The sequence below is a fragment of the Papaver somniferum genome, chromosome 6 (genome assembly GCF_003573695.1).
Source record: "Papaver somniferum cultivar HN1 chromosome 6, ASM357369v1, whole genome shotgun sequence".
Lineage (NCBI taxonomy): Eukaryota > Viridiplantae > Streptophyta > Magnoliopsida > Ranunculales > Papaveraceae > Papaver > Papaver somniferum.
Window position 1 is genome coordinate 129,639,592 of NC_039363.1, and position 72,089 is coordinate 129,711,680.

The 72,089-nt window shown below is 39.2% G+C and overlaps 3 protein-coding genes across 7 annotated transcripts; 2 read left to right on the forward strand and 1 right to left on the reverse strand.

Annotated features, from left to right (window-relative positions):
- The first annotated feature begins 21,268 nt into the window (after nucleotides 1–21,268).
- LOC113289284 (BTB/POZ domain-containing protein At3g50780-like) lies at nucleotides 21,269–24,606 on the forward strand. Its single transcript, XM_026538502.1, has 2 exons — nucleotides 21,269–22,631; nucleotides 23,387–24,606. Exons 1-2 carry the CDS (start codon nucleotides 21,993–21,995, stop codon nucleotides 24,362–24,364), a joined length of 1,617 nt encoding a protein of 538 aa, XP_026394287.1. The 5' UTR covers nucleotides 21,269–21,992; the 3' UTR covers nucleotides 24,365–24,606.
- A 6,793-nt stretch (nucleotides 24,607–31,399) lies between these two features.
- On the forward strand, nucleotides 31,400–35,813 carry LOC113286175 (type IV inositol polyphosphate 5-phosphatase 11-like). Of its 2 annotated transcripts, none has more exons than XM_026534865.1 (7): nucleotides 31,400–31,592; nucleotides 31,676–31,892; nucleotides 32,005–32,224; nucleotides 32,473–32,601; nucleotides 34,311–34,498; nucleotides 34,619–34,756; nucleotides 35,194–35,813. In XM_026534865.1, the coding sequence occupies exons 1-7, from the start codon at nucleotides 31,543–31,545 to the stop codon at nucleotides 35,281–35,283; spliced, it is 1,032 nt and encodes a 343-aa protein (XP_026390650.1). In that variant the 5' UTR covers nucleotides 31,400–31,542; the 3' UTR covers nucleotides 35,284–35,813. The 2 variants fall into 2 exon arrangements, with proteins under 2 accessions (XP_026390650.1, XP_026390651.1); XM_026534866.1 differs by having other exon boundaries at nucleotides 31,679–31,892.
- A 354-nt stretch (nucleotides 35,814–36,167) lies between these two features.
- On the reverse strand, nucleotides 36,168–45,793 carry LOC113289285 (BEL1-like homeodomain protein 2). Of its 4 annotated transcripts, none has more exons than XM_026538506.1 (5): nucleotides 45,396–45,793; nucleotides 43,585–45,210; nucleotides 42,748–43,151; nucleotides 42,120–42,180; nucleotides 36,168–36,967 (listed from the first exon to the last, which is right to left on the reverse strand). In XM_026538506.1, the coding sequence occupies exons 2-5, from the start codon at nucleotides 45,052–45,054 to the stop codon at nucleotides 36,323–36,325; spliced, it is 2,580 nt and encodes an 859-aa protein (XP_026394291.1). In that variant the 5' UTR covers nucleotides 45,055–45,210; nucleotides 45,396–45,793; the 3' UTR covers nucleotides 36,168–36,322. The 4 variants fall into 4 exon arrangements, with proteins under 4 accessions (XP_026394291.1, XP_026394290.1, XP_026394288.1 ...); XM_026538505.1 differs by having other exon boundaries at nucleotides 43,585–45,215; XM_026538503.1 differs by having other exon boundaries at nucleotides 43,585–45,174; nucleotides 45,396–45,792.
- Nucleotides 45,794–72,089: the final 26,296 nt, after the last annotated feature.

The window sequence follows — 72,089 nt, forward strand, 5'->3', positions numbered from 1 at the left end:
TTTCATCATAGACTACACGATTTTGTAGGCGAGGTCCACAGAAATCATGCATCTCCTGACGGGAAGAGGGTATCTGTGAATTCAGGAGGGGTGCTGATTTCCTTTGCCTCGATTTTGGAGAAGTCGTTCCTGATCTTTACGTGTGATGAAATTGGATTGCTGATTCCCTTCTACTGGGCGTTCAAGAGAAACGCGAGCCCCTTCATATATAAACGCACGTCCTGCTGAAGTGCCTACGCCGGATGTTAAAAGTATTCCTTGTCAGCTCCCTCTTGGGTCAACGTGACTCTTATGGTGGCCGCTCCGTCAGTGTCTTGAGAAAATAGGTATCTCTTTCAGAGTTATAAACACGTTTGTCTGAGCCTTACGAGAACCTTTTGTCTTTCCATCAAATCAACAGTGGTAAAAGGAGGTCGGCTTCTTCCGGCTCTTACAGTATCTTTCCCTGATGGTGGAGTAGCAGCGTCTCTGGTGACGGTTGGAGCTGTCATACTTGAAGAAACATTAGGGTGGCGGAAGAGGCTCTGGTTCTGGTGATCGTAGGTGTATCGTTCAGAGATGGCGCGGTTTTGATCACGGACTGTTGGAGCCATGGCGCTGTTTCGAAGGGTGAGGATGGCGCTGCTTTGGCTGGTTGTAGAGCGGAGAAGATGGCACTGGAAGGGTGCAAGTTGTTAGCGCTGGAAATGATGCAAGCTGTTAGCGTTGGAATGATGCAAGTTGCTGGCGCTGGAAAGATACAAGCTGTTGGCGCTGGAAAGATGCAAGCTGCTGGCGTTGAAAAGATGCAAGCTGCTAGTGCTAGAAGGATGCAAGCTACTGGCGCTGGAAGGATGCAAGTTTTTAGCACTGGATCGGCTTGGAATGGGCGCTGGCTTGGATTTGGTATGGCGTGGACTGTTGGCTGGGCATGGTGCAGACTGTTGGCTTGGCACGGCACTCGCTTGGCACGGCACTCGCTTGGCACGGCTCTGGATTGGCGTGGCGCGGACTGTTGGGCACCATAAGGCTTGTTCTTGCGGGCCCAGTTGTCTCTTTCCATACGTAGCTCAAATAGGAAATCCTTTCCTTATTCAAATTCCAAAAGTTCTATGCCTATAAAAGGGGTTGGCTCTCCTTTTTTTTTGAAAGGCAAACAAAGCGCCTGGTTTATGGTTTTATTTGAATTGATAGATAATTGTTATCTACGAGGGTTTTGGATTATTCTTTTGGAATGAATTTTTTAGAATAATGTTGTCTTGGTTACGATTGCAAGTGGCGCAAACATCCCAGGAAAACCACGGAACCGTGAGCATTGCATGTCGGTAGAGAGCATGGGATGAAACATAACATGGCTATCGGTTTTATCATTCTCGTGAAAACTTGAAGTAGTAAACCAAGAATTTTGTCTAGGCAAGACTTACTCGGTTTTTTCGGATCTCTTGACGAAAAATGAGTCTTCCGGGTGTAAGTCCGAGTTTTTATGATAAGCGCCGCCGTGATCATGGAAAGTCCCCAGTCGTCCCTGAGTCATCTGATAATCGAGTCGTGGATCCCTGGGAGGATCATTTGCTTCTATCATCTTGGAAGTCCCCCAGTCACCCCTTTTCGTGTTATGACTGGTAACTGGGCCGTCTGGTAACTGAGTTGCTTGGTGACTGAGCCATTGATCCCCGAGCGGATCGTTTGCTTTCACCATCTTAGAATCTGGGTTGAAGAATGAAATCGGGAATTGGAAATTGATATTGTAACCGAGAGATTAATCTCCCACTGTGGTCGCCAATTGTTTGAGGGTGAAACAATTTCTGATGGTTTCGGTAATTTCGTGTGTTGTGGGTGAGAAACGAGTCTAAACCCTAAAAAATGTACTGCAAGGGAGTACTTTAGATTCGAGAGACCAATCTGTACAAATTCATCCTAAACCAAGAAATGGCCGTTCCAGACTTGATTGGGTCACAAAGTGAATGAAAAGGGTTGGTTTTGGGGAGGGAAAAGAACAGAATATTGAGACCAGAATAGTTGATTCTGGAAGAGTAGTTGTTTTGACTTGTGTCAGAACGCGTAAGCTAACAGATGGGAAAGATAACAGGTGATTTCTGAGTGTTGTATGCTTCTGACCAAAACTTTTTGTTCGGTGGTAATAGGTAAGACCTATTTATACAAGTCGAAGTGAAACATACTCTAATCTCGTAAGAATTGGAAACAAATGAGTAAATGGGAGGATGTGGTAACCAGTAACGCCTGGAATTGATATTCCATAATGAAGGAAAGTGTTTCACCATTACTCCCGGTATTTACTAACCGCCTCATTCTTATGAAACTGTCTTGTAACGGGCGTAGTGAACGCCACACGCTGTAAACCTCCAAACCAATACCCTAATGAGCATCCCCCAGTTTGTGACATGTGTTGATGTCTCGAGTGTTTTCCTGGAAAACATGTAGCAGGTTGCTGCTGTTTTTCAAGTTGATCTTGGGAGACTTGCCGGCTCGGTGGTGACTCTCGATGGTCGAGATTTGCATCTTGAGAGGAAGGGTAGCCGTTGATTATTGCGAACCTTCGTTTGGTAGCCAGCGGCATGAAAGCATGGCCGTCATGGCTTTGACATGGTTAGGCGTGGCCAAGCTTGTATTTTGGCATAGTTTAGGCGCGGCCAAAAACTAGGGTTTTGGCATAGGTTGGGCGGGGCCAAAATTAGGGCTTGGCGTTGGGCCAAAGGTTGCCACGCGTTAGCTGGTCACCTTGGACGGCTAAGATATGCATCTTAAATGGAAGGATGGTCGTTAATTTTCGCAACCCTTCGTTTTGGCAGCCAATGGCGTGGAGGAAAGGCTTGCATGGTTTTGGCAGACCGGTGCGGCTAGCATGGTTGGCATGCCCTGGCGGGAGATGTGGCTGGCACGACATGCCATTGGCACATGTGGAGCGCTGACATGGTTGGTATGTTTTGGGCGCGGAGATGTGGCGCGGCATGCCATTGACACATGCGGCATGGTTTGCATGCCTTGGCGCGGAAAGGTTGCACGACATGCCATTGGCACATGTGGCACGGTTGGCGTGTCATGGAGCGGAAAGGTTGCATGGCATGCCATTGGCACATGTGGTGCAACTGGCATGGTTTAGGCGTGGCCAAGTTAGGATTTTGGCATAGTTTAGGCGCGGCCAAAACTAGGGTTTTGGCATAGTTTGGGCGCGTCCAAAATTTGGGCCAAAGGCTACCACGTGTTAGCTGGCGACCTTGGACAGCTAAGATTTGTATCTCAAATGGAAGGGTGGCCGTTGATTGTTGCAACCCTTCGTTTTGGAAGCCGTGAAGGAAAGGCCGGTATGGCATGGTTTAGGCGTGGCCAAGCTAGGATTTTGACATAGTTTATGCGCGGCCAAAAACTAGGGTTTTGGCATAGTTTGGGCGCGGCCAAAATTTGGGCCAAAGGCTACCACGCGTTACCTGGCGACCTTGGACGGCTAAGATTTGCATCTCAGATGGAAGGGTGACCGTTGATTGTTGCAACCCTTTGTTTTGGAAGCCTGAAGGAAATGCCGGCATGGTTTAGGCACGCCTTGGCGTGGAGACGTGGCTGGCATGGTGGCGCGGCTGGCATGGTTTTCCATTGGCACGGTGGCGCGGCTGGCATGTTTGTCATGCCTTGGCGCGGAGACGTGGCTGGCATGGTTTGCCATTGGCACGGTGGCGAGGCTGGCATGACTTGGCGCGGAGACGTTTCTGTCATGGTTTTCCATTGGCACGGTGGTGCGGCTGGCATGGTTGGCATGCCTTGGTGCGCAGACGTGGCTGGCATGGTTTTCAATTGGCACGGCGGTGCGGTTGGCATGGTTGGCATTCCTTGGGGAGGAGACGTGGCTGGCATGGTTTGCCATTGGAACGGTGGTGCGGCTGGCATGGTTGGCATGCCTTAGCCCGGAGAGGTGGCTGACCTGGTTTGCCATTGGCACTGTGGTGCGGCTGGCATGGTTGGCATGCCTTGGTGCGGAGACGTGGCTGGCATGGTTCTCCATTGGCACGGTGGTGCGGCTGGCATGCCTTGGCGCGGAGACGTGGCTGGCATGGTTTTCCATTGGAACGGTGGTGCGGCTGGCATGGTTGGCATGCCTTGGCGCGAAGACGTGGCTTGCATGGTTTGTCATTGGCACGGTGGTGCAGATCGCATGGTTGGCATGCCTTGGCGCGGAGATGTGGTCGGCATCGTTTGCCATTGGCGCGGAGACGTGGCTGGCATGGTCGGCATGCCTTGGCGCGGAGACGTGGCTGGCATGGTTTTTCATTGGCACGGTGGTGTGGCTGGCATGGTCGGCATGCCTTGGGGCGGAGACGTGGCTGGCATGGTTTTCCATTGGCACGGTGGTGCGCCTGGCATGGTCGGAATGCCTTGGCGCGGAGACGTGGCTGGCATGGTTTGCCATTGGCACAGTGGCGTGAGAATTAGGGCTTGGTATGTACGAAGATGATGTCGGTCAATACTAAGGGTTCTGCCGTGGAACATGACACGTGTATATTTTTACCTTGGTAATTCTTACGTAGGCATGTTGATTGATTCAATAAATGCTCTAGTGGTCGTAGTGACGTCATGTCAGATGTAAGGTTTTACGATTTTAACTCTAAGCTAAAAACCACCATCAACAACTGGATAATACACTTTTAACGAAGAAAATGTCTGGTTGTTTTGTTAGTTATATAGCTGGACATAAACATGTTTTTTTATGTTATTTGCGTAATTATCCAGTTATTTTTTATATAATTTAGCTAGGTATTCTTCTTTGATAACACAATCGGCATATGTGAGCACCCATATCCACCGATTCTTTGTGTTTCTGGTGAATGAAGAACACCAATCCAGAATTGATATATGTGTCTGTTTGTATCTATCGATTCTTTTTTGATGTTCTTACATTATTCCACCGAAATTCAAATTTTCAAAAAAAAATCAATTTTTTTCAAATACATATACAACCGTCAGTTCTCCCAAACGATCTATTTAGTAAGTAATAATATCCACCAATTTCTATGTCCTTCGTGAATAGAGAGTATCATCGCATAATTGGTCTACGAGCGCATTAACATTCTACGATTCTTGGTTAGTATTCTTAAAAAAAAATCAAATTTTTTTCTTCATGTTTTTGTGATCAATTGACATTAGTCGATTTCTGGGTTAACAAGATTAAATATCAATTTTTCTTTTTTTGATAACAAGAATAAGATAAAAAAACAGCTTAACAATCTGCTTTAATCCAGAAAGAAGCAATATTGGTGGGTATTTGTTGGTTTGTCCACTTAGTTTGGACTTTGTGAGAAAGAGCATAATGCGCTAGAGAGTGAGCCGCAATATTGGCCATTTCTGGGACAAACCTAAATTCACCATCGGTAAAGTTGGTCATGAGCTCTTTAATATCATCTCTTATCTTCTTATCCTCCAAGGTGGTTTTGTCAATGCTCTTGCTAGACATTTTACAACCACTTGAAAATCTCTTTCAATGTTTATCTCCTTAAGGTCTATCCAGACTAGTAGTTCAGCTGCCAAAATGCATAAGAACCATTCTTTCAAGCCACGTCCATATTGATTTTTATGAAAGGCACAACAGGTGCTTTCCGGCTTTAATTATCTTCATTTGCAACAGGAATAATGTTGTCAGCAACCTCAGTTTCACAAGTGACAGATGGGTTGTAATAAAGATTGAACCAGAATAGTGCAATTTGTTGAGCTCTCTGAACAATAATGTTCTTGTTTTCAAAGAACACAAATTTTGGGCATGCCTAAAACTTCCAAGGCATACAAAGGACTAGTCCTAACTTGGGTGACCTTATAAGGGGTACCCTATGGGGTGGTTCAATTACCTATATGCCCTTAAATTCTCTAAATTACTACTAATCTATCCCTATCCCTAATACAAAAACCTATAATCAATAAACCAAAATCAGTTTCATATCCCTAACCCCTTCTTCTTCCTCCTCCACAACATCTGAACCCTTCTTCTTCCTTTTTTTTTCATCGTATCATCGCGGAAATTTAATCGTCGATTCGTGAAAATTTAGTCGACGATTAAACTCATCTATATAATGGTTCGGCGTAAGCCAGTATCTCGTTCTAATCGAGCGACTGAACAACCCATTGAAGAAGAAGAAGATTTAGAGAGTGAAGAAGAAACTCAAAATCAACCACAAAATCAACCGGAAGAAGAGATTGAAGAAGAACCAACTCCACAAATGAGAATAAGAAGGTTTGTTTTACAAACCCATCTCGTATTTGATGTTTTTGATTGGTTTGATTGATTTAATTCGTCAAAATCATGTTTCTGCGGCGGTTACAGGGTATGGTTCGGCGCAAAACAAATCTTAGATGTGCGCCGAGCTGTTCTTGAAACTGAACCCTGAAAGTGCATTTGAACGGCTCGGCGTATATCTGAAATCCGTTTTGATCCGAACTTGGTGACACAGAGACTTATACTTAGGATCGGCATATTCGATGGTGTTAGTTTTGTGCCAAATATGTTTTGTGAATTTCAGAAATTTTGCATGTGCGTAGGATCGGCTTGTATGGTAGTATTAGTTTTGTGCCGAATAATTGTTGTTTGAATTTTCTGAATTTTTGCATGTGTATAGGATCGGCTCATATGGTAGTACTAGTTTTGTGCCGAATAAATGTTTGAATTCATAAGTCTAGATTCGGCTTATTCGATAGTATTAGGGTTGCGCCGAATATCATTGTTAAAATTTCATAAATTTTACTAGTGTGTAGGATCGGCTTATTTATATGATATCATGTTGCGCCGAATACATGTTTGAGTTCATAATCATAGATTCGGCTTATTGGACGGTATCGGTTGTGAGCCGAATATATAGGATCGGCTAATAATTTTGCATGTGCGTATGATCGGCTTGTATGGTAGTATTAGTTTTGTGCCGAATAATTTTTGTTTGAATTTTCTGAATTTTTGCATGTGTATAGGATCGGCTCATATGGTAGTACTAGTTTTGTGCCGAATAAATGTTTGAATTCATAAGTCTAGATTCGGCTTATTCGATAGTATTAGGGTTGCGCCGAATATCATTGTTAAAATTTTATAAATTTTACTAGTGTGTAGGATCGGCTTATTTATATGATATCATGTTGCGCCGAATACATGTTTGAGTTCATAATCATAGATTCGTCTTATTCGACGGTATCGGTTGTGAGCCGAATATATAGGATCGGCTAATAATTTTGCATGTGCGTAGGATCGGCTTGTATGGTAGTATTAGTTTTGTGCCGAATAATTGTTGTTTGAATTTCAGAATTTTTGCATGTGTATAAGATCGGGTCATATGGTAGTACTAGTTTTGTGCCGAATAAATGTTTGAATTCATAAGTCTAGATTCGGCTTATTCGATAGTATTAGGGTTGCGCCGAATATCATTGTTAAAATTTCATAAATTTTACTAGTGTGTAGGATCGGCTTATTTATATGATATCATGTTGCGCCGAATACATGTTTGAGTTCATAATCATAGATTCGGCTTATTCGACGGTATCGGTTGTGAGCCGAATATATAGGATCGGCTAATAATTTTGCATGTGCGTAGGATCGGCTTGTATGGTAGTATTAATTTTGTGCCGAATAATTGTCGTTTGAATTTCAGAATTTTTGCATGTGCTTAGGATCGGCTTGTATGGTTGTATTAGTTTTGCGCCGAATAAAGGTTTCGATTCATAAGTCTAGATTCGGCTTATTCGATAGTATTAGTGTTGCGCCGAATATTATTGTTAAAATTTCATAAATTTTACAAGTGTGTAGGATCGACTTATTTATATTATATCATGTTGCGCCGAATACATGTTTGAGTTCATAATCATAGATTCGGCTTATTCGACGGTATCGGTTGTGAGCCGAATATATGGGATCGGCTTATAATTGTTTTGTGGTATGAGCCGATCCACTCTCTGTGTAAGTTAATAAAAATTTCAATACATGATTCGGCTCATATGTGTTATTTCGGGTAAGCCGAGCCTTCTTATTTTCTTACAAGTTTTTGGCTTTCCAAATCTCTTTGTTGTTCGAATTAGTCTTATAACTTTCATATTTGTGTCAGGACCAATGCAGCTACAAAGAGGAAGAAGATGGAGATAACACCTTTCTTCTAAAACTCCCGATCCTAGAGGAGGAGGTAAGAAAAAATTGGGAGCGGGAGGTAGAGGAGGAACTTTAGAAGAAGTAAGAATTGAAAGACAAGAAGAAGGAATAGCTGAAGATGAAGAAGTTTATGATAATCAAGAAGTTCATCAAGAAACACAACCCCAAGGAAAACCCAAGAAAGACAAGAAAGGTAAGAAGGTGGCAGAACCCGAGAAAGAGAAGAACGATGATGATCGACGGATCACTGGTTTACACATTCCTGATGAAGATGACGTAATTACACCTCGATCAGATGGTTTGCCTCATGGTCTTCCGGAAGATGAAGGAAATGTGTTGATTGGCTATGCCGATTCTTGGGCGAAGAGAATTTATGAGACTCCTGATCACAACCGTGCAGTCCGAGTATTGAGACACCAGAGGGCAGCGGAATGGAGTCTTGATGAAGAGGTTCCTGAGGTGATTGCTTACGTACAAGCCAGTGCTTTATGGCCTGCTATCAATTATGGAATAAGGAATATGATAGTGTGTCGGCCTCTGCATTTACCGAGCGCTTTTGTCCAGAAACTTACACATTTCAATTACCTTTTGGAGAGATGTCAATCACTCCTGATGAGGCTAGTAAGATTACATGTCTTAAAGCAAGGGGTGTAAGTGTGGATGCTGGTTTTTATGACATGAGTTGGGATGAGCTATACAATTTGTACCTGGAATGCCTTGGTTGGGGTTCAATGAAAACTGAGTTGGAGTTTTGTCGATCAGTTAAAGATGTCGATACCGTTTTCATACCAGGTGGCAGAAATAAGAAGAATAAGAAGATCAAGTTGACTAACTTGAAAATGGAGTTTGAGAACACAAAGGAAAGAGTCACACAAGGTTTGTTGATAATGGATCCCGTCAAAGTGAAGCAAACCGGAACTGCCTACTTGCTTTATACTCTTGGTAGAGACATCTTTCCCGACACTACCGGAAACAAGGTAAATGCTAATTATCTCCAATTGGTAAAGAATCTTGAAACTTGTAACAAGTTTGCTTGGGGAACGGCTACGCTCGCTTACCTGCTGGACCAACTTGCCACCGCGTCTAGGTTGACAAGTACAAACATCGGAGGGAACTTCACTTTGCTCCAGGTAACTTTTGGGAGTTCAGAGTATGGTTCGGCTTATAACCATAAAACCTTTAAGCCAAAGTTTTTCTTACTTGGTTCGGCTTATAATACTTGATCCATATAAGCCGAACAGTTCTCTGAGTTTGCAAACTTTAGTCTTACTTTGATGTTTCCAAGTAAAACTTGTTTCTATCAATTCAATTCCTTTGATTTTTTAATGTGGTTCTTTGGATGCAGGTGTGGATATATGACCATTTCCAAATTTTGAACTTGGCCAAAGTATTTGAGAAAGATGTCGATTATGTTGATACTGAGCCAACTGCAGCACGGTACGCGTACGAGGACTCCAAGAAAAGGAACAAAAAGAAGTTGGTGGCAAGTTTGAGAGAGACGTTAGACTGTCTTGGTGTTGATGATGTCGCTTTTCAACCATATGAGAATAAAGATGAAGAAGATGAAGTTGTTGAAGATGAGGATATGCCGGTAGGTATGTATCATGGGCCATTGTGGTATCCTGGTGGTTATGTTATATACGATCCTAGGCGAGTACTCCGTCAATTAGGATGTGTCCAAAAGGTTCCTTTGTTTGACGAGAAATTCAGGTTGTTACCAAAGAGTGGTAAGGGAACTAAAAGCACCACTTCATCTTGGGAACCAAAGTATGATCCTGATCCCACCGTTGAGTTTTGGAATAATTTAGACAATCACATATTAGATGCGTCCAAGTTAACACCTTTACTTGATGATCCATGTGAAGAGGATCCGGGATATATGGATTGGTATAACCAAATTTCTCATTCCTTCATTATCAATAAGAAAAGGCAAAAGATATCTGATAAGGGGAAGGCGAGGCCAATCAAGATCACCAACAAGTCTACTTCCGAAGATGTAGTCAAGGCTTTCAAGGTTATGGTAAGAATGACTTCACTTTATACTGTTTTCATATATTAGTTATGGTAAAAATGTCTTCAACCTCATGGTTATAAGTTGTTCTCAAATGAAAAATAGGTTGCCGCGGGTAGGGAGATGTTGAAGAAAATGAAGGCCAAACTTGGTTGCAAAACAACAATGACCGTGGAAGAACAAAAATACCTCATCGACAAGTGGGATGCAATCATCAACAAAGGACAAGGATCCGAGGAACCCGAACAAAGGCCTACCACTAAGAGGTCTCGACAAGTTGGTGAAGGTACAAGCCAAGTTGGTGCTACCGTCCAACCCGGTAATGATGCGTCGGAAGATGAAGACCAAGGTGGAAGAAGAGGTGGCCGTGGAACTAAGAAGAGGGGTCGTGGTTAAATGCCCTTTTATGTACACTTTTATGGTACACTTTTTCTTAAGTTTTAAGTACACTTTTATGGTGTTGCAAACACCTTTGCTTTAAGGTGCTGAACTTTGTTTTTAATGGTGCTGGGATTGGGTTATGGACACCGTCAATTTCATGTTTTAATGAATAGCTTAACACTTATGTGCCGAATTTACAGAGTTCGGCTTATCCTCTAATGTTAGTTACACGCCGAATCATTTGTCCTTCAGGTTCGGCGCATTCGATAATCACATTATGTGCCGAACTATGAACATTTACAGGTTTCGGCTTATACGATATCCTCAATATGTGCCGAACCGCGAACAATATTTTAACCCAAAAATTAACAAATTCATGTTCGGCTCAGACGATAATCATATTATGTGCCGAACCTTGAACATAAGAGGTTTCGGCTGATACGATATTCTCCATATGTGCCGAACCAGTAACAATATTTCAACCCAGAAATTAAAAAATTATGTTCGGCACATACGAATTTGGATATGTAAGCCGAATTAGTAATGATTCTATTCCGGGCTATTCAGGATGTTGTTCGGCTTACTATGAAACTTTCATATAAGCCGAACTAGTGTCTAGCAAAAGGGTGGGAATTGGAAATTATAGGTTCGGCGCATGCAGTAAACAGATTCAGTAAGCCGAACCGTTCATCAATTGGTAGATTCGGCTCATAGATGTGAGCCGAACCTCAACCTGTTTCGCCGAACCTCAACCTGTTTCGCCGAACCATGATTCATAATCTAAGAAATCAGCCATTTGGGAATCATTGGTGTAGTTGATATGTATTTTCCTAGGTTTTTTAGATGATATATGACCCTCCTCATCCTCCATTGAATCAAGAATTATAATTTTCTCACTTTCTCCTTCTCTTTCTCTCCTTCTTAACCAAACCAAAACTTTGATTTTTTTTTCCTCATATTTTTCATCTAAACAACTCTTATAATTCTGAAAATTATCTTAATATCTAAATAAAATATTTAATCATTAATCAAGATTATTAACACTAATACGTAAAGGGCAGATTTGCCATTAAAAAAAATTTGGGTTAAGGGATTATCTGATTTTGCTATTCAACAACCTTTTTTATCTTCATTCAGTATGCCTTGAAAGATTTTGGTATGCCCAATATTATGGTTCTTTTCAAATACTTTCTCATTCCTCATTTTCAATATGGCCCAACAGATTGCAATCCCAAAAGAAGCAGAATATTAGTTGTCACTCCTCTGTAACCAAAATTGCAGTAGAGATGAGTGAGTAATCATATTAGTATCTTGAAATCTTAACCCAAAAGGGGAAGCAAACCAGATAGCTTGAACTAGCTCACACTCGAAAATGAGATGATCTATCGTTTCAACTGCATTATGACAAATGCAGCAGTCCATCGAGACCCTGTCTGTAAGTCTTCCAATATTCTGCACTACAACAATGCTGTTACGTAGAGCACTCCAGATGAAAGTCTTAATTTTGGTGCTACTTTGTCAACCTTCCAGAACTTTTTCCATGAGAAGTAGGTCTCACTATGGCTAGATGACACATTGATTCTCGTGAAGCAGTTTCAGAGAAGTAAACTCACCATGAGGTGTGAGTCTCCAAATTAACTTGTCTGAATCTGCGGAATTTATAGGTGTTTCTTGGATCTGGCTAGATGTGAATAGGTCCATAATTTGTTGAACGAGGGATCCATGATTTGTCATGTACTCACGAGATATTAATTAAACTACATAATTAACAGTAATTAATCAGGATAAATTAGCCATTAACAAAAAATAGTTGGCTGAGGGATTCATAAATTCACTTCAAAATGACATCATTTTATCTTCTAGTAATAGGCCTCAAATCAGCTAGGTTAAAAATGTCTAAGACAGATTAATTATTTTGGAGTTGATATCTCAGACAAACCAGAAATGATATTCATCTTTCTATTATCCACCTCTCTCCAATCTAAACCGCACATCTGAAATTTGATTCACATTTAAATTCAGGTGGGATTCATCATTTTTTAGATATGGGATTTAAATTGGAGGGAACATAATAGAAAGGTGAAGAATAGAGAAGTGAATAGCATCTCTGCACATAAATATACAATATAAAATGACAACGAAGGAAATGTGACGTGTAAAAGTTATGTTCGGCTGATAGGAGGATACAATATTTGAAATTTGAATTTTTGGATTTTTTTTTCAAGAAGGTGAGTGAATGAAGTTCGTGCTAAAATTTGTCATGTACTCACAAGTAGTGGACAGTTTGAAGACAAACTGTGAGACAGTTTACCTGCTTTATCACCTGCAATTCTTGTTTCAACACAATTACTCACGAAACTGTTATCTTTTTCTCCATACTAAGTATCATTTCCAAGCTCTATTATTGAGATCTCTGATCGACATGTTATTACCATTTTTCTAGTAGTAACAACCAAATGAACAAGATCATTGGATCTTGTTCTAAACCATAAAACAGCAAGTAGAAGATGAATTTAAACAAATAAATAACAATAGTTTCACACAACAATAATTTACGTGGTTCGACATCGGAGTGTCTACATCCACGGGAGGGCAAAAGAGTTTTATTATGATCTTTTATCTGTTACAAGGGTGATGAACCCCATTAATGATGATGATGTTCAGTGAAAGTTTCAATAACGAAGGTATAACGAAGATGTAACGAAGGTTCCAAAGGTAAAACGAAGGTATAACGAAGGTAAAACGAAGGTATAACGAAGGTTCCAAAGGTAAAACGAAGGTATAACGAAGGTATAACGAAGGTTCCAAAGGTAAAACGAAGGTATAACGAAGGTATAACGAAGGTTCCAAAGGTAAAACGAAGGTATAACGAAGGTTCCAAAGGTAAAGCGAAGATAGAACGAAGGTAGAAGATAGAACGAAGGTAGTAATATTACCCAGCTATTATTCCTCTCTTCAGAGGTATTGGGTTTCTTACTCCTCTCTCTTTCTTCCACCCTCCCCCAAAAATCCCCCTCCTCTCTTCCTTATCTTCCCCTATTTATAAGGAAAAAGGATGTTAGTTATTTACAAAAATGACATCCGCTTAGATTCTAAGCTAACTTAGAACTGATTCGGTGTGCGCCGTTGTATGCTTATATCCAGCTGCGACTTCTAATCAGCGTCCACGTGTACGATGCATGATTTGGTATCTACAATTTGCCCCTTTTCTTGAGGGTCGATGATAAGCGATCCTTAAGAAAAATTCCTCTCACCATAACCGTTCATGCTTCGGTTGTTGTTTCCTTCGACCGATCCTTGTCGAAAGGTTCTGTACTCTTATCGTAATGGTACAAGCACTCTTCGTGGCTTGTTCTTTGTTGGTATTTGGCATTTGACATTTTCAATACCCGGCTTGGTGCTTGTCCGTTGCATGCTTCAAGTTGAAAATGCTTTGTGAGGTCGGTTGAGCAGCAACAACCTATACATCGTAGCGTCGACAACTTTTACTTCACAGCACCGTATTATTTGGGGTCACAGGACCTCGTAGGATTACTCAAATTTATCTGGCACAAAAATGTAAGTGGACGACATTTCGTATCAGTTTTTTGTATTATAATAAATAAGGTAAATTCATCTTATGAGCAGTAACAAATTTATTTAAGTATTTGTATGGTTTGATCTTGCCCCTACATTGTGGGGAATCGTAAATCCATTGTCGCTGAGGTAAGATGAGTGTTTGAACCTGTCACCCCGTTGGCCAATCTCGGGCCAGGAGATTACCGAACGGTGGGGGTTGAAAATCTCCCGGAGACGTGGTGTAAAACTGAATGTTTTGCAAACACCCGTTCCGCTGAGCTGCCAAAGGCATGTCATGTTGGGCATCTCTTTCTTATGGAAGCCTTCCCCCTGGTCGTACACTCATAGACGCTTATGGGGGAGTCCGGAGAGATTGCGTGTGAACGCTTTACCCAGTATGAATATATGAGACCGGTGGTGCTTGCCCCGGTTCTCCATTATATGCATTAGTATCCAAAAACGTATCCAATTTATGGGAATGTATGCATTATTCAGAATTGAAATGTATCAAATGCATATAACAATGTATGCTAATATAAACAAGATGCAAGGAGTCTAAATATTTGCAAACTCTTTTGTTGGGTGTGATGTATGCCCCGTTTTGGTTTTGGAAGCTGGTTGCCGAAGCTTGTGAAAGCAAAAGTAATCGCCCCGCTGCTGTCAATTGTTATATGCATTATAACTTTCGCTGATGAACTTTCGCTGATGAACTTTTCTCGTCCTTGTTGTGCCTTTTCATCCTTGCTTCGGCTTGGGTGTGATGAGTCTACATCTTGTAAATCAAGTACCTACACAGATAAAAACCGAAAAGAACTTGGGAGTTTACACTGCATCCGTGGTTACTTCATCTTCTCCTACATATGAGCTTTGGGCATGTGAGGTCTCCCACAAAATTCTCAATCGTGTAAACTACGACAGTCTGAGGAAGTATATATAGTATGACAAAGTATATATATACTGTCATGACTGTCGTACTTTGCGTATGAATGGAAGTATAAGAATCATTCTTATAAACAATGAAGCATCAGCTCTCATATCATACTAAGCATTGATGCTTAATGTAAGGCAAGTCTATCGTACTGATACAAAGCTTTCGTCATTAGCTTCGTAATTTGAAGGTTTTGTCATCAGCTTCGTATTTTGAAGCTTCGTCCTTAGCTTCATGTTTTGAAGCTTCGTGTTTTGAAGCTTCGTCCTTAGCTTCGTGTTTTGAAGCTTCGTCCTTAGCTTCGTGTTTCGAAGCCTCGTCCTTAGCTTCGTGTTTTGAAGCTTAGCTTCGTCCTTAACTTCGTGTTTTGAAGCTTCGTGTTTTGAAGCTTCGTTAATTATGATGACGCATTTTGAAGCTTCGTGTTTTGAAGCTTCGTCCTTAGCTTCGTGTTTTGAAGCTTCGTTAATTATGATGACGCGTTTTGAAGCTTCGTGTTTTGAAGCTTCGTCCTTAGCTTCGTGTTTTGAAGCTTCGTTAATTATGATGACGCGTTTTGAAGCTTCGTGTTTTGAAGCTTCGTCCTTAGCTTCGTGTTTTCGAATGACTCCACAAACTAAACTTTAGATTCTAGGATATCTTGTGCATTCCAATATAGGGTTTGAACAGCATGGCATGACAGTAACTTTCGAAGATTACTTGAACTGCAACTTCTTTTAGTCGTACTCCACCGTTATTTTAGCCTGGCGATCTATCTTGCTTGGAAGCTACAACATCGGATTAGGGGATCGTAGCTATTGTCCGAGTAAGGGACCGAAGCTGCGTCATCGGGGTTATCAACGTCATCAGATTTGTTCTATAGATACTTCTGTCTTTGAACTTGCTTGCACCATCGGGTGGCCTTTGGTTGGTAACTAATCCTTTTTGTGTCAGGACCCTGCACTTGGATCGCCAGAGGGATGTTGGTTGATGTGAGCAGCTTGAATGTCAGGTGACTTGTACGCCTTCATTGTACTACCTTTTGGATGTAATGATACTCCTCCTCAGAGATTATGTCCCTACATAAAATCAGAATTGAAACAAAAGGTCTTTTTGCTTGGCTTGATCGTCCCAGGACTTTGCTTCATCGGCACCAGCCCTTGCCTCTTTGTCTTCGGTATTTGTATCATCGTCATCAGCATCGTCGGTTTGCTCACACCTTTGTCATTAGTGACGTCATCCAGCTTTGGTCCATCATCTTCGTATTTTGGCTCTTCATTTTCGGCCTTGGATCATCGTGGCGAGGCTTTGTCTCTTCGTCATTGGAATTGAGACATCACTGCAAGACTCGCATCTTCGGCATCAGTATTTGTTTCATCGTTATAGTTTGCGCCAACATCGTCGTCGGACTTGAGCTGTGCTAGGCTTGGGTTACGTAGAGGGACTTATATGTGCACGGACCAAGCTTTGAATGCCTTCGTCATCCACAACCGACTTTGGTCCATCGCTGCAAGACCTTGTACCACCTTCGTCGTTTGACTTTGTATCGAGTGGATGATCGGGATTGCATATTCAGACCAAGCCTGCGTTGTCAGACTAGGACTACATCTTCGAACCAAAACTGGGCTTCGTTTTCGCAAGACTCTGCACCATCGTCATCGTTGGCCTCCAACTTTGGTTCATCTGCGCATAACCTTGTCTCATCGGCTGACTTTGGTTTGTCTGCATGAGGATTTATATCATCGGTCTTCCTGCATTTTTTGTCATCCTGGTTGGCCTTGGCTTCTTCATCTAGCTTTGCAGTCTCGTCTTGTTTGTAGAAGCCTCATCGGCGGTTAGCATGTACGAAGCATCTATATCATCGGCGCCGCAGGCTTCGGATAATTGCAAGTTGCTCGTACGTCGAGTCATACTTGGTTCATATTACAACATTTCTGCACGTCGGCTTTTACAGCTCCAAATTTGCAGCAGCAGTGACGATGTCTTGGCTTCATGGTGGCTTAGCTATATCTTTCCACAACGACGGGTATTTGTTGTGAGTCACAAACCTGCATAGAGAATGAATACGGAAACTTGGACTGACTGAATCCATTAAAATAAATGTATCACGATATCAGCTTGTATACTTCGTTTTATTTGCATGTCAACTGCACATTTTGGTGACTTTGTATTTCAGGTAGCCTGTGTATTCAACTTATACAAGTTGTTGGACTTCGGGTTCACTTTGTTCTTTGGCATCAGATCTCACATCATCGGTGTGGAGCACCTTCGTTTCTTCATGGAGTATGGTGGAAGAATAGCAAAGCCTTCATTATGAACAGCAGAAACTTCGTTGTTGGAGCCTTTGTCAACAGAGCCTTCGTTGTTGGATCCTTCGTCAACAGAGCCTTCGTTGCTGGAGCCCTCGTCAACAGGGCCTTCGTTGTTGGAGCAAAGCCTTTGTTGTTGGGACTTTCGTCAACAGAGCCTTCGTTGATGGAGCAAAGCCTTTGTTGTTTGGACCTTCCTCACCTGAGTCTTCGATGAATAGCAGAAGCTTCGTTGTTGGAGCCTTCGTCAACAGAGCCTTCGTTGTTGGAAATCAGCATTGTTATTAGGAATTTTGTGACAGCCTTGGGAGATCATCATCACTGGGATTTGTATCGTCGTACCAAGACTTTGGGTCATCATCTTTGGGCCTTAAATCATCGTCCTTGGATTTATACCGTTGCAGCCTTTCGGGTTTGCACCATCGTTGTATTTCTGATGCTGCCAAAATTGATATTTGGGAGTCTTCGTATAACATCATTGCTTGAAATCTAGTTTAAATTATAGGACCGAAGATATATTATTGATTAGGCATCTTTATGCCATCGTCGACATCAGACTAGGCATCACCATGCCATCGTCGACATCAGACTTGGCATCTTCACCATCATCGTCATGGAACGTTGGATCACCGTCGTTGGAGTCTGGTCCATTGTGGCAGAACTTTGCTATGAGCGGGTCTTCGTGGAGCGTTATATCGTCGGTATCAGGATTGTAAGGAACTCTTCCCCTGAGTGAGCGGAGATAGGGAACGAAGATAGAAAGAGATGTCTTCATCTCATTGGTAAGGAATATCTTCATGAATCTGAAAGAGATATCTTCATATCTCGATCTCTTTATTCATGAAGATATGCCTCTATTATCGGATCTCATTGGGAATGTTCCAAGTATTAATACTTGGAACTTTCGTGTAACTCTGTTGCTTTGATCTTCAGCTTGAACTCTTCGGACTTTTGGCATCGTAGCAAGGCTTTGGCTCATCATCTTCGGGCTTTAGATCATCTTCGGGCTTTAGATCACTAAAGAACCCAAGTATTAATGAGTGCGATTAACCGCATCATGGCAGAAACAACGGTGGTATGTAGTAATGCTACCCCGCGTGGAAAGACTGCCATTATTAAGCAGCTGGGTTTACAGAAGCTTGGCATCATCGGAATGAGATCGAAGCTGGATCGGAGAAAACGAAGGTACACCATCGTTCTCCGTCTTTACGATTTGAGCTGGCTATGCGGCTGCACTGCCACTTTCGATTGGTCCAAAAACATCATCGTCGCAGGTCTTCTTTAGCAGAGCTTTGGCATCGGACTTTGCTCATCGCTGCATAGCTTTGTATTGTCGGCATCAGAATTTGACTAGTCCTCTGGGTGAACTTTGTACTTCATCGCTCACTTGGGTGAACTTTGTACTTCATCGTCATTGGCATGAGGACTTGATCAGTGGGTTTGCACTTCGGTTGGTGTCATCGTCTTTGTATTTAAGATTACGGGTTCATTTGGAGCATCGACATCACTTTGTACCACCATCCTTTGCAGCATCGTTGCCTGGGTATGAATTGCATCTTCGGTGTGTAGTCCCTGCACATCAAAAAATGCTTGGGAAACATATTGGTTTTAAGGTAAAGGACTAGAACATGGATTACAATTCAAAACCCAAAGAGAAACTTTGGTCGTCCAAATATGACAGCCATAAGGATCTCTGGAAAACAAACGGCATTGGTTTTTAACCCAACAGAGCTGGCTGAGACAAATCTCAAAGTCGGTCAAAAAACAAGTATAAGAATAAAGGTTCACTGAACATTTTTAAACAAGATACGAACTGTAAGCACTTGCACAAGTTCGTGTAAGACTAAAATAAGTTAAAAAGTTAAAACTTGTCTCTTCATAGCAATTTTAATTCATTGGATTATTTTGGCAAACAGTTAACAGGCATTCCAGATCTGGCTTTTCACATGGGATTCGTTAGATTTTGGGTGGCACCCCAGCAGATTCTCTATGTAAGAATAACAAATTGACAGAAATCTGAGTCGAAAGAGATAGAAAACTGAAAACAAATTTCAGAAATTCTTATCATATTTAAAATAAAATACATTTTGAGAAGGTAGAATAAATTCTTTACTCATAACCTGATTCTAGCGCCAAATTGTTATTACCATTTTTCTAGTAGCAACAACCAAACGAACAAGATCATTGGATCTTTTTCTAAACCATAAAACAGCAAGTAGAAGATGAATTTAAACAAATAAATAACAATAGTTTCACACAACAATAATTTACGTGGTTCGACATCGGAGTGTCTACATCCACGGGAGGGCAAAAGAGTTTTATTATGATCTTTTATCTGTTACAAGGGTGATGAACCCCATTAATGATGATGATGTTCAGTGAAAGTTTCAATAACGAAGGTATAACGAAGATGTAACGAAGGTTCCAAAGGTAAAACGAAGGTATAACGAAGGTAAAACGAAGGTATAACGAAGGTTCCAAAGGTAAAACGAAGGTATAACGAAGGTATAACGAAGGTTCCAAAGGTAAAACGAAGGTATAACGAAGGTAAAACGAAGGTATAATGAAGGTTCCAAAGGTAAAACGAAGGTATAACGAAGGTTCCAAAGGTAAAGCGAAGATAGAACGAAGGTAGAAGATAGAACGAAGGTAGTAATACTACCCAGCTATTATTCCTCTCTTCAGAGGTATTGGGTTTCTTACTCCTCTCTCTTTCTTCCACCCTCCCCCAAAAATCCCCCTCCTCTCTTCCTTATCTTCCCCTATTTATAAGGAAAAGGGATGTTAGTTATTTACAAAAATGACATCCGCTTAGATTCTAAGCTAACTTAGAACTGATTCGGTGTGCGCCGTTGTATGCTTATATCCAGCTGCAACTTCTAATCAGCGTCCACGTGTACGATGCATGATTTGGTATCTACACGACACGCTCAACTAAAGTTCAAAAAAGAAGAAGAGTGCAGTCAAGAAAACAATTTCAAAGCCACAAATCATAACTATTGCACATAGAGAGAAAAGAGAAGGCAATACAAGGCATGCCATATATATGGCCTATGAATAGAGAAACCCTACATTGGAAGGGTACTGATTCTCTATTCTCCATAGACGATGCTTCTAAGATTTTTCTTTTTTTTTTTTTTTTTCTTTTTGGTTGTCGAATCCTTTCCTGAGGTTTATGACCCCATTCTAGAAAAATGGTCCATTGAAACTTTAAAAGCCATGCCACAAAAGTAGCAGTAGAGCATCAAATGCTCTCAAATGCCATTATCCTTTTAAAGATGAAAGGAACGCTAAACAGCTCATGTACTGTTGCAAAAAAAATTAAAATCATGAATGAACAGAATATACGTGGGACTACATTTTTTTTTTTAATTGTTTGGTTTTAGTTTACAAGAACTGTCATCATTGATTAGCTTTATTCGATGTAACAAACAAGAAATTAATTATAATTAAGCAAATGTCAATCATAATCTAGTACCTTTAGGAATAATATCATGATGATAAAGTTAACGTTTGGATGGGATTACAGCCATGTCCCACAACTTAAACTACTTTAAGTTTGCAAATACAGAAGATGTGGCAAGCATGATACTTCTCTAAATAAGCAGCAATGTAATACTAACTCTGTTTCAGGAAAAATAAGTAAAAATGAAAATATAAAAATATCACTTTTTATGAAACAGAAGTATCAGATATGTTTCATGTGCTTGAACTTATTTGAATCTTTGGATTCTGTAAACAAGATTGCGTTGAATTGTTTCTGTCGCCCCTTCATGTGCAGAAGAATGCGTAGATAGATCGTCACGGCAAATCCGTATTTATTATTGAGTAGTTATATTCTGATAGTCTGTTGACATAAATACAACATTAAAAGACAATTTTCAACTCATAGTTACACCTGCTGAAATAACTATTTCGCTTACTAAATTCCCCCACCAGTAACCATATACTTGCAGGCTTCTAATCCTAATTTAGCATGCTGCTGACGGTATTTTGGTCATTTGAAAAAAAATTGATAAATAAGCAGAAGTGCAGCAGAGAGTACAGAGAGAATCTTTGAAGAGAGTGAGAAGAGAGAAACTAAAGACATGCCTCTGTGAGAAATCTCGTAAAGCACAAACATTCCAAGCTGGTAAAGTTAAAGCAAAAAAGCAAATAAAAACCTTCGTTCTTCCTTGGACCATTTTTTCTCTACAGATGAAATTTCTACTCAAATAGAGAGAGAGAGGCATCCATCATTTCATCTTCATTCTTGGTTCCCTTGATACTTATCAGCTTAGCTCATTAAATCATTAGTGGAGCTTCATGTGCAAAAAATAAGATATGGGTTTTCAAGAAGTTTCATTTTGAAGCAAGTAAGTAATTTTTTTTCGGAGCAGTATTTAAAAGATCCATTTGCGGTGTTGTGTAGTGTTTCAAAGTCTGGGTTTGTTTCAGTTTCTGATTCATTTGGGAATTTTCTTCTGTAAAACCCAATTTTAAGTGAAGAATGAAAGAAAATTAGAGATAATCATTGGTTTGATGGTGTTAATATACATTAGTTTGATCAAGAAACACTAAAATGAATCACCCTTTTGGTTTCACTGTTTGAGTATTTGGTTTCTAGTTCAGTTATAGATCTATTTCCCAGCTGCTGAGAATTTTTGAAGTCATTTTATAGATTGAAGTAAGATTTTTCTTCTTGATTGCTTTGAAATTTGGTTTGATACTTCATCAAATTAGATAATGGCTGAATTTAGAGTTCCAAAGGTGGAGCAAGGACACACTAAAATCAGAAGTGTTCCTATTGCTGTAACCCCAGAAGGGTTTTGGTGTTGTCCATCTCCTGTTATATTTCAAAAGACCCTCAAATCTCATAATCTTCAAAACAAACCCAAACCTCCAGCATCCCCACAGAACACTTCTACTCAGAAGAAGCAAAGCCCACCAAATGATAAGAGAACAGCTCCGACGCCGTCTAGAGCAAGGGTTCTTTCCGATGATCAAAAAGCTTTAAGCTCTGATGCTGTCAGTCTGAATACAACAACTATGGTAGTTGAGAGACCAGCGAAACCCAACAATGATAATTCACGGCGAAAAGTTGCTATTGAGTTTGGTGATCCTGGAACAAGTGATTTGAAGGTTGTTTTGTTTGGGAAGCAGGGATTTTCTGTGAAGATGAGTGTACATAGGAGTGTGCTAGTGGAAAATAGCAGTTTCTTTGCAGAACAACTCTCGCAGAATCAGTCTCCTTTATCTTGTCTTGAAATTGGTGATTGTGATGATGTTGAGATTTATGTAGAGACTGTTGGATTGATGTATTGCAAAGAAATGAAGCAGCGCCTGATCAAGCAAAATGTTGCGCGAGTATTACGCCTCCTCAAGGTATTTTTAGGACCATCGTTGTTTTCCTTTAGTTATTTTTCTGTATTGAGCTCAAAGGTTAACTGGCGAGTCTTATCAAGTCATGAGCCTGACAATTCTATTTATCTTTCCTTTTTATGCCAAAGTTGATTCTGGTAGTTTATACAAGTTAGGATTGTTTCCGTAAATCCGTAATTGCTATGTGCTGGTTTAGAATGGTATTAGGACAATGCATTATGATATCTATAGATCTGAAATGTACTTCTACAACCAAGGACAAACCATTTCTTTTCTAACCTTTAGCAGAGTCTCCTTTTAAAGCCAGTTAATAGCTATCTTCATTCAAACATTTTTCTATTTTGCTTTGTTTGCTGCGTTATGTAAGTTTCTAATTAGTAGATGGCGTCTCTGGCCTTTGGTTTTTTCCGATACAGAGAGAAATTTTAGTTAAAAAAAGGCAACTGTTGCATTCATTTTGTCCTCTAGTAATTGGTTAACTATAAAACTAGGTGCTCTACCAGACCAAGTTTTGTTTTAGTAGATGGATCTCTTGTCAATGTGTTAGTATTAACCACATTTCATGTAATCTATACATTTATTTCTAAAGCATGTGGAAACAAGTTTTAAGACTCTTGCTAAGACGTTCACTGGTCACTTATTTGCTACGAATCTATTTTCTCTGATGATTATCGAGAAATTTTTACCAGCGTAGTATTTTTTTTCAACACCAAGTGAATTCCTCGACTTCCCCTTACATTAGTTGCAATGACTCGCAGGTTGCTGAATTGCTTGGTTTCCAGACATGCATACATTCATGTTTAGAGTATTTGGAGGCTGTCCCTTGGGTTGGAGAAGAGGAAGAAGAAAAAGTGGTCTCTTCAGTCAGACATCTCAAAAGTGATAATTTGAGAGTGAATCCAGTGTTAAAGCGAGTAGCCTCAGATGCATCACGTCCCCCTAACGACACACTTCCCCACATAATGGAGCTGGTTCTTAAGAGCAATGAAGAGAAAGGTCGACGTGAGATGAAAACCTTAGTGTTGAGACTTCTAAGAGAAAACAACAATCTTCTTAGTGATGTGAATTCCACAGAAATATGCAATAAAAATATATACAACTCATGTCAAAGCTGCTTAAATTCACTGTTGAATCTATTTAAGCAAGCTGCAGAACCAGGATTTGTTGATACATCCATGGAAAGCAAAGGTCCAGTGGCGAAGCAAATATCTCTAGAAGCTGATAATCTTCTATGGTTGCTTGACATTTTGGCTGATAGGCAAGCGGCAGAAAAGTTTGCACTGATGTGGGCTACCCAAGTAGAACTGGCAACCCTTCATTCAAAGTTACCAACAGTATCTCGCCATCTCATTAGTTGCATAACAGCGCGACTATTTGTTGGTATAGGAAAAGGGGAACTGCTTCCATCGAAGGACACACGTCAGCTATTGTTACAGACATGGTTTCAGCCATTGATCGATGACTACTTTTGGTTACAACATAGCTGTAGATCATTTGATCGAAAAGTGGTGGAAGAAGGTATTGGGAGGACAATACTAACACTTCCGCTAGAAGATCAACAAAGTATTCTGATGGCATGGTTAGGATGTTTCTTGAAGGCAGGTGATAACTGTCCAAATCTTCAAAAAGCCTTTGAAGTCTGGTGGAGAAGAACTTTCCTAAGGTCTTATGTGGAACAGCATGAAGAAGATCTACTGCAGGTAGGTGAGGCCTCGTCGACTATGCCATCAACTTAGCAAACTTGTAGGACATGAACTCATTACGCATCAGTAACGAGTCTACTGACAGTAGCAACGGTAGGTGGTAGCCATTGATAATGTTGTAAAAGTGCATTCTTAGATCTGTGATTAAGTTTGCTTGCAAGATCCAAATTTGTGAAAAACAAAGAGAGTGAGTTTGTAACAGTTTTTCAAGTAGTTTCTTTGAATGTAAACAACAGAACTGCTTGGATATATATATATATATATGTATTGTGTAATTGTGTGGACTATTGGTGTGGGATTTCGTTGCTTCATCGTCTATCATTACTGTCAAAAAGTTGGATTTAAGAGTTTCCTGTCAAAATCAGCAAGTCATCCTACTGAAATGAGATGTGTTTAACTTGATCTTTTCTTCATCAGGTCCTTTGTTGCAGCCCCAGGTGTCTTAAATGTTTTTCTAAGAAAAGCTGCAGTCTAGTTTAAGCTAGAAAAATATGGACAAGCTTGAGTTTTTAAAACTGTCTGGAGATACTACTGCCAAATTGAAATGGAAGGTTGCCAACTCTAGTGGAGTAGCCTACACCTTCACCAATGCAAACTCCTCTGCCGCTTGCTTGCCTTTCCGCTGAAATGTCGAGCTACAGTAGAAGATGATCAGTGAAAATGAGTGTAGGCAGGAGTGTTCTAGTGGAACACGGGTTTGACCCCCCTGCAGTCCTGCTACACACCGGGGAAGTGGGATTCCGTTTCCCAGTATGTTTTCGTTTTAATGTCCGAAGTCGCGAAATGGACTAGTCGGGATTGAATTTATTGCTTCGGTTTTTCTGACTCCAGATTTATCCTACATATCTTGAGAAGAAACCGCATCATGATTCTCATGGTACTAGATGTTGCAGGATGGTTTCGAACCGAAATCATGTGTTAGTCTCTGGGTGAATTTATTATCTCATGACAAGGAACGAGAAAAAGACTAATTACCTATACTATGTACGGATTCATGAATCTATGATGCCTCGTACAATTACATCATAGAAATCGTCACCAGCTGATTATATCTCGTGACTAGCTGATGATAGCATATTGGCATGTTTACATCGACATCCTTATTGATTTGGAGTCGGTATTTGAACCTTGACCATGAACAAGGAAATTGAACGCAGTCATAGCAGCAATGTATATACAGGTAGCAGACGAAAATGTATTATTCACAAGTAGAAGACAAATAATATGCAACGCGTTCGAGATCTAGTGGACAAGATAATGAAGGTATAGTCCCAATCCAGAAACCTCCAACACTTGCCTTTAATTTTCCTTGTCTTAAATACGTGAATTTATCAACTAGCTAGATCTTTCTAATTCAGATATTCAAACACAAAATGCCAACCATCAGTTCTAACTTTTTAGAAAACATATCACGTCAACTGGAACATAATAGGGGCTCTCTATTGAGAATGTGTCTGAGACTAATTAGGAAGGTCCCAGATGTACACGTCTCTTAGAACATAAACTAGGAAAGTCTGAGACTGATATGAAATGTGTTTTGACTAGGAAAGTCTAGGAAAGACTTATTCTAGGAAACCGAGACTGATATGGAATGTATTTCTATTAGGACTCTATTATGTGGTCACACATATATATATCCTTGTAATCAGTTTTGAAGAGACATGAAATAATATACACAAAATTCTTAACATGGCATCAAGAGCCAGTTTCGAAACCTAAAAAAAAAAAAAAACTAAAGATGGTTAACGAAATTGAATCATCCAAAGGAAAGACGGTGGAATATGATGTACAAAAGAAGAACCCTGTATATTACCTAGGTTCGAGTGATGGACCAGGAAATATCATCACGCCAATAACTTTGAGAGGAAATAATTATGATGAATGGGCTAGAGCCATAAGAAGATCGTTAATAGCCAAAAGAAAATTTGGTTTTATTGATGGAACAGTTACAAGACCTGAAGATCCGGATCAGTTGGAAGAATGGATAGCCGTGCAATCAATGCTGGTCTCATGGATCAGTAACACGCTGGAGTTATCAGTGAGATCAACTCTGGGAGATTATGAGGATGCAAGTCTATTATGGGCACACTTGAAGAGAAGATTTTGCGTTGTTAGTGGAACAAGAATATGCCAACTAAAAGCATCTTTAAGTGACTGCAAACAGAAGAAAACGGAGGAAGTTGCTATATATTTTGGAAGATTGAACAAAATATGGGATGAGATGGTGACTTATATGAAGATACCCCAATGCAAGTGTGGAAAGTGCACCTGTAATATTGCATCTCAGGTAAGTTTATTGAGAGAAGAAGATTTATTGCATTATTTTCTGATTGGGTTAGATTCTGTATACAGCTCTTTGCGTGAACAATTGCTTGCAAGAGAACCATTGTCGTTTGTGGATGTTGCATATCAAACAATTGTGAACTCAGAACGCCTGAAAATTGGAGATGGAGTTGTGACTACAGAGATGCAAGAGAATGTTATGGCTTTTAAGGTGCAATCTGATCAACGCCTACTTAATAGTGCTTATGATCCCAACAAGTACTGCAAAACTTGCAGCAGACAAGGACACTCTGATGATGGCTGTTTTAAGATTATTGGATATCCAGAATGGTGGGGAGACAGACCAAAAAATGGAAGAGGAGGAAGAACTGGAGGAAGAGGACGTACTGGAAGAGGAGGTAGAGGACAAGGAGGAAATCATGTTCGTGCTCATAACCTGCATATTTCGGCAGCAAAGGAGAGTGCTGGTGCTGGTGCTGGTACGTCATCAGCTGATGGAACGGGTCTAGTAGGAGTTACAGCAGCACAAGTTCAAGAGGTGATGGAGTTTTTAAACTCAAGAAAGTCTGGTTCTCATCTACAAGGTAAAAAGAATAAAACATCCTGGATTGTTGACACAGGTGCAACAAATCATGTTACGTATGAACTTCTTAACATGAGGAGTGTACGAGATATTAGGGCATGTTCAGTTGGATTGCCTAATGGAAAATATGCATACTCTGAGAAAATTGGAACCGTGATTCTCCCTGGTGGATTGAAACTTGAAAACGTGCTTTATGTACCACAGATAACATGTAACCTAATTTCTGTCACACAACTTATTGATGAGATGAGTTGTATTATTCAATGTACTAACAAATTATGTCTTATACAGGACCGGTCTACGAGGAGGATGATTGGAGTGGCTGAGAGACAAGGTGGACTATATATTTTTTGTGGTGTGCCGCATGTTGAAGTTATGGTTGTGCATGAAGATTCATATGAGTTGTGGCATCAGCGTATGGGACATCCTTCAGAAAAAGTTTTGCAGAAATTGCAAGGTGTGAGTAGATTAATTAAGAAGAATAATGATGCTTGTGATATTTGTCCCCGGGCAAAGCATCGTAGAAGCAGTTTTGCTAGTAGTTTGAGTAAATCGAATTGTATTTTTGATTTAGTTCATATAGATTTATGGGGTCCTTATAAGATCCATTCATCATGTGGAGCACAATATTTTCTAACAATAGTTGATGATTTTTCAAGAGGTGTTTGGATTTATTTAATTCGGAATAAAACAAAAGTTGAATCAATATTTCGTGAATTTGTTGCTCTTGTGAAGCGTCAATTTAACAAGGATATTAAAATTGTTAGAAGTGATAATGGAACGGAATTTAATGCATTACGTGGGTATTTTAAGACTAGTGGAATAGTCTTTGAGACGTCTTGTGTAGGTACTCCACAACAGAATGGAAGAGTTGAGAGAAAACATCAACATATAATGAATGTGGCACGGGCTTTGAGATTTCAAGCAAGCTTGCCGAAACGGTTTTGGGGAGAGTGTGCATTGACAGCGGCGTACTTGATCAATCGTACTCCTACACCTATCCTAAATAATAAAACACCATATGAAGTATTGTTTGGAAAACCACCTCTATATAAACAGTTGAAGGTCTTTGGATGTTTGTGTTATGTATATGATCAAAGTAGCAAAGGAGATAAGTTTGCGAGTCGAGGAAGAAGGTGTGTGTTTCTAGGATATCCATTCGGTAAGAAGGCATGGCAAGTGTACGATCTCGACACAAGAAGGTTTATAGTGTCTAGAGATGTAAAATTCTATGAGACACAATTTCCATATAAGACCGAGTTGGATGGAACTAGAACTCATATAACGACTGATGTCGCTGGCACTACACATGAGACAGATCGTGTTCGTGAAGAATGGAGTGATGATAGTGATGAAGATTCAGTAATAGCTGGCGGAGAAGAAGGTGCAGAAATACAACGACAGACAGATGCAGATGTCGTTGTACAGACTGCAGCGCCTGGTGGAAATGTTGCAGTTCAGACTGCGACATCTGCAGAAACACAGACTGCAGCACCTGGTGGAAATGTTGCAGTTCAGACTGCGACATCTGCAGAAACTGCAGCAGAACAGACTGCGACATCTGCAGAAACTGCAGCAGAACAGACTGCGACATATGCTGAAGATAACGTTGTTAAGAACAAGTCTACGGCATCAGAAATTAAGGCAGATGTAAATGGTGATGGACAACCCACAAATACCGTTGCTGTGAACAACGATTTGGGTAAGGGCAAGCGTCAGAAGATCCCATCAAGTAGGCTGAAAGGTTTTGTGACGCACACCATTCGAGAAAATAGTCCATCTCACTCTCAATCATCACAGTCATCATCCTCAGGTACACCTTATCCTTTGACATATTATGTTAGTTGTGACAGGTTTTCTGACATGCATAAAAATTATATTGCTGCATTGTCGGCAAAGTGTGAGCCGAAAAATTTCAGAGAGGCAATGACACATCCAGGTTGGAGGAAAGCAATGGCGGAAGAAATACGGGCCTTAGAAGAACAAGTCACATGGGATATCACCGAATTGCCACCTGGTAAGAAGGCTCTAGGAAGTAAGTGGATATATACGGAAAAATATGATGAAAATGGTACTTTGGTACGTTTAAAAGCAAGACTTGTGATTTTTGGAAATCATCAAGTTGAAGGTTTGGATTACAATGAGACGTTTGCACCAGTGGCAAAGATGACAACTATTCGTATGTTTTTGGCTGTTGCTGCGGCTAAGCAATGGGATGTGCATCAGATGGATGTGCATAATGCATTCCTACATGGAGATTTGGAAGAGGAAGTATATATGAAAATACCACCTGGATTTGCTAAGGGTAATCCTAATATGGTGTGTAAAATGAAGAAATCATTGTATGGACTAAAACAAGCACCGCGGTGTTGGTTTGCGAAGCTGTCCACTGCATTGAAGAATTATGGGTTTCGGCAATCGTACTCAGATTATTCTCTCTTTACTATGCTAAAGGGAAAGATGCAACTTAATGTGCTGGTGTATGTTGATGATTTGATTATTGCAGGAAATGATCTGGTTGCGCTTACACAATTTAAAGCATACTTGGGTCAATGTTTTAAGATGAAAGATTTAGGAAAGTTGAAATACTTCCTAGGATTGGAAGTGGCACGTAGTAAAAAGGGTTTCTACATATGCCAAAGAAAATATGCGTTGGATATTATAATGGAAACAGGTTTATTGGGTGCGAAACCTGCAGAATTTCCTATGGAGACAAATCATCGTCTTGCCTTAGCAACATGAGATTTGCTTAGTGATGTAGAGAAATATAGAAGATTGGTTGGGCATTTAATATATTTATCCGTCACCAGACCAGACCTTGCTTACTCAGTGCATATCTTATCTCAGTTTATGCAGCGACCTAGACTGGAGCATTGGGAAGCAGCACTTCGTGTGGTTAGATATTTGAAAAAGAATCCTGGACAAGGAATTCTGTTGCGCTCTGATAGTAGTTTCAAATTGAGAGGTTGGTGTGATTCGGATTGGGCAAGTTGTCCTATAACTAGACGCTCACTGACGGGTTGGTTTGTTCTTTTTGGTGATTCACCAGTATCTTGGAAGACTAAGAAGCAACAAACTGTGTCTCCTGAAGCAGAATATCGTTCCATGGCTGCGGCTACATGTGAATTAAAATGGTTGAAACAATTACTCCGAGATTTGGGAGTTCACCATACACAAGCAATGAATCTTCTTTGTGATAGTCAATCAGCGTTATACATTGCTAAGAACCCTGTGTTTCATGAAAGAACGAAACACATTGAAGTGGACTGTCATCTAGTCAGGGATGCGATAATAAGGAAGATTATTTCACCTTCTTATACTCCTACCACAATACAGTTGGCGGATATATTCACAAAGTCGTTGGGGAAAGCTCAGTTTCATGGTCTATTGTCCAAGATGGGCATTTGTGACCTGCATGCTCCGTCTTGAGGGGGGGTATTGAGAATGTGTCTGAGACTAATTAGGAAGGTCTCAGATGTACACGTCTCTTAGAACATAAACTAGGAAAGTCTAAGACTGATATGGAATGTGTTTATAGTAGGAAAGTCTAGGAAAGACTTATTCTAGGAAACCGAGACTGATATGGAATGTATTTCTATTAGGACTCTATTATGTGGTCACACATATATATATATATCCTTGTAATCAGTTTTGAAGAGACATGAAATAATATACACAAAATTCTTAACACTCTCCAGCTCTAAAAGTTGAATTTTCCGGTTTCCTGATCCAATTAGCAAGTCATCTCACTAAAACGAGGTGTAATTAACTTTGAGTACCTGACCTGCTCTTCATCTAGCCTCTGTTCCAGGTGCACAACACGTTGTTCTTCTTTTTAATCAATTTTTTTTATCTAAAGCTAGAATTTGAATGACTAGTCGATAGGGTCAGGGACCACGCTACGTTCTGTACCTATCCAGGGTGACTTTGTGAATGATCTAGCTGAACGAAGCCGATCTATTTTGAATAATTCGTTTATTGAACAGGATTATGTGCACTTATATAGCTCAAACTTATGGGATTGGTCATTTTCAAGCAATATTTCTTTGTAGGAAACGTCAATAGATTCACCTAACAAGGAAACGAAATATCCTGAAAATTAAATCAAATATTATACATGTGTTTATGTGTGTGTAATTTGGAATGAGTGTGTAATAATGAGAAAGAAAGTAAGAGTATTTGACTTTTCATCCATTAATTGCTACCAGTTTCATTATCTCAAGCTTGAGTTTTCCTCTCTATATATCTTATCTTCTTATTCAAAAGACTTATAGTTTTGCTTGGCCAGACATCGATTTTTTATCTCCAACTCAAGGAATTAAGAGCTGTACAGTTACGTACGCGCATGAATATGAGAAAGTTCATCAGAATTCTTCATTCTTCCTGTACAAGGAGGTATGTGCAACATATCTTGATATTCGTCTTGTCATTATATGCTTTCATTTTATTGAATCATTTGGTTTTTTGCTTTTTGGTAGAAGAAAATCCAAACAGAAGCGGCAGCAGAGGTTGCGCAATAGCAGCAACGAAGTCATGGATACTGTCGATAATCTTGAAACCAATATTGACCATGTTCGCAGTCATGAAGGTATAACAACAGTTGATACGGAGGAGTACTGCAATTTGTCCAGTACATCTACTGCTGGTTCATCAGTTCTCTACATGTCCATTTTTACTTGGAATATGAACGGCAAGGTATATACATGAGCCTGTAAGACTTGATCAAGTTCTTGGTCTTGCCATCTTTAACATAACTAGTCTTCTTAACGGATTCTTTTTGTTTTGGATTAATTTATGCATTAGCTAGGCCTCTTCTCTACAAGATTTATCCAAACTATTAACAGGGGGTGATGGAGATAGGAAATTGGATTTACTTGTACTTGGTTTGCAAGAAGTACCAAGATGCAACATTACTCGAACTTTGAAGGAAGCTCTTGCTGAAACCCACATCCTTGTAGAGAAATCCATCATGCAATCTCTACAGCTATTTGTCTTTGTCCCAAAAGATTATATGCTCTTCATTACAGGTGATCTCTTTTTCTGTTTTCTTTCCTTTTTTGTTTGGTGGAACATTGCTCTCAGTTACCAACCGCTCTTTTTGAACAAGCAAATGGTGGGGAACCATCCTGAACACGTTGGTTTCGCGGGGAGAGCCGACATATTACAGTGTTTCATGGCTTATTTAACTTCTCAATCCATTTGTTATGTTCGTACGCATTCTTGCTTAAATTTGTAAGTTGCTAATATGTGCCCTTTCGGCCTTTCCTTGGTTTAGAAGTAAAAATGGATAAGCTTAGTGTTGGAGGGTTCGGAGGGACATTAGTGAGAACCAAAAAAGGAGCTGTTGCCATCAGTTTAAAATTCAAAGGATTCCACTTGCTTTTCATTTCCCGCCATCTCTCAGGTACAACTCATTAGCAATCCGTAGTGCTAGTAGTATAGTTTAATCTGGTTATTTATTGTTTAACTAATTAGTCAGCTAATTTAATTGCTGAAATGGACCGGATCAGGTGCTAAATGCGTCCCATCGTAGATTATTGCTGAGCTGACTTTCTGAAGTTTCTCATTAATTATCTTAACCGTCTAATATCTACAACACCGTTGACCATACATGAGTTGTTGACCAAAACTCCATATGTTCACACTTTCTGGGTCTTTCGGCACAGATGAAGGCCCAAATGTAAAACAGAAGCCCATGTGGCTGAAGCACACTTTAAGTGATCATTTTTGGGTGTAAATTGTTATGCTTGCCAAGACCAAGTCGTGGAAACAAGAGAATCCCATTTTGAAGCATACTGAAATGTTTCGAGGCATACTAAATGTTTCAAGGCATACTATATGATGATACCATCTAAGATATGCTTATAAAGGGTGCCCTAGTCATGACAATATTACTAGATTACTCTTTAATTAGATTAAATTACTTGAACACCCCTTAATTTTATTAAGAAATTAATCTAAAACTAATCAAATTACTTAAATATTTTTATCTAAATTAAAAAATTAAATCAAAACTAATGAAAAAAAATTGATCATCGATTGAAATCAAAACTAGAGACATTTGAGTGCGATATCCAAATCGTGATTGCTCTCAGATGCATATTAGAAGGTATTTGCAACAAACCCGTCTTGTTTTTGACTGTTTTTGTTTTGTTTGATCGATCCAATAAGATTTAGAAGATGAAAGTAGGGTTTACAGATGTTCGTTCGGCCCAAAATTATCAGACGAACCTAGCCTCGTTCTTCGTGTCTACTTTTTCAGATGATCAGTTCGGCTGATCTTGGAAAATATAATTTGAACCGAACCTAGGTTGTTGTTTAAGGAAATATTAGGTTCGTCTGATTCGATTTTGGTTGGTTTTCGGCCGAACATTTGACTTAAATAGGTTCACAGATTCATTCGTGTCGGTTGGCTTTGGTATTGCTAAATTTTGAACCGAACATTATACTGTAAGTCGCCTCTTAATCTACAAAAAAGATAAACTTAAGGTTCGGCTAACTATAAGACGAGTTCGAATGAGCCGAACCATAAACAAAAATTCAAATACTTGGGTTCGGCTTTAAATTTTAAAAGTCGAATGGTTCTTCGCACGTAAAGTTCGGGCTTTAGTTTTCAGCCAAACCCAAAATAGATCTCCAAATAAACAAATTTTTTGATGAATTCAACCTCAAGAAAGGAGACTGGACATCTTATGCAACTATACCTGTGTGTTATTAGCATAAAGTTCTTAGTCACCCATTTTTAAGCACGAAATGCTTACATTTTTCATAAATTTCTAAAACCTAGGTTTTTTTTTTCTTCACTTCCTCTTAAAGCCCCAAACTCTCTCACAAAAAACAGATTTTTTTCTACTAATTAGTAATTACTTAACTTTAATGAATCCTTAACAACACTAATTAATCATAATCATTAACATCTAATCATTATCATTAACAATAATTAAATAAGGGTATACTTGTCATTATTAAAATGGGGGCGATGATCATTTTTATCTACTGACTCTATTTTGTCACCATTTGGTATGCCTCGATAAAAATATCAATATGCCTCAAACCAGGATTCAAATAAGGTGATAGTCATTTCTATATGGTTAATGAAAATTTTATGTGCAGCTCACGAAGGAAATGTGGAGGAAAGAAATTCAGAACTACAACGAATTTCAAAATCTCTCTTCTCCAAGAACAAAAATCTGTATGCTAGACCTACGCAAATTACAGTATGGCTGGGGGATCTCAACTATAGAATTCAAGGTCTCGATACTTTCCCCGTCCGAAACATCATCCAGAGAAACCTTCATGCAGTACGAACATTTTATATTTTCCAATATTGATTTGATTTTGTTTTATTTGGATGGATTGTCTATGCTCACTAATTTATACTACTAACACTTTTTTTCTTTTTTCTTTTTGACATCACGTAGCTACTCACAAGCAAAGATCAACTATTACGAGAAGATGAAAGAGGAAACATATTTAATGGATACAGTGAAGGAACTCTGGCTTTCAAGCCTACATACAAATACAATGTGGGAACTAATAATTATGATACAAGCCACAAGGTACATTTTGTCATGTGATCATTATACTTCTCGTGAAATGCGTACAAACCATATTCCATATATAAAATTGGTTAAATAGACCAAAATCAACAATTCCTGGGTAAAAAAGACATGTAAAATTTGATATTGTTCAAATGGACGAAATGGTAAAAATAGTCAGGATATAAACAGTTTCATCCTTCCCATTTTCAAATACTTTTTTTTATTTTCTAATTTACATCAGGATGCATCCAGTTTCATCCTCACTATTTTTTAAGTTTAAGCCAGGACGAATCCAATTTCATTCTTACTATTTTTTTGTTGTCCATTTCACCATATTAATTTTTACTCGTCCATTTGAACCATGTTTTAAGAATATTTGTATAATTGATCCAATTTTCGTATTCCATATATATGAATTACTTCTCCTAATTTTTGGATTCTACCTATTTGGTCAGGAAAGAACACGTCTTGGACGGATAGGATTTTATTCAAGATCGAGAAGTACGGCAGCATCGAAGCGACATTACATGCTTACGAGTGGATAGATGGTATACACAGTTCTGACCATAAGCCTGTGAGAGCTCATTTGTGCTTGAAGGAATCTAACAACGAGATAAAATCATCTTAATAATCTTTTCCGAACCTCTATACAAAATAACCCAACAAAAATCAAACAGTATATGCGTACCCGAAAATCGGTCCATTTTGAATGCGGTTCCACTGAATTAATAGTGTGGCCATATTTATTTGGCACAGAAAAACAGGTTACGGACTTTACGGTAGAAGATCTGGTCGCTACGCAAGTGGAACCCTACATATTATTGATACGTCCAATCTTTACTTTACTTTGACAATAATTTCATGGGCAAATTAGTGGGTCCAGCATTTACGACGATCGATATTTAAGCCCGTTGTTAATGGTACGGTATGAGTTCTTGCCCGGTTGTTATCAGTATGGAGTGAGACAAAGAAACCATTTGAAGAAATATTTGGAATTTGGATCTGCCACTGCCACTGCCTAAGGTTACTATTTGTATGTTCATGCACCCCTTGATCCAGCTTTGATGGGTTGTTGTTGAGGTTTTGTAAAGATAAATATAACATTTAATGAAAATCATCTTTTGTCACCACTAATCAGATGTTAATGATGGAAATCTATAGAAGAACGGAGGGAAGTTTTATATGGAGTATCAACAGATCTGGTTTTGCGATATTTTTAGGCTTAATTAGGGGTTTATTGTGCTTTCCATGTGACTTCATTGCTCATCCTATTATTTGCTTCCAAGGCCACTTCTGGTCGAGTCTTAATTAGTACGTGATCGAGTATCGTCTTTTCAAGATCCATTACAAATGAGACACTGCCACACTGGTTAGCTAAGCTCATATTAAACCTGCTTCAAATTTTCAATCTCAATAACAAAAATTGGCATATTTAACGTAGTTTTACCTTTGCTTGATCAAGCAAACAAACAAAACACGTAGTTTATAGTTACTATGAACATGATGCAAAAAGAAACAATATATGAATTCTATACACTTTTTAAGAACGTACCTAGTAACCAAAACATTATTATAGAGTATAACTCAACAACCGCCAAAATCCCTCACTGAAAACCGACTCTTCTCCGGTAAGCTATTCCCTGCATGCCGTAAACCTAGAGTTAGCGACACATCGCCGCCCATTGTGGTCCCAAACCTAACCATTGATGAGGACCTCATATTATCAGTGGTCCCATAATTGACAGCGGCAATGCCAGCACGATGACACATATCATCCATGTCAATATCCGACGGATTTATGTCGGAACCATGGGTTGCCGAATAATACGATAACGGAGGAGGCTGTGGCGACACATCATCAAGTGGCGTGGCAATGGCTGTGGTGGGCATTACAGAAGAAGAAGAGACTGGTATGGGTACAGCTAAATTTTGTGCTTGGTTTTCTGAATAACTTTGCCTATTGATTATTGATGCTGTTGCTGTTCTATGGAATGATGGGTCTTTTTCGGTTGTATAAATTTCAGATCTTTTCCCTGCTGCTGCTGTTGTTGTTGTAGTTGTTGGAGATGCTGTGGATGAAGGCATTGGTGTTTGTGCAGCAGAGCAGTTGTTGTCTCTCTCTTCTGTTGTTGCTGCATCTTCTTCTTCTTCTCTGGCTTCCTGTTGGTACATCTCTTCCACCATTGGTTTCCACAATCTAACCCTGGCATTAATAAACCAGTTCGATACCTACAAAACATACCCCAGTATTATGCCACCTATTTATTGCATTTGCATGTACAAAGGAGATGCATCAAGGTTCATTTTCCCTTGTCTTATCTATCTATTCTATCTAGGGCTGCACAAGAACCGGTCTACACGACCTGAACCGGAGTAGAACCGGAAAAACCGGACTTGTACCGAACCGGAACCGGCTTGACCGGTACAGACACCGGTTCTGAAATTTGAGAACCGGACTAGACCGGTACAGACACCGGTTCTTGGGGAGAACCGTACTTGAACCGGACCATTTGTACCGGCTGTTATTAGCCGTTGAGATCTATCTAGGTTTTTAATCCTAGCCGTTGAGATCTATATAGGATGTCGAGAACAAAAGAAAATGAAGAAGCATTCTTCAGTTCTTTCTTCTTCGTCTCTTCTTCTCACTCAGCGGCAGCATCAGTTTCTCGATTCTCTTAGGGTTTGAATCGAGATTGAATATCAGTAATATCAGTGGATCACCATCTCTATCAGGATTCAGGTCAGTATTCTTCTCCTTAGGCTTTGAAACTTTGAATCGTTTGATTGTACATTGATTTTCGTATTGAATATTGATTTTTTTGACATAATCTCTAGCAAACTTTTTGATTTTATGAAGTTAAAATCATGGGTATGGTTCTAATTTCAGTTTTATGATCCGAGTTTTGATTGTATTGATTTTTTTAGGGTTACTGTATATCTGGTTGTATTGATTTTTTTAGGGTTTATTTTTTCATTTTATTTTGTTTTGGTTTGTCTGATTGTCTCTCAGTAGAATTCCTTTTCTAATTTCAGTTTTATGTTCTAAGTTCGTTTGTATTTTTTTTTTTTCAGATATTGAGAAGATTAGTCCAAAGGCCAAAGCAGAGAAGAAGGAAGAATTAGATTTTTGGGGTTCTCAAGTACTGCACAATGGCTTGTGGTAAGCTCAATTTTTACTCAACTCTTATATAAAGAAACAAGCAATAAGAGTTCAGTGCATATTGATATGGATCACAATGCAGTTTATCTATTCCTTGTTAAATTTACTTGAACCTTTACTGACTACTGTTTCTTGTGCAAATTTACTTACTTGTTAATTTCCTCTTTAACTATAAATGAATTTCAGGCTGAACCGCTGAACGCTTAAGGATCGTGATTTGTTTCAGGGCAGCAGGTGTTACAAAATACCCATTAAAGACTTAAAGTACTTCAGAGTATGTAAACTAGCTTGTATTTCATTAATTTTACTCTTTCAGTCATCTTCGTTGTAGTCAGGGATATGAGTGGGGAAATGATGAGTTCTTTCAGTCATCATAGTGCTCAGCTAACAAGATATAGGGCTCCTAAATCTGATTGATAGATTACTTGAACCTTAAAATAAGAAGTGTGAAAGATTACTTGAACTCTTTCAGTCATCATAGTGCTCAGTCATCATTAACTGCATTGCTAGATGACCATATATATAATACCATTGGTTGATTATTATTTGTTTCTAATACTCTATAATGAATGTTGGTATAATCTGAATGTAATTGGTTCTGTTTTATGTTTGTTAGATGACCACATCAACTGCAACTCCAACTACAAATGCAACTGCAACTCCAACTACAAGTACAACTCAACAAACAGAAGTTGGATCATCCTCTCAAGCTGCATCTCACACAAATGAATCTGAAACTGCAACTCCAACAAGTAAAGGCAGAGCTGAAGCAGTTGAAGTTGGTGATAGCAAAAAGAAGCACGGCAGAGTGAGATCATCTGTTTGGTTGGAAATGACTAGGATAGATGATGAATGGGCTGAATGCCGTTATTGCCACAATAAATACAAAGCTCACAATGACAATAATGGCACTTCTGGATTGCGAAAGCATTTGAATAGATGTCTAAAGAATCCTAACAGGAAGAAAGAAAAGGGACAACCATCTCTGTTGATGCCACCCCCAAAACCAGGTCAGGATGGTAAACTTATTGCTCATACTTACAATTATGATAGGTTAAGAAGGCGTCTTGTTGAGTGGATAATTAAGGATGAAATTCCTTTTAGAAAAGTAGAAGGGTCAGGCTTTGTGGCATTGATGCAAGAGGCACAACCTAGGTTCAAGGTTCCAGGACGTATGACAATTTATAGGGATATGTTAAAGATGTATGTAGAAGAGAAGAATAACCTAAAAACTTACTTCTTGACATCTAAGCAGAGGATATCTTTGACAACTGACACATGGACATCACCAAATAATTTTAATTATATTTGTGTAACCGCTCACTACATTGATCAGGACTGGAAACTGCAGAAGAGAATACTCATGTTTTGTCAAGTTGAAGGTCACACAGGTATTGCAATCGGTGAGAAGTTGGTGGATTGTTTGGAAGATTGGGGTCTAAAAGATGTGTTTGGTGTCACTCTAGACAATGTCAGCGCCAACACAGTAGCTATGGATCATCTGAAGCAAGTTGTTACTAGCTGGACAAGATCACCAATCAGAGCTAAATATTTACATGTAACATTCTCATTTCACATCATTAATTTATTTTGGAATTTGTCACATGCATCTTATGAGTTATGACTAATTTTTCTTGATTATTTGTTTATTGTTATCAGGTGAGGTGTTCAGCCCATGTTCTTGCTCTTGTCATAAAAGATGCAGTACGACTCTTTAATGAATCTGTTAAAAGGATAAGGTCAGTTGTAAAATATGTTCTTGGTTCTCCTTCTAGGTATGAAAAGTTTAAACAATGTGCTTCCCTAGCAAAGGTAGATTATAAGAAAGCACTGAATTTAGATGTATACACTCGATGGAATAGCACTTACTTGATGTTAGAAGCTGCTCAAAGATATGAAAAAGTTTTTGCAATGTTAGCACAGATTGATAAGGACTTTCAAGAGAGGTTTATTTTTGAGCAAGACAAGGAATCTGTTTTACCAAGTGATGCTGATATTGAGGAAGCTATAGCTAGTGATGATATCTTGGAAGAAGTGGTTGAGGATATGGAAGAAGATGAAGAGGTTGAGGATATGGAAGAAGAGGTAAATAAGAAGAAGAAAAGAAAGTAAAGACTCATGCTCCTTATGCAGAAGATTGGGCTTATGCTAGAGGTCTTGTGAAGTGTTTAAAGGTATTCTTCGATGCAACTGTAAATTTTTCTGCTTCTACACAAGTCACTACTCATTCTTTCTTATGGGAGTTGGTATTCATCCATGAACAATTAATTGAATTTAGAGAAAATGTAGCATCAGATCCATTTATTTCACGTATGTCTCGTCTTATGTTTGCCAAGTACAATAAGTATTGGGGTGTGTACGAGAAAATGAATCCTGTTATGTTTTTTGCTCAATTGTTGGATCCAAGAGAGAAACTAAAGGGGCTAGAATTTACTCTTAACTGTTTGTTTGAGAACAATTTGTGGGAGGTTCAAAGAATCATGAGAAAGGTGAAATTAGAATTTCAGGAACTCTTTGATGATTATAGTTCAGTGTATTCAACTCATGAGGAAGGGTCATCTAGTGTTGCTTCGGTAGTTGCCAGTTCAGTTAGCACGCCATCTCAAGGGTTGAAATCAAGAATTCAATCAAGGAAGAGACAGCATTGGGACAACCCAAGTTGTGTTGAAGAAGCAAGAACAACGGAGTTAGATAGGTACTTGACAGATGTGATGATGGATGGAAAAATGCGTGAAGTAGATCAAGATGATGACTTTGACATATTGGCTTGGTGGCAGGCTAATGCAAACAGGTATAAGGTACTGTCCTACATTGCAAGAGATATATTAGCCTTGCCTGTGTCTTCAGTATCCTCTGAATCAGCTTTTAGCACCGGAAAGCGCGTGCTTACTCCATGGAGAGCTTCTATGTCTACAAAGACAGTTGAGGCATTGCTCTGTACACAAAGTTATTTACAAAAACCCATGGCTCTTGATCTACTATGTGATTATGTACCTGATGATGATGGTGAAGATGCGGCAGGTACTTATTTAGGTTTTTCTTCTTTTTTGTTTTCTTTAATAGTAATTACTTTTATTGTATTGACTGAATTTTAATTATTTCTTCTTGTTTATTTTTTTTTGCATGTTGCAGTCATAATTGAGAATTTCCTAAAAGCTTGAAGTTTATTTCTTGGCTCCTTGCTAAGAAATGGAAGGTTGGTAACTTTCTTTATCTTTCTTGTTGTCCTTGTTGAAACATAATTTGGATTCATTTCTATACCAAATTCTCATTACTACTATGTAATTTATGGAAATGAATGCAGGCTAGGATTGCAAATTGCAAGTGCAGGCTTTGCAACCATCCATTTTCGTTTGCAATGATCACATGATTCACATTTCATTTCTTATCGTTATCGACTTGTCGTAGACAGACTTATAGTTGTGGAAATGTTGTTTTTTACTTTTTAGCAAACTGAAATTATTTTGGATTGTTGTTTTGAAGTTATGGAAATGTTGAACTTAAGTATGTATGCAACCTGAACTTATTTTGGATACATTGATCATATGGAAATGTTGTATAACTTAGTATTAATTTGTAACGTTTTCCGGGTAAAAAAACCGGTACCGGTCTTGTACCGGACCGGTACCGGCGGTACAGGTACAACTCCAGGTACAAGTACAGGTACCGGTACTCAAAAAGAGGTACCGGTCAACACCAAGTACAGACACCGGTTCCATAAGAGAACCGGTCCGCACCGGAGTATGTGCAGCCCTAATTCTATCTATCTAATACAGTGCAATTAAAGAAAAATAAAACTCCATTTTGATAAATCAGATTTCAATGGGGTTAACCACTTTTTCATGATATATTCAGGTTTTCGTATATATATTAGTATTATACCTTTCAAAAAAAAGTATGAGTACCACTTGAGTTTTAATCTCTGCACATTTTTTCTTTTTCTATCATCAATGAATCAATGAATGATGGAGAAACCAAAAATGTACACTTTCTCTAACAAAGCAAAAAAGCAGTAACCACTAAAACCTAAGCTCATGTAAGTCCAATTCACTGATCTACACGACTACAATGACCTAAACATGCACCACCTTGTGAAATATACAAACAATGTGCATGCTCTCAAAGAGTCTCAGGGGTCTTCTCTTTTTTCCTTTTATCCTCTCAAAGAAATATTCTTTCTTTCACTATTTATTTTCATGTAAAGATAAAAAGAGGTAATACCTGATTTCTTGATAAACCAGTCTGTCTAGACAACAAATGTTTATCTGCATCACTAGGGTACCTGAGAAAAGAAAACAAAGATCATAAAATGACACCAGGTTTTCCTATAAATAAAACTGAGAAAAGAGAACCCAAGAGCTTTATGCATGTACCGATGGATGGGATTGAACGGCGTGAAAATCAAAGCAACAGAAATAGAAAAAAATAGCAGCAATGGCAGTAAACAGCAGCTATACAGTAGCGGCAGCAAAGAAAGACAACTGCACCCACTGATCATTATCTCTATATATTATAATGACTCAGACAGACATCAGAAAAAGGTGAACTGAATCATGATGATGTGCCAGATTAAGAATCAATCAATCACTTTGACGAAATTAATGAAAAAACTAATTAATCATCTCTGGTCAAACTAGCCACGTTCTACATGGGAGACCGCTTGGCTAACCCAATATATAGCAACTCTAGGCCATTCAAGCTACTTCTCATTTGATTTTCCTGTTAGACACGCATCAGCATAACATTTTTCTTTGATATGAGTACTAAGCAGCCCTATGGGAGGTAAAACATAAGATAACAATGACAACAGAGAAGAAGAAAATATTTGGTATGAAGGGAAACCACTTACGGATGAAGAAAATGCTCGAAAAGCCAAGCTCGTAAAATGTTGACAGAACGTTCGGGTAAACCTCTTTGAGGTCTCCATGCTTCTTGGTCTAACATTCCAGCCATTTGATTAAAGGCCCTTTGTTGCCTCAAACTTTGTTCTAGTAATTTTAATCTTGGGGTTTCACCTTTTGTGACTCCTGATGAAGTGGTATTAGCTCCAGCACCGCTTTCTTTCTCACCAAGAAGTTCACAACTTTGTTTCAATTCTGATGTTATTGCATCTTTCAAACAACGAAAATGTCGCGACATTGCCTTTTGAGCTAAAGTTGTATATGGATTTGCCGCTCCGAAACCCATTACTGAATCGAATGAATGCACTATTGTTCGCATTTGCTCACAGTAATGACTATATCTTCGTTCCACCTGTAGTTTTAACATTAATCGGATATTTAGCATTCAGATATATAGGTTTTTTTCCAGCCTAATCAACTAGAAACACTAGTGATTACTATTAACTGCTAGGGTTGAATTTCCTTTCCTAACTGCCAACCGTTTTAATATCTGATACTTTAATAACTAGCTAAATTATAAATGAAATATCATCATCAATGAGGAGAGACATTACTTCAGAGTTTCATATTCAGGAATGTTGGTTAGTAGAAAAGTTCTGTTCACAATGCTAAATATTTAAGCACTAAAATATATGTAGATTATGAGCTAGTTTAAATAATCATGCTTGCAAAATGGAAACATACATGTATAAATAAATATATAAAATTTGGATTTGATGTTCATGTACTATGCCCAATGTCTATCTATATATGTATCTAGAGAGGGAGAAAATTAAAGAGCATACCTCATCAAGCATAGATATTAGCTTAGACTTTCTTCTCTGATGTTCAATCCTATCTGTAGCAGATAATGGATGAAGAATATCTTTGGAAGAAGATGAAGACCCACCATGGTCAGCTCCAATAGTACCACTACTACCTTGTTGATTAGGATCAGTAGAAGTAGGGTTTGCGACACTCTTATGATTTCCAGACCTTTTACTACTCTTGAAAGACTGTCCTACTCTCCCAACACTACAAAATTCTTCGAGCAATTCTTGCGTTGCCTTGACATATTTTGAACTCCTCAAAAGACTCACTACACCCAAACTTGATGATGACCTCATGTTACCAACATGATCATGATATTGTTGCTGCTGGTTTTGACTCACTACAGTTCCTTGCAAATGCAACTGTTGTGTTTGACTCCCAAAATTCTTTACTTGTTGTTGTTGATGATATGAAGCTGCTTTTGAATTAGAAGAAGAACCAATTCCCCCACCGACACCAATACCTTGATCAAAATAGAGAACCCCATCGTCTCCCATCATCCGTAATTCTTCGGCTTTTGCGGCGACTTCAAATTGTCTTAGTGAAGAGGATAGTGACAAAGAAAGAGCTTGGTTGGTTTCCATATTATTAGAACCCACTCCGATTTTAGGACCACTGCCGTTGAATAAAGTTACACCGGTATTATCTACCACATTACCCCATGTCATGTACTGAGACGGTGTCGCAATTGTGGGATTATTGTTTGCAATACCATATCCTGAACCACCGGATGATGATGAATGAAACCCTTGAAGATTAAGAGTTTGATGCTGAGTATGGGATGAAGATGGAGGAGAAGAAGGTGATCTTGGTTGTTGTGGTTTCATAAGGAAAAGCTGCATGGCTGCTGCAGACTCCGCATTTATACTTGATATCTGATGATGAGACTGTTGATCAGATATCTGACCAGCAGCACCCTCATCAACACCATGGTTGTGTTTCAGAATTGGATCTTCTAATTGATGATGACCCGACCCACCAACCATTAATCCATTTCTGTTTCTATACCACTCATTGGTTATGGTTGTAGTGGTCCCTTCAGACGGTGGTTGTGGTGGTGTCGGTTGCAATACTAAACGATGATGATATTCCGGCGGAATCTGTGACGTTGTAACTTCACCTCCACCACTACTACCACCTCCTGGTGGGAAATTGTATAACTCTGACCACATACCGGTACCTGTCTCGAACACGGATGACAAGCCGCCCGGCTCTTCTTCTATGGAAACTAATGGTACTGCTGGTGGTTCAAAACCTTGTCCCCTAAGTTTATCCCTTCGGTTCTGCTGAGCTATATGTTGCTGATGATGACCACCATGATTATTGATCCTATCTTCTTGTAATAAGGCAGTTGTCGATGGTGTCAGAAACCCATTATTATTCGATGAGGATGATGACGAAGGTGAAGTATTGAGAATCCCAGCTTGATGAAAGCCTTGGGACATAGATTAATTATTTTCTGGCTGTAATACTCTTAGCTATTTTTTGATGATACGCTTGCTATCTTATGTAACTCTCGTGTCACTTTTTCCTCATCATCTCCACTCTCGCTGTATGTTGTTCATCTGCAAGCAGCAGTTGTAGATCATGAACTAGCCAGTCTAACCTAGTTAGAAAAAATCCCATCACCAAATTTGCAAAATTAATTAAGATAACAAAAAATTTCATTTGAAAAAACGACTAATTTTACTACTAAATAACTAAGGAATAATTTTCTAGAGAGAAAGCGAGAGGAAATAAAATATATAGCAAAGAAAGCGTGGTGTTTTGTTCATGTTAACCTTACCTATAGCTACAAGTAGCGCAACAGAAGAGTTTGAAAGAGTAGTAAGCGAAAACTCTTACTGATCATCCATCGTTTTCCATCTGCAATCAGGAGAGAGAGGGATTCAAAAGGTTCTTTTATTACTTCTTCCCTTTCTTTCTCTCTAATAACTTGTTTCTGTCTTGCACTTCTTCCTTTTCTCTACGATATAGCCTGTCTTTCTTTGAAAGGGAGAGAAAAGAAAAGAAATAAAAATAAGAAATGGAGAATTCGGCGACTGATTGTTCTTCTTTCTCTCTATCTCTTTCTCCGAGTCTGAGAAAACGATAACAAGAGAGAGAAGAGAAGGGAAGGAAATGAAATTATGATGGAGGGAAAAACAAAACAAAACAAAATGTCATTTCATTTCCATCCCCACAAAGAAAACCCTTTTTTCTTCTATTGCTGCAGCTCCACTGTTACCTAATCTTTTTCAGTTTATACACTACCCCCTTGCCCTTGTTCCAGATAATTATGACTTATGAGGTCATAGGTGGACTCTTGAGTAGTAAAATAAAAGACTTTTGTTGACCTGATATTAAACTAAGCCATATCTGAAGACTAATCATATGATTAATTAATTAATGGATTAAAGATTCATTAATTTGCTTTCCTAGGTCTTAAATATTTCGGGGACGTTAAACGCACTTGCATGCATTTTGTCTATGACTTGTGAGTGAGGTTATTTGTCTTTGGCGATAGGAAATTTGGATATTTTTACACGTCTTCTATTCTTGATGTAATTGATATCTTTAATGGAACGATACGGTCCTTCCAAAACTTAGTTGATAATTGTTCTGTTTTTCAATCATAAAACTGAAGCAAACATCTCACATATTTTGTCACTACACATAGCAGTAGATATTTTGGAACAGCATACGTACTGCATAGAATACACTAATTAGACAGTTTTAAAGGTGGTTTCACAAGGCACTCCTTTTGGGCAAAGAAATTAAGGTCCCCCCCCTCCGTCTAAAGCAGATCGACAGTAACGCATAACTGTTTTGATTACCATTCACTCTTAGATGGAAATATGTAAAGAATTACGGAAAGAAATGGCGATTTTGTGGTGTGTAATTTAGGGAAATTAAATAGGTAGCTCAACTCTTAACCGCAAAAGAGATTGATAGTTGACAAGAAACCAACCTTATTATTTGTCTTTTGATGTACCCCTACTACTATCTATGTCTTAGCTATACCCTTTCTGCTGTTCATGTCACGTGAACCATCACTTCTCCTCCTTCATACAAACTCCAAACTCCCAAAAGAAGATGAGAAGGAAGGGAATACTAGAAGATTGATTGATGAGGATTCAGGACCACAATTAATAATACTATCCATCCATGGCATCCTCTAATCGTTTTCCCACTGCTAACACCGTCACGTGCTTTATCCCGTTTTTCTCGGCACTTAAGAGTAGAGATAATTATCAGTCGGTCGTCATCGACAATATTATTTTAGCATCAAAATAATGCGCGCCATTAGCATCAATTGCCAAAGAACCGGCCACTTGGTTAAAATATATATATCTAGACCCACTTAAATGATATGGAGACAGGCACTTGGTGGTCCTAAAGAACAGTGAAACTTTAGTTTTTTGTGGTCCAAGACCAAAAGGCAGACTGTGTAGATGAAGAATTTTGGTGCATAAACAAAATAGCTTCTGATTAATGGATGAACAAGTAATAAGTGTTACTAATAGTGTGCCTAGCTAGCTAGCTAAATTGTTTGAAACGTCGATAGTCTTCTACACCAATAAAAGCTTAATCTTCTTCATCTTATTTATGGGACCAAAGAAGAAGAGACCTGGGTTAGTACAGAGGCCTAAACATAATAACAACTGTTTGGTACTAATTCAAATCATCACCAAACAGCAAAGGTAGCTCGGGCTGAACTGTTCATGTACTGGTGTATTCTGCGCCCCTGAATGACCCATCACAATTTAAAATATCAAATCAAATCATCACTTTTACTTGCATCAATATCATCAATATTGTATACAGTACGTTCTTTATTTCAATTTCAATGTCGACTTCAACATTTCCTATTTTTTTGACTAAAGCTATATGAATTTGTACGTTTTGTATGCATCGTCAGAAATAAATCTCTGCCAGGCAAGTACGACTTTGATCAAATAGGCTTTATCAGATCACTAAATCTTCAACACACGAGCTTTCCCTGTTGCACCAACACTGTAAACTAGTATTTATATATCCTTCAAAAACCTTCTACTAGATACTAATCGTGTAAGTTGTTTATTGATTCGGGCCAACAACAAGAGGGAAGAGTAGTTGGTGGAGGGCTCGGATAAGAGAGTGTTGAGAGGCGTTTTCTGTCTTGGACCACCTCTTTGGTGGTCCATATTTAGATTATCCCCGGCAGCATATTTAGTGAGAATTATTGTATTGATACCATAAATCACAGGACGATAGTGGTCTTATATGGGACATTGTTGCGTTATGTTTTCATCTAGGATGGGCTATTGAGTGTCCTTACATACAATCTTCTCCGATCTAAGACAGGTTGTAAGTTCGTCGTCTACATGATACTGGAATTTTTCAAATTTCACAGTGATTTTACCACTGTACTACTTGTAAACCGATATTTCCTAATTACTTTCAAACAACATAATAGTGTTTTAGGTGATCAATTATCATTATAAGAATATCATCCGCAATATGAATTACCCAATTAAGAAATACAGTAGTAAATAGCATAAGTCCTTTGCTATTATAAGAATCTGCCCCTTATGTAAAAACTTCCATTGAGAACGAGAACCGTTATTAAAAATGAGTACCAATATACTAGGATATGACAAAGTTATATTGAGGGTGAAAAAGTACTGGGTAAAAATAGAAGGCCTCTGTTCCACCAAACTCTACACAATTATAGAAGAGTAGCTAAAATATACTAAGTAAAAGAACAATTAGGTACAGAAATTTGTCGTACAAGGAAATGTCACCATTATCACCTTAGGAAGAAGAAGAAGAAGAAGTTGATGATGACGATGGGATGAACAGTAACTAGGGCAGATGAATAATAGTAAGTCCGGACCTCCTAGACCCTACCTGCTGAAAATGACTAATATGAACAGCACATTCGTACGTAACGGTCAGGACCCGGGAGAAGGAAAAAAAAATAAAAAAATAAGCCAAGTGATTGAAAAGGACCATATAAATGGAGATGAGTTGGTCCTTGTCTTTGCAGTAGTGGTGGTGGCCCTTGCTGCCTTCAGATATTCAACTCTCCCTATACTTACCAGTTCTCAATGGCCTTCTTCTATCCTTTTTTTGATTTTCTTTTAACCGGTTCTTATAGATGAACTGCATATATATGTGATTTATGGTGAAGGAGATGGATGATCTATCTGATTTATGTACGTCTATTAAAATCAGAGAGACAAAGACACTGAGGAAACAACTACATTTCAAGATTCCTATTACTTCCCTCGTCGACAGGGAAGCTTGCATGCCCTCAATCTTGTCTTTCATACTTACTTACTTATCGTAGCAGGTTAGTCCCAGCAGACACCAAATCTGCACACAACCCCACAACTTGCAAGCATCTAAAAATGTGAACCATATTTCCCATTCCATTTAAATACATTTACCTACTTTTCTGCTTCTCTTAATTTGTCATCAGCAGATGATCATACGGGTTAAGGAGCACATGAACTTTAAACTCATAACAACAGATTCAAATACACCTAACGGCTATGATCAATACGTATGCAAGACCGTGACCGGTCGAAAAAATATGCTAGATTGTGTTTCTTGATTATGGTTGCATGAAAAAAACAACAGTACTTTATTTACATAAATTTCTCAACAAATTTTCAGTTTCAGTCCTATGACTCCAATTTGAGATAATATTACTAAGGAGAAAGAAAATGTAGGTAGGGTTCATGAGTCTCCTCTGGGATAACGATGGACAACATAAAAACCATTTTTTGATTTTTCTTTTCAATTTATTTTCGATCAATATGTTAAAAAGAAAAATGGCTTGCTATTTACATGGTGCAGAGGACATAAAATGACTAATGGAGGATAACACTTTTGAAGTATATGGGACAGTAGATGACGTGTCAGAATTTACATGATGAGGTGGTCCTTACTCATAGCCACGTGAACATTTGTGGTCCAGATAGACATAGCAAGCTGTGTTTTGCGGATGATAAATGGAGTGAGCAGTAGATAAAAGGTGTTTTTGATGGGCCTATAATGGGTTTGGGCTGCTTTCTTCTCTTTTCCTTTTTACCTTTCGATCATTAATTAACTTTTGGTTACTGTCATGTCAACTTCAGTCTTCTCTTTGTTTCTCAACCTTTGTCTGCCGTCATTGTTTTCTTTCACTATACTACTTTTCTAATCTCATCTTGATTGCACGCGAGCTTGACTTTATAAACCAATTTGGAAAGTAATCTCTTTGCCGAATTAACTGTAGATTGATGGAGCTAGGGAGATATTTTTCCATAGTTTTCATTGACATGCTTTTACGCTAATTTTGTTAAAACCTGTACAAAAATGAACCTAGAAGCATCGGACGACGTAGAAGAATGTAGAAAAAGAACCGAATTATGGGTCAAGTGCGATTCGCCTAGCATAACTAGTTACTTACTCAAAATGGTGCCACATGCTTCAAAAAAAAAAAAAAAAATTGGTGCCACGTACACAAAGAAGAAAGTATAAACAATTAAACTTGAAATAGGAACAAAGAACTTATTAAAACAGAAAAAAAAATTGGTGCCTGGTTGCTAGATTGTTAACCAAAAATTCGTACTGTTCTTAATTTTTATGGTTTAATATAAGACCTTTGAAGTGGTTTTTCCTTTTAAAAAAAAAACAACTTAAAATAGGAAAGAAAGCACTTAATGCTAGCTGCATGCGGTCAGATCCCGAAGAACTCCCCATTTGATCTCACGATACAGTAAGTCAATCTCAGAAAGGAGAAAGATAGTTGCTCGACTCGGGTAAGATTAGGTGCAGTAACATTGATGATTCACGAGGTACCAACATGGAACCAAGCAATCCTTCTTTGGGCTATAAAATGAGAATTGTGATAAAGGCCTGAAAATGCTCTGAGGAACGGGTAGAGAGCCTCGTGTATCTGATTATTGCCCAACTCACCGTGTTCAAAGCCTACTAACACTCGTAGTCTTAGATCAATATTTTAGACAAATCATCTCTCAATTCTATGGATAAAGGTTTAAACACCGAACTATGTATATAATGGGGAATGAGATATCGGCTAGCTGTGCTAGTAATTTGTTCCACAATTTGCCAACAAAAAATCTAGGTATGCATGATTACTTGAGTTTGTTTTCGGCATAGTAAATAAAGAGCTAGTAGTAGTAACCAATACCTGTTATCAACCCATATGGAAATGTCTTAGTTGATTGATGATCTTACTATTAACCAAGCCCACTGGCAACTGACATATGGTAATCGACTAAAATTTTGAGTTCGCTCCACTAGTCGACAGAGAGTTAGAACTTTGGACCGACAGTTCCTACTGTTCAGATTATTAGTCCTATATTGTCTGGGTAATCTAAGATCTTGCGGTTTATAATTTTTTGGACCTCTCCGCTCATAGTCAATTGATTTTATGTTGGATGCTCATATTCTAACATGGTATCAGAGCAGGCTATTATTAGTGTCGAGTCATTCATTTGATGACCACATCTTTACTACTCCACATGTTAGACCCCAACAAAGTTTAACAAGGATACATGTGAGGGGGCGTGTTGAGATTATTAGTCCCAGGTAATCTAAGATTCTGCGACTTATAATTCTTTGAGCCTCTCCACTCATAGCCAATTGGTTTTGAGTTGGATGTCCATATTCTAACACCTATTACATATGTGTTTTCGTTCAAAAAAATATTTCTCTCGTCCTTGAATCGCATTAACATTCCACCATATTTCCATCCTATCCAAGGAGGAATCTTAAGCCTCCACTGACATAAATTCCTATGTTTTTTTTTTCGTTTGTAAGAAGAGAAGAACAAACAAAAACTATCAGGATAACGTAGAACAAAAAAAAAAAAAAATTACATCGATAAAAAACTGAATCCCAATAAAGAATAATTCCAAAAAAGTTGTTTGAAAGAATCATATGCCCATAAGCTACCAAGGACCCTGTTTCCGTACCCAAATCTGCATCAGTCTTGAAAGAGTGATTTTCTTTAAAAGTTCTTGCATTCCTCTCTTTCCAACTGACAGCTGCCGGAATAAGTTGCCAGACTTTCTTTCTTGTATATGAGAGGTGACTTTTTTTTTCCGAACGAAAGGTTATATTAAGTGGAAAAAAAACCATTACGCATTCAAAAAAAAAACATTACACATTCAAGGGTAATCACATACCCATAAAAGTTTCCCAATTGCTCCAAATGAGATTTGGAGTTACATATTTGAGTGTAATAGTATCGCAAGACCATATAACAGTTAGTTGTTTTACAAGATCTATATTTTCAGCCACACTCTTCTGACGACCACCAAAAACTCTTTTAAAGAATCCAACAAATTGCATATGGTATTATCTTCCAAACTTCTTGACCTCTTCCATGCATTACATTCGTAGTTCAAGAATCAAATATTTGTGACAAGGTTCTCGGCATATGCCATGAGATCTTGAAAGCTTTAATGAAATACTCCCAAATTTTAAAAGAATACGAGCAATGTATGAACACGTGGTCAGAAATTTCTCTTACGTAGTTGCACATGACACACATATCACTATCTATTTTTATTCCTCTATGTCTCAACATATCTCTAGTAGGAAGCAAATCATGAAAGGTAACCCAGATAATGAAGCTTAAATTTTATGGATGTTGCATTGCCAGAAATGTTTGTCAAAGCTGCAAGGACCAAGATCACCATCCAAAGCTTCATAGCATTTGGATGCACTGAAGTTCTCTATAATCACCAACTCGTCATCTGCTTCCACTAACTCAGGGATATGTGGGATATCACGTCTGAGCAGGTAACATTCAAGCTACTCGTTCGAATCCAATAGTCTTCTAAAGATACAGTTCCAATTATTATTCTCGATCATGTCCGCAATTGTAGCATTCTTCGCCTTAGATGCTTTAAACACAACCGGAAACAAGTCTTGTAACCTCCCTCTATCAATCCATTTATCCTTTCAGAATCGAATTCCTTTGTCATTTCCCACAAGAAAACCTATTTCTCAAGTTATATTCACCTTTCTATCTATGAGAGTTGTCGCGTAACTAATTAGACTATCATAAACATATCAAGAATTTCGAGTCAAGTTTATCTTGTAATTAGATCTCGAAATAGATCACTAAGCTTAATGAACATTTCATACCTGATGAATTTCAGTTAAGAATAATTTATTGTTTGCAATCAAAATCATGATTCAAGAGTTATCATTCGAAAATATCCTGGAACAGTGATATGTGTCATTGATGTTATTTGGAATATTTCCAATTGATTTAGAGATAAATATAGAATCGTTGTAAATTCAGATATAAGACAGTGTAATACCAGTCTTATAAACTAAGAAAATTGTTAAGGTCAGAAGCTGTAATACATGTACTCAGTAGACGTAACGGAGTAGCTGTATGTCGATATCAGACTTTTGGTACGCATACCCGTATGCACACCTTAAAAAGTCTGTGAACTCGTGAACCCGGATCGGTACGCAAACCGGTACGCATACTAGAAAAGAAATGTTGGTCTCGGATCCAGTTTGGTATCCATACCGGTACATGTACCAGAGAAGTTCTGTGAACTTCGGAACTTGTTATTTTCTTAAGGTATCCATACCAGTACACGTACTGTAAAAGTTCTGTGAACTCCGTAACTCGGTCATGTTATAAGGTATACATACTGGTACACGTACTTTTACTAATCTGTTCACGAACCGATTAACTATTTCTACCTTGTTCATCTGTTTACCATGTTGATTAAATTCATTGCACATAAATTATTTCTCCGAGATAATTAGCATTTGAATAATCTCTAAAAACACCATAGACATATTTGATCACATAATTGTGACTCGAGTTAAGTCTTAAGTGTTTTATGAGCGTGGTCTTTTGAACACGGTTCGGTTACGGTTCATCCTAACCAGAGTGTATATCTTGTTATGTAAATAAGATTCAAAGATTCATCTAACGGTGGATATTGTTTGCTTGGTTCCAAAGCTATCTTGGCTTAAACCTAAAGAAACATATGCTTTGAATGTCTATAAAAAGGGGAACCTCAAACAACTAGGATCTTTGAATCCCAACATTACTTTTCTTGGTGTGTCCTAGTTGTAAAACTAGAGTCGTCCTCTTCCTAAAACCCTTTTAAGGTTTAGCAACTACAAAGACTTCATAGGGATTCGCAAAGCCAGGTCCATCTATTGTTTACCTGATAGCTCGAGTATCCTAATCTTATTCGATTGTTGATATGCTCACTTGAACATGATAGATGGAAATATTTAAAGTTCTCTTCGTCTCAGACTTGTTGATTCCACAAGTTTAATACTTGTGAGGTGAATAATAATCTAGGCTGCACTTTGGGTTGCATAAGTCCGTATTTTGAGGTTAGATAGACTTTGTCAATTGATATCGATTTCCAATCACCTTGATTTACGATCAAAAAGGTGAAAAGCGGGGGTCTAATAACAACACCCAATATTTCGCTTAGCAATCTGTATGGACTAACTCCAATATACTTTCAAGAGAATCAAATATACAGTCAAACTCAATTTTAAGAAAAGTATATCAAAGAGTCATATCTCTATTTCTCAATTCAGTCTGCAATCAAACAAATAGGAATTGAATATAAAAAATAACTTGGACGGTATCAAAAACCAATATCCAAGTGTCAATCAATACAATCAACAGCCAAAGGTTGGATTCACAACTGATTGAACTTACGCGCAACCTGTCATATTTCAATTATATAAACAAATATAATGCGGAAAATAAATGACACAGACACCAGAAGTTTTGTCAACGAGAAAACTGCAAATGCAGAAAAACCCTGGGACCTAATCCAGATTTGAACACCACATTATATTAGGCCGCTACAGACACTAGCCTACTCCAAGTTAACTTCGTACTGGAAAGTAGTTGAGCCCTAACAAATATCACACTGATCAAGGTACAGTCGCGTTCCTTACGCCTCTAGAACCACGCCGGATTCTGCGCACTTGATTCCCTTAGATGATATCACCCACAACTAAGAGTTGCTACGACCCAAAGTCGAAGACTTGATAAACCAATCCGTCTCACACAGAAAAGTCTATTGAATAGATAAACCTGTCTCCCACAGATATACCTATGAGTTTTGTTCCGTGTTTTGATAAATCAAGGTGAACATGAACCAATTGATATGCTGGAATTATATTCCCGAAGAACAGCCTATAAATATCAATCACCTCACAATAATCTTAATCGTATGGTAGCGAAACAAGATATTATGGAATCACAAACAATGAGACAAAGATGTTTGTGACTAATTTTTGTCTTACCTATCGGAGATTAAATCTCGAGCAAATATTAGAGAAGATAGTACTCAACAAGATAGAAAATAGTAAGATCAGAACGCGTAATTACAGAGAAAATAGTTGGGTGTGGCTTTACAATCTCAATGAAGTCTTTGAGTCGTTAACCTACAAGGTTTTTGGAAAAAACTAAGGTTAAAGGAGAATCGACTCTAGTCGCAACTAGTATCACACATGAGGTGTGGGGATTAGGTTTCCCAGTTTCTAGAGTTCTCTTTTATATAGTCTTCAAATCAGGGTTTGCAATCAATGTTACCTTGGTAAGAAAGCATTCAATATTCACCGATAAATGAAAACCTGATTAGACTCAAGCTAATATCTTACAACCATTAGATCGAACTTAGCTTGTTACACACAAATTAAAAGTGACTTCATTTAGATATGAGTAACCGTACCTAAACGTGTATACCTTTGTTGGCTCAACAATAGTTAACCGAAGTTAGCCATATGAACACTTTCATATCAACCTTATTAATCTTAACTATAACTAGTTCAAATGACTCGACTGAAACTAGTTCTAGAGTTGTTCAATTGTTTATATTATAATAGAAGTATACAAGGCACAATTGAAGCAAAATATATTTTGATTCACTCGAATCAATTCATGAACATTATAGCCACGGTTTGCAAAAGATTGCATTCCTTATTATATAAATGTGTTAGTTCATGAACAAAGCGATTTTAGAACATAACCCACTCAAGTATGCAAACGGGTACGCATACCTAAGTAGCCGGACTTGGACTGTGTTCACCAGTATGCAAACGGGTACGCATACTATTGTACACTTCCAAACTTCAGTTGAATCCAGTATGCGTTCAGGTACGCATACTATAGTACCCGGAATTCAACTGACTTCGCCAATACGCGTACAGGTACGCATACTCTAGCTCCCGGATTTTACCCGACCTCTCCAGTACGCATATGGGTATGTATACTACATTCCGGTCTTGGACCAACACATATGAAAGTACGCATACTTTGCTTGAATCCAATTATCGTTAAGTGTTTTAAACTCCCATTTCAATTATTGAAATATTCTTAGAAGACGAAAATAGATATCTCACACAAACTATTAGCTTCGAAGCAATTTTCAAGTGATCGGATCAATACGAAACATTTCGAGTCTACATTCAATGACTGTCTCACAAAAATTATGTAAGATGTTACAAGGCGATTCTGACATGATTATTTTTTGACTTTCGTCAAGAATATAAGATGAACTTGGTTAAAGTGAAAGCTTACCCACACATATTTCGAAAAATATGTAAGCGAGTTAAACACAGCTCAAAATATCGACTGTGTATAATTGAAGTCTATATAGCTATACGAATTTTGTCTCAAATAGGAGATAGAGTAGATAAACTTTTGAGTGATAGATAAGTTCAAGTATACACATACCTTTTGTTGATGAAGTTCCACAAGCTCCCCTTAGTAGTTCTTCGTCTTTGATCGATGAATGTCGTGAAGTCTAATGCTCAACTACACTTTCGATCCTAATCCAAGAATTATCTATAAGTAGACTAGAAATCAAGACTTATAGTTTTGGCAACTAAACTTGAAAATAATCTTGAGATAGCAACGCTTGCGAGTTCGACCGAGCAGTGCTCTAACAATCTCCCCCTTTGTCAATTTTAGTGATAAAACTATCAATCCAAATGCTTGATTTCCTTGGTGTTAGAGCATTGCTCGGTCGAACTCGCATGCGTTTCTATCTCAAGCATGTTTGTCAATGTTAGTGATCAAAACTATAAGTCTTGATTTCTAGTCTACTATAGCTAAGTCTCGGACTAGGATAGAAAGTGTAGTTGAGCTCAAGGACTTCATGGCGATTCATCATACAAGAAGAAGAACTATTTAAGGAACCGGTGGAACTTCTCGATAAAAAGGTATGTGAAGACTTGAACTTATCTGTCACTCAAAAGTCTATCTACTTTATCTCCTACTTCTAGAGACAAAAAGTCGTATTCTACATATAGACTTAGATTATACACATTTGGTATTTTGAGCCGAGTATACCTCGCCTATCTATATCTCTAAATATGTGTTGGTAAGCGTTTTTCTTCGACCATGTTTATCTTTATCTGTGACGAAAGTCATGATACATTTCAATCACTTTCAATATTGCTTTGACAAGAAAAGGTGTAACAACTATATAACGTCCTCTAAGAATGTTTCAATGGTTGGAATCAGAGTTTAGATTACATAACCAATGATGGACATAAGTATTGTTGTGGAAACACATATGTGCATAAGTCCTATTCCTTGAACCAAAATTTGCGAACTTTGTTGATCAAGAGAAACCGGAAGAATGGCTTGTTTCCAAGTCCGCGAACTCAGTCCGTGAACTACCGAACTTCTCATCCCGAGAAATTCTGCTGGAGTTGACAAACTTGTTACGTGAGTACCAGTACGCGAACCGGTGGAAAGTTTTTTCCGAGATTTTCTATTGGAGTTTGTAAACTCTGCCCGGTTGCTTAAGTCCGCGAACCTAGTGTGCGAACTTAAGAAGGTTATATATCTGAAGATGATTTCTGAACTTAAATTTATAAAGACTAAGGAATGCAATTTGCAAACCGTGGCTGTAAAATTCATGAACCGATTCAAGTGAATCAAATCATCTTTGCTTCAGTTGTGTCTTGTGTATTACATAAGATTTCCTTGCAATTGAACAACTCTTTAACTAGTTCATTTGAGTCATTGAACTAGTTATGGTGAAGAAGAATATGGTTGGTATGAAATGCTCATACGGCTAACCTTTTGGTTAATATTGTTGAACCAAAAATGTACACGTTTGAGTACGGTTAACAAACCTAGAAGAGTACATTTCATTTGTGTATAACAAGCTAAGTTTTCGATCTAACGGTTGAGAAATATTAGCTTGAATTTAAATCAGGTTTTCATCTAACGGTGGATATTGTTTGCTTTGTGACCAAGGCAAAACCCTGATTTGAAAGACTATATAAGGGGACATCTAGCAACTCTGCAAAACTAATCCCCACACCTCACGTGTGATACTAGTTTGCGTGCTAGAGTAATTTCTCCTTTAACCTTTGGTTTTCTTCTTCTAAAACCAAGTTAACGACTTAAAGACTTCATTGGGATTGTGAAGCCAGACCGATACTACTTTTATCATAGTTGTGTGATCTGATCTTGCATCTTCTATCGTACGAGTACAATCAGATTGATTGGCTTGAGGTTAATATCTCTGATAGGCAAGATATAAAAAGTAGTCACAAACATCTTCGTCTCATTGTTTGTGATTACGCAACATCTTGTTTCGCTACCATACGATTAATATTGTTGTGAGGTAATTGATCTATCTAGGGTGTTCTTTTGGAATATAAGACCGGATTACCAGTTGGTTCCTGTTCACCTTGATTATTATCAAAAGACGGAACAAAAACTTTATGGTTTTTCTGTGGGAGACAGATTGATCCTTTAATGGACTTGTTTGTGTGAGACAGATTTGTTTATTGTTAAAGCCTGTGATTTTGGGTCTTAGCAACTCTTAGTTATGGGTGAGATCAGCTAAGAGAATCAAGTGCGCAGTATCCTTCTGGGATCAGAGGCGTAGGGAGTACAACTGTACCTTGGATCAGTAGGAGACTGATTGGGGTTCAACTACAGTCCAGTTCGAAGTTAGATTGGAGTAGGCTAGTGTCCATAGAGGCTTAATAAAGTTTGTGTTCAATCTGGACTAGGTCCCGGGGTTTTTCTGCATTTGCGGTTTCCTCGTTAACAAAACTTCTGGTGTTTGTGTTATTTCAGTTTTCGCATTATATTGTTTTATCTTTATAATTGAAATAATACAGGTTGTGTGTTAGATCATCAATTAGAGTAATCCAACCTTTGGTTGTTGATTGTCATTGATTGATCCTTGGATATTGGTCTTTGGTACCATCCAAGTTATTCCTTGTATTTGATTAGTACTCGCAGTTTCTGTTTGAGGAAATCAAATTAAGAGAGAGAGACATAAAATCGTTGATATACTTTTAATTGATTGAGTCTTGTTGATTCTCTTAAAAGTATATTCGAGTTTGTCCATACATATTTCTAACCGAAATATTGGGTGGTGTTGTTAGACCCCCGCTTTTTCAATTGGTGTACGAGCAGGTAAACACATTCAAGACCTCAAAATTCGGTGTTTTTAACGATCTGACTCTATAGATAAGAGGATTATCTCTGATAAATGCGTCACCAGAAATAAAAGTTCTATCTCGTCTAACTCTATTAAAGAGAAAGGTTCCTCAATCTCGATTATATATGAATGTTCTGTACTGACGAGACAGACAAACACTTACATGTGTGATCCCGATTACCCTTTAAAAAATAACCTCTCTACTAATGAACGGGATTTAGCTGAAGAGAGTGAATTGATTCTAAATCTTGTTAGAATCCAAGCTGATAGATTCAATCGGTTGAAGCACCATGTCAATGTTATACTTAGTGTAATAAGAGATTGCAAAACCAAAGGTAATTATGAAGCTCATTCTTCGTGTACGTCTCTTGAAGCTAGCCTCAGAAGAGATGCCTTGGAAATTGACCATCGCTTGAGTAAGCTCTCTATTCAAGGATGCTCAAAGCAATCTAATATGCCAAGTAATTCTGACACATCTAAAGATGATGCATGGTCAGAAGTAAAAACGGAAGCCCCTTCTAGGAAAACGGATGTGCCTGAAATCACCAACACTCAAGGATGTTGCAATCAAATGGAGGGAAGAAATCTTCTAACGATGATATTAAGACCGTACTATCTAATAATTCTAATGATCAGAAAGTATATCTTATCTGTGAGACAAAGAGTTCTGTTAAACGAAAGGGAACCTCTAGGTTGAAGAAAAACTCCTTGGTTCAACTTCAACACACCTTAGATTTAATTCTTAAAGGTGTAACTGACATTTGTATGACTAAACCAATTGGTTTTAGTACCTACCCTGTGTATGTTACCAGGAAAGTCAGTTCAATGAGTTCCTCGAACACACAAGTACAAAACAAACTTCTTAATAAACATCGTCTAAAGGAAGATTGTGTCGCTGTCTCTGGAAATAAAGCTACTCCTGTTGAGAAAGGATGTTCAGAAGAAAGAAGAAAAATTGATGAAATGAGAGATAATCTGAAAAAGATAATTGAAGGGTATAAAGAATTCTTCAGCAGGTTGTCCTTCTCCTCAAACCAAAATTCTTCTGGTAAGAACTCAAACTATGTCTCGTATTTTGATGACAGTAAGTTTTATGATAATTTATCACATAAAATGGAGTCCCTCTCTAGATTCAGGAGGAAAAAGAGACTTGACCATAAACACAAATCTCTTGATGAGATTTTGGATCATACTTGTGCTAATTAATCACAAGGGTTGAAGAGCTTACTCATAAAAACCCTGTTGAGTAAGATGTGTTAATATTCAGGTATACTTTTGGCATTTGTGTCTGTTAAGTTGAGCTATCTTCTTATCGTCCAGAGCTAAGCTTTTGCAGACTCACTGTGCTTAAAGTATTGTTTGTAAATTGTCATTAGGAAGTCTTCTTTTTAATCTTGTTTCTTGCCACAACTATGCTCAAAAGTGCTTTTCTGTGCTATGGAGTTTTTCAAACCTTGTTTTTGTAGCAAAAGTTTTGTTTGTGGGCCTTTCTTTTCTGGGTAATGTTGCACTCGAACGGTTATCCATGTTCTGGCACGAGTCAACTGTTTAAACCCTAAAATCCCTTCCTCAAGAAACCCTTATATACTTACCTATTGAGTTGCAAAAGTCACGTACGCATACTCTAGGATGGTTTCTGGGATGTCAAGAATGTCTTATTCTCCATCTTGCTATGGTGGTTTTACAAGAGGATTCATTGACAAAGGTGTTTTTGTTGAGTCCAAGAAGAAGAGAACCCTTGTAGATGTTAATCATCCGAATGCTTCATGTTATTTTGCCTATGTTCACGAGGATGCTGAAAAGGATGATATGATTTCTGCTGAAGTTGTTCATGACTTTCTTAAGTACTTTGGGGAAGCAAAACATGAGCTCATTGCTACTCTGAAAGATCTTGATGAGTTGAAAACTGAGTTGTAAAAGGTTACTGTTGACCTTGGTATCATAAAGTCTTACATCAATGATCTTCGCGGAGAGAATCAGCTCTCCGATGTTGCAATGAATGTTGTTGATCACAAGCTCAAAAACCCCTTGTCTCGTGAGGATTCTGAACCGTCCATATGATTTTAGTTCGTGTTCGGGATAGCACTGGACTCTGTTTTTATTTAGCTTGTTTTATTTATGTTTCCTAGTATGTTTTCTTTTTGGTTTAGTTGGAAGAATAGCTAGTGCTTTGAATAGCAATGATTGTGACTACGCATAGCTATTATATTTTTCATCTTCTTGTTCTTTTTTAGGTTTATTGGTATTAAATTCTAAAAATATTTGGAGGATGATGGTTTGCAGTATTTTATCTTTATGATTTGTTATATTGCAATTTGTTATGGGATATTGGTGTTTACGTCCATGAACTATGTTGTCCCATATTTTGTCAAAAGTAAAGTCGTTCATGATTGGTATTCATGTATTGATTTAAGGATGAATAGACTTTTGACATATACAAAAGTTAAGCCTATATTGTCAATTCTTTGATGGAAGATAGGTTAAAATCTTTTGTGTTCAAGGATTATGTCTATTAAAAATCGTTATGCAAATAGTGATGGAAGATAGAATGAATCCTTGTGTATTCCACAGTATTGATCTTCACTGATCCACATTTTATGTAATACTGTGAGTCTCCGTAATGTGTCTTATGTTGAGCACGATACAACCAAGTTGATTATTTTTGATTAGCTTTGTTGGTTGTTCCGTAAGGTACTTTATGTTGAGCATTCTTTAACTAAATTAATCATCTTGTTTGGTTATTTAGTTAGATTAATTGATTACTTTTCTAATTAGTTTGATTGTGTATTTCAAATAGATTAATTATGGGTTCTCTTGTAATTAATCTAGTTGAGTATTTTCATACTCCGTAAGATACCTCTTATGTTGAGTATATGAACGACTATACTATTCATTTTATGATGGGTATGTTAGTCGTATGCTCCATAAGTTCTCTTATGTCGAGCATAATCAATTAAGTTGATCACTTTTGTGTTTAATTTGATTGCGTATTCCGATTAAATTAATTATGGGTGTACTTGTGATTAATTTGATTGAGATTTTGAATATAGAAAATCATTCTCATGGTTTTTAGTGTCTAATAAAAATCCTTCTTTTCTTTTGAAATTAAGGTCGCTCTTGTTGTTCCCTTGGGAATGACATCAAATGGGGGAGGGTTCTTTTGAACTTGTGCTTAATGGTCATATCTTGAGGGGTGTGCGGCTGTGGAATTTTAAAGGGGTTATCTTGTATCTTTTAAACTCCTTGATGAATGCTATTAGCTTCGGCTATATGATTGCATCTAAATTAGATGGTATGTATTTTTTTCTTTTAGTCATGAAATGTCACGAAAATTTCATTATGATCTCGTTCTTGTACTTTTTCCAATTTTTTTGACAAAAGGGGGGAGAATTAATATGTAGTTCACACTACAAATACATATGGTTTTCGGATCATTATGTAAGAGGGAGTGGTTTCTATGTAGATGGAGTATTGACTAAGGGGGAGTGATACATATCACCATAGTATTATTGTTGAAGTTGTGATACAATTGGACTTTGATACTGTGTAATAATACTATGACACTGTATAACAATGATCGAGTCCGATGCTTTCTCATTGTTATAGCTACGGAACTTCAACAACGGTGATGCTAAACTTACAACCTTTGGGATCATTAGAGTACTTGGAAGTGAAGAAGATTTCGAGGAATGTTGAAGATTAGACATGTGGAATAGGAGCTACTAAAGTTTCTTTATCTTTTTTTTGTATTCCATATATATTGATAGTTTTGTCACTAAAATTGACAAAGTGGGAGATTGTTAGAGAATTGCTCGGTCGAACTTGCATGCGTTGCTATCTCAAGCATGTTTGCCAATGTTAGTGATCAAAACTATAAGTCTTGATTTCTAGTCTACTATAGATAAGTCTCGTACTAGGATAGAAAGTGTAGTTAAGCTCAAGGACTTCATGGAGATTCATCATACAATAAGAAGAACTACTCAAGGAACCGGTGGAACTTCTCGACAAAAAGGTATGTGAAGACTTGAACTTATCTGTCACTCAAAAGTCTATCTACTCTATCTCCTACTTCTTGAGAGTCGTATGCTATATATAGACTTAGATTATACACATTTGGTATTTCGAGCCGAGTATACCTCGCCTATATATATCTCTAAATATGTGTTGGGAAGCGTTTCGCTTCGACCATGTTTATCTTAACCTAGTGACCAAAGTCATGATATGTTTCAATCACTTTGAAAATTGCTTTGACGAGAAATGGTGTAACAACTATATAACATCCTCTAAGAATGTTTCAATGGTTGGAATGAGAATTTAGATTACATAACCAATGATGGATATAAGTATTGTTGTGGAAACACATATGTGCATAAGTCATATTCCTTGAACCAAAGTTTGCGAACTTTGTTGATCAAGAGAAACCGGAAGAATGGCTTGTTGCCAAGTCCGCGAACTCAGTGCGAGAACTGTCGAACTTCTCATCCCGAGAAATTCTGCTGGAGTTGACAAACTTGTTACGTGAGTACCAGTCCGCGAACCGGCGGAAAGTATTTGCCTAGACTTTATGCTGGAGTTTGTAAACTCTGCCCGGTTGCTTAAGTCCGCGAACCTAGTGTGCGAACTTAACAAGGTTATATATCTGAAGATGATTTCTGAACTTAAACTTATAAAGACTAAGGAATGCAATTTGCAAACCGTGGCTATAAAGTTCATGAACCGATTCAAGTGAATCAAATCATCTTTGCTTCAATTGTGTCTTGTGTAGTACATAAGATTTCAACAACTCTCTAACTAGTTCATTTGAGTCACTTGAACTAGTTATGGTGAAGAAGAATATGGTTGGTATGAAATGCTCATATGGCTAACCTTTTGGTTAACTATTGTTGAACCAACAATGTACACGTTTGGGTACGGTTAACAAACCTAGAAGCGTACATTTCATTTGTGTATAACAAGCTAAGTTTTCGATCTAACGGTTGAGAAATATTAGCTTGAATCTAAATCAGGTTTTCATCTAACGGTGGACATTGTTTGCTTTGTGAATAAGGCGAAACCCTGATTTGAAAGACTATATAAGGGACATCTAGAAACTCTGCAAAACTAATCCCGCACCTCACATGTGATACTAGTTTGCGTGCTAGAGTCGTTTCTTCTTTAACCTTTGGTTTTCTTCTTCTAAAACCAGGTTAACGACTTAAAGACTTCATTTGGATTGTGAAGCCAGACCGATACTATTTTTATCGTAGTTGTGTGATCTGATCTTGCATCTTCTATCGTACGAGTACAATCAGATTGGTTGGCTTGAGGTTAATATCCCCGATAGGTAAGATATAAAAAGTAGTCACAAACATCTTCGTATCATTGTTTGTGATTCCGCAACATCTTGTTTCGCTACCATACGATTAAGAATGTTGTGAGGTGATTGATCTATCTAGGCTGTTGTTGATGCTGGTTTTTAGCTTAGGGTTAAAATCGTAAAACCGCACATCTGACATGACGTCACTATGACAATTATCACATTTATTGAATCGATAAGCATGCCTACGTAAGAATAACCAGGGTACCTTTTTTTTATGTGTCATGTTCCACGACAGAACCCTTAACATTGACCGACATCATCTATGCCAAACCCTAATTCTCATGCTACCGCGCCAAGGCATGCCAACCATGTCAGCCGCACCACTGTGCCAGTGGCATGCCATGCCATCCACGTCTACCGCGCCAAGGCATTCCATTTATGCCAGCTGCACCACTGTGTCAATGGAATTCCATGCCAGCCACGTCTACCGCGCCAAGGCATGCCAACCATGTCAGCCGCACCACTGTGGCAATGGTATGCCATGCCAGCCACGTCTACCGTGCCAAGGCATGCCAACCATGCCAGCCGCACCATTGTGCCAATGGCATGCCATGCCATCCACGTCTACCGCGCCAAGGCATTCCAATCATGCTAGTCACACCACTATGCCAATGGCATGCCATGCCATCCACGTCTACCGCACCAAGGCATGCCAACCATTCCAGCCTCACCACTTTTCCAATGGCATGCCATTCCAGCCACGTCGCACCATACCATGGCGGCCTTCCCTATGCGGCTACCAAAACGAAGGTGTACGACGATCAACGACCACCCTTCCACCTTAGATGCAAATCTTAGCCGTCCAAGGTCGCCAACCAACGTATGGTAACCTTTGGCACAAAACCCTAGTTTTGGCCACGCCAAACCGCGCCAAGGCATGCCATGCCACATGTGCCAATGATATGCCAACCACCTTGCCGCACCATACCATGTCGGCCTTCCCATGCGGCTACCAAAACGAAGGCGTTCGACGATCAACGACCACCCTTCCACCTTAGATTCAAATCATAGCCGTCCAAGGTCGCCAACCAACGCATGGTAACCTTTGGCCCAAAAACCTAGTTTTGGCCACGGCAAACCGTGCCAAGGCATGCCATGCCAAATGTGCCAATGACATGCCAACCACCTCGTCGCGCCATACCATGCCGGCCTTCCCTATGCGGCAACCAAAACGAAGGCGTGCGACGATCAACGGCCACCCTTCCACCTTAGATGCAAATCTTAGTCGTCCGAGGTCGCCAACCAACACATGGTAACCTTTGTCCCAAAACCCTAGTTTTGACCACGCCAAACCACGCCAAGGTATGCCAACCACCTTGCCGCACCATACCATGCCGGCTTTCCCTATGCGTCTACCAAAAAGAAGGCGTGCTACGATCAATGACCACCCTTCCACCTTAGATGCAAATCTTAGTCGTCCAAGGTCGCCAACCAACGCATGGTAACCTTTTGCCCAAAACCCTAGTTTTAGCCACGCCAAGGCATGCCATACCACATGTGCCAATGGCATGCCAACCATCTTGCCGCACTATACCATGCCGGCCTTCTCCTATGTGGCTACCAAAACGAAGGTGTGCGACGATCAACGTCCACCCTTCCACCTTAGATGAAAATCTTAGCCGTCCAAGGTTACCAGCTAACGCATGGAAACTTTTGGCCCTAGTTTGGTCGCGCCTAAACAAAGCCAAAACCCTAACTTTTGTCCGTGCCTAAACCAGGCCATATTAAAGCCATACCGAGCATGCTTTCATACCTACCAAACGAAGGGTTGCAATAATCAACGGCTACCTTTCCTCTTAAGATGAAAAATCTCAACCGTCGAAGGTCACCTCCGAGCCGGCAAGTCTCCCAAGCTCAACTTTCCTGACAAAAACAACATGCTACATGTTTTCCACGAAAACACTCGAGACATCAACATATGTCACAAACTGGGGGATGCTCATGGGGTATTGGTTTGGCAGTTTACAGCGTGCGGCGTACACTACGCCCGTTATAAGACAGTCATAAGGATGAGGTGGTTAGTAAATACAGAGGGTAATGGTGAAACGCTTTCTTTTATGGAACATAAATTCCAGGCGTTACCGGTTACCACCTCCTCCCATTTACTCATCCGTTTTCCATTTCTTAATGAGACCATAGTACGTTTCACTTCGACTTGTATAAATAGGTCCCACATATTTCCACCGCACAACAAGTTCAGGTCAGGAGCATACAACACTCAGAAAATATTTTCTATCTTTTCATCTTTTAGCTTCCCACTTTCTGATACAAGTCGTAAAACAACTACTCTTCCAGAATCAACTATTCTGGTCTCAACACTCTCTTCGCTTACCTCCACAAAACCAACCATTCTCCTTCACTTTGTGACCGAAGAAATTCTGGAACGGCCATTTCTTGGTTTAGGATGGATTTGTACAGATTGATCTCTCGAATCTAAAGTACTCCCTTGCAGTACATTGTTTAGGGTTTAAACTCATTTCTCACCCACACACCCGAAATTACCAAAATCAGCAGAAACCGTTTTCACCCTCAAACAATTGGCGACCACAGTGGGAGATTGATCTTTCGGTTACAATGTCAACTTTCAATCCTCGATCTCATATTTCGACACAGACGTCAGGACGGTAAAATCAAACGATCCGCTCAGGAATCAATGACTCAGCTACCAGACAGCCCGGTTAACAGTCATGATACAACAAGGGGCGACTAGGGACTTCCAAGAGGTCAAAATCAAACGATTCGCCCAGGGATCGACGACTCGATTACCAAGTGACTCGGGGATAACTGGGGACTTTCCACAATCGTGGTGCTTCCCACAAAACCTGGACTTGCACCTGACTCATTTTTCTTTAGCAGATCCAAAAAATCGAGTAAGTCGTTCCTAGACAAAATACATGGTTTAGTATTTCAAGATTTCACAATAATGATAAAACCGATAGCCATGTTATGTTTCATCCTATGTCATCTACCGACAATCAGTATTCACGTTTCCATATCTTCCCTGGATGTTTGTGTTACTTACAATCATAACCAAAACATCATTATTCTGAAACCATTCATTCCAAATAATAATCCAAAGCCCTCAGGGGTAATACTTGTATATCAACCCAAAAATCCAGAAAATCAAAACCGTAAACTAGGCGTTTTATTTGCCTTTCAAAAAAAAAACTATGATAAGAAGTTCAGAAGACAGAAATGCATTCAAGGAAAGTTTTTCAACAATGGCTTGCTCATCTTGGCAAAAGCCTCTTTCGTGCTTTGGATATCCGCCCTCTTCAACTTTAGCTTCCTGGACAACTTTTCGACTTCCGCTTCCTGCTTCTTCACCATATCCGCAGAAGGACCTTCGACTGTTTCGGCTAGCAACTTTTCAACCTCGGAGAAACCTTCAACGAACCAAGGAACATTGAACGAAGTTTACACACGTGTCACGATGGAACCTCCAGCTCGAGACTACATCCTCAGAAACAGTATTACCAGTCATATTGCACATGTCGTCAATCGAAGACAAAGCTTCCTCCACACACTTAACCAACGCAAATCGACTAGTAATTTTCTTGGTCGTGGCGATATGTCCGTAGGTTTCCCATATCCTGGTGTATATCGCCGCGTGTTTGACTGGGACGCTAAATCCCATGATAAACACATGATCCGGATGAGGAACCAGATATGGGGGGTTAAAAGTGGCGCCCGCGACTGCATCAGCAACCGACAAGGAATTCCTAACGACAATTGCACCTGCGGCCACTGGAGTACTCTCCATTTTCTGAGTCACAACGAAGTTTTCATCTTGATCAACATCCATTTCAAGGTCTCCCGGTGCGGCTGTCATGGTTGGAAACAAAGTTGTATCTCCGCCAGTCTCCGTCTCAGAGCCATCTTCAGAAACGGCTTCCACCGATGATATCACAGATTTGATATTTTCTAAAGAGAAAGGAAGAGAGGAAAGAAGAAAAAACATGCGGGTGACTCACTGATTCGCTTTAAGATCGACTAGAGGAAGATTCAACACTGCTGTCGGAAGAACTACTCTCGCCATCACTGGACTCTGAACTTTCATCTTCTCGGGTTCCCCATCACCATGGATCAGCACCGCCACCCTCCGTCTCGAGAAACGATGTTTTCTGACTACTTGCAAGTTTGGTAAATGTGTTCACGCTGCTGAGACCCCTGGGCAAGATATAAAGATGGATACTCAGAAAAGAAACAAGGATATACGCGATACAACTAAAATCAAGAGGAAAATCATACATACTCGCATATTAGACGAACTAAAAGTCGGAAAATCCGCTAAATCTGACTGGGAACCATCTGCACGGCTTTTAGACCTTCGCTCTTTCACTTGGGGACTGTCCGCGTCCAGGCTACCGGATTTTCGCTTGGTTGAAGAAGGATCCTTCAGCAATGGGTGCTCCACTAAAACCGCAAGAGAAGGCTTACCGCGACGGTTTTGTACCACATCATTCACAAACCCATGAATAACAAGAAACTCATCCTGCCAGAATATGTTATATTTTGAGGTTGTTGATGGATTTCGTTCCGTTAGAAGAAAAGGGAGGCTTTTGCCCGAAACAAGAAGACTAGCATCGAGAACAGTTGGCAACGAGTTTTCTGGAACAACTGGCTGACGAACGAGTGGGACCCCTTGGTAAAAAACCATATGTCGAGCCGCTCTATCGATATTGTAAGAGACTGCTTTACAAGATCCCCGAAAGAATGACGACACATGACCAGCGTGCAGATTCGCATGAACACCATCTCCAACACTCATATCCTCTTTATCAGAAGACAAGGACATGCTCGGAGCAGGACCAAAGGTACTGATCTGAGTTATGGATGCATGCACCGGAGCCCCGACGCGAAAGTTGACCGTGTGCGAGTTGTCAAGGAATCCAACCAGGTTTGAACCAACCTTTGGGCGCATATTCGACCAGCGCAGTATCCTAGAGCCACCCCAAGACTCGGGAAGTAAGGCCAACGGTTTTGGAGCATACTTTTCGAAGTGCTCCCACAGCCACACTTGGAGAAAGGCGGCATGAATATACGAATCCACTTTCATGTAGCCATTTGAAGTGCACATGTCCGCGACCAGCTAATCCAAGTGTGTGTACAGAGAACCAAGAAACAAGCCGCCAATAGGGAGAACGACACCTTTTTCCAATTTTATGGAAAACTTGATAAGTTCCTGTCTTATCTCTTTCTTACTAGAGCCGTCATCGAAAATATCCTTGGATAACCAAAGAGCCAAGAATGCCGCGACATGAAGCGTACTATTCTTCTGATTTGGCTCCAACTCATCAGGAAACCACTAAGATACCCACCATCCATAGAAGCACCTCATCTCGTTTTCTTTTCGGACAAATCCTTTTGATTTCACAACCAGAGCGGCGCGCATTTCTTCTTCATCTACAGACAATTTGACATCGAGGTTTCCTATTACGGGAAGGTTCGACAGTACGGCCACGCTCTCTAAGGAAATAGTCATTTCACCCCACCTGCATATGTCCGTGTGAGTGTCCGGACACCATCTGGAAATAAAGGCGACCAAGCCTGGAATATCTTTCCTAATTTGAAGCACTGCGGAAGACGCGACATCATCAATAATCTACGCCTTGGTCAAACTGGCTTTTACACATTCCTGGCTCATCATGAATCGCATCCATTTCTCAAAGGGACGCAACGGACTCACACAGATTATAAAGTCGATGGGAGAAGCAGAATACTCTTTCCTCTGAAAACAAAACCTTATTATACCTCCTGGCCGAACCGACCGGGCCTCTCCTTCACTTTCCAGACCAGTCAGAAGAATCTACACATACTTGGGATGATTCTTCCTAATTGTGGCGGATGTTGTAAAGAACTCATCGTCTATGTTTGGCTTGGAATTGCCAACATCTTTCGGTACGGCAGAAAGTGAGATCCTAACGAAAATTCTCTCATGCTGCTTTCACCTTCGAAATAACTACAATAGAAAAATACGAAGAGAAATTATTATGGAAAGCGCATGGAAATTATTTTATCATACATGGGAGATCCATCCTGAACGTAAGCAAATTTGTTGCAAAGTCATAATGCGGATAGACAAAGAGATGAGGACTGACAGACTCTGCATCACCACCTCATGCCATGGCCGTACCCCACAGCGGGAAGTTGGCGCCCGACCGAGAAGGTGCGCCCCACTATGGGAACCATGAACACGGCCACACGAGGAAAAAGAGAAAACCCTAGAAGATAGGTTTTTACGGGAAGGGAATGACAGTTACTAGCTCATGCATGCCTACTTTTCACAGTAATTGGGGCGGCCAATATTACTACGGTATTCACACCTAAATGTTACTAAAAGTTCATGCAAAGCATATCTACGGCTAGGATTCATACCAACACAGAAGAACAATATTTCTAAAAGTTCATGAAAAGGTACGACTATGGTTAGGGTTTGCACTAACACAAGAAAATAAGAAAAACAAGTTAAAAAGGAAGTGCTGGAAGACATACCCGGGATTCGCTCGTCCGCTTTACTACTTCCACATGGCCAAAATAAAAAAACAAACAAAAACAAAGGTGTGAAATAAAAGGAGAGGACGGCCCCTTTTATAGGCGTAATACTTAGGAGTTTGAATAAGGAAAGGACTTCATATTTGAGTCAAGTAAGGAAAAGAGGCAATCGGGCCCGTAGAGACAAATCACCACCGTGCCAAGCCGTCCGCGCATGCCTTTCCAAGACGTCTGTGCCATTTCCTTGGCCCTACAATGTCAAGTCGTCCGCGTCATTTCCTTGGCCCCACCATGCCAAACCATCCGCGCCATTGCCTTGGCCCCACCATGCCAAGCCGTCCGCGCCATTTTCCTTGGCCCCACCATGCAAAGCCGTCCGCGCCATTCCTTGGCCCCACCATTCCAAGCCGTCCGCACCATGCCTGCCTCACCAAGCCGCGTCATGCCTTGCACCACCGTGTCGCTCCATGAATTGCCGCGCCAACACCAACAACTCTCCAAGCCAGCGTCACGATGTTCCCTAACCCTACCAAGGTGATGCATGACCAGACTAAGCCGACAATCTTCAGCTCACCACTTCACGGTCTACACCATAAATAGAATCTACGCAAGGCCGCCAGACATGAGGATCATGAACTCTCCTTACCTCTCAAAAAAGGTTAGTCGGACCTTCCTGACCATCTTTTCACGACTTGTCGTCTCGAATTTGTCCTATCCTGTCACAATCTTATGCTTACCTCGCAACAATGCTCCCGTTCGGAGCTAAGCAGGAGACTTAATATTGATGGTGGTTTTTAGCTTAGGGTTAAAATCATTAAACCGCACATCTGACATGACGTCACTATGACCATTAGCACATTTATTGAATTGATCAGCATGCCTACGTAAGAATTACTAGGGTACCTTTTTCTTATGTGTCATGTTCCACGAAAGAACCCTTAACATTGAGCGACATCATCTATGTTAAACCCTAATTCTCATGCTACCGCGCCAAGGCATGCCAACCATCTCAGTCGCACCACTGTGCCAATGGCATGCCATGTCAGCCACGTCTACCGCGCCAAGGCATGCCAACCATGCCAGCCGCACCACTTGTCAATCGTATGCCATGCCATCCACGTCTACCGCGCCAAGGCATGCCAACCATGTCAACCGCACCACT

Coding starts and splice junctions, on each gene's coding strand:
- LOC113289284 (XM_026538502.1), top strand. CDS start 21,993: ATGGCTGAATTTAGAGTTCCAAAGGTGGAGCAAGGACACACTAAAATC. Junction 22,632..23,386: donor GAGTATTACGCCTCCTCAAG/GTATTTTTAGGA, acceptor AATGACTCGCAG/GTTGCTGAATTGCTTGGTTT.
- LOC113286175 (XM_026534865.1), top strand. CDS start 31,543: ATGAATATGAGAAAGTTCATCAGAATTCTTCATTCTTCCTGTACAAGG. Junction 31,593..31,675: donor CATTCTTCCTGTACAAGGAG/GTATGTGCAACA, acceptor GCTTTTTGGTAG/AAGAAAATCCAAACAGAAGC. Junction 34,499..34,618: donor TCCAGAGAAACCTTCATGCA/GTACGAACATTT, acceptor GACATCACGTAG/CTACTCACAAGCAAAGATCA.
- LOC113289285 (XM_026538506.1), bottom strand. CDS start 45,054: ATGTCCCAAGGCTTTCATCAAGCTGGGATTCTCAATACTTCACCTTCG. Junction 42,181..42,747: donor TTCGAGCATTTTCTTCATCC/GTAAGTGGTTTC, acceptor TTCTTTTCTCAG/GTACCCTAGTGATGCAGATA. Junction 36,968..42,119: donor CTGGTTTATCAAGAAATCAG/GTATTACCTCTT, acceptor TATGTTTTGTAG/GTATCGAACTGGTTTATTAA.